Source organism: Phaseolus vulgaris, chromosome 11 (assembly GCF_051622355.1).
Source record: "Phaseolus vulgaris cultivar YP4 chromosome 11, ASM5162235v1, whole genome shotgun sequence".
NCBI classification, from domain to species: domain Eukaryota; kingdom Viridiplantae; phylum Streptophyta; class Magnoliopsida; order Fabales; family Fabaceae; genus Phaseolus; species Phaseolus vulgaris.
Genome location: NC_143508.1, coordinates 3,037,112 through 3,108,109, shown reverse-complemented (window position 1 = coordinate 3,108,109; position 70,998 = coordinate 3,037,112). Strand labels below are relative to the sequence as shown.

The 70,998-nt window shown below is 30.8% G+C and overlaps 8 protein-coding genes across 20 annotated transcripts in view; 4 read left to right on the top strand and 4 right to left on the bottom strand.

The window, feature by feature from the left end:
• LOC137818938 (glycine-rich protein) overlaps positions 1–1,338 on the bottom strand; it is a 2,342-nt gene extending 1,004 nt beyond the window's left edge. The window contains exon 1 of the mRNA XM_068622603.2: positions 128–1,338. Coding sequence (XP_068478704.1) covers positions 128–1,203 — 1,076 coding nt within the window. The 5' untranslated portion in view covers positions 1,204–1,338. The remainder of the gene's footprint in view (positions 1–127) is intronic.
• A 2,691-nt stretch (positions 1,339–4,029) lies between these two features.
• LOC137821515 (putative magnesium transporter NIPA6) lies at positions 4,030–7,646 on the bottom strand. Of its 2 annotated transcripts, none has more exons than XM_068626145.2 (9): positions 7,282–7,646; positions 7,051–7,107; positions 6,858–6,948; positions 6,609–6,769; positions 6,383–6,510; positions 6,149–6,286; positions 5,034–5,126; positions 4,814–4,931; positions 4,030–4,664 (listed from the first exon to the last, which is right to left on the bottom strand). In XM_068626145.2, exons 1-9 carry the CDS (start codon positions 7,412–7,414, stop codon positions 4,570–4,572), a joined length of 1,014 nt encoding a protein of 337 aa, XP_068482246.2. In that variant the 5' UTR covers positions 7,415–7,646; the 3' UTR covers positions 4,030–4,569. The 2 variants fall into 2 exon arrangements, with proteins under 2 accessions (XP_068482246.2, XP_090153412.1); XM_090297286.1 differs by having other exon boundaries at positions 6,863–6,948.
• A 6,105-nt stretch (positions 7,647–13,751) lies between these two features.
• On the top strand, positions 13,752–19,908 carry LOC137825186 (endo-1,4-beta-xylanase 5). The gene is made up of 7 exons (XM_068630862.2): positions 13,752–13,825; positions 15,520–15,566; positions 15,661–15,880; positions 15,962–16,125; positions 17,168–17,266; positions 17,806–18,594; positions 19,321–19,908. The coding sequence occupies exons 1-7, from the start codon at positions 13,786–13,788 to the stop codon at positions 19,678–19,680; spliced, it is 1,719 nt and encodes a 572-aa protein (XP_068486963.2). The 5' UTR covers positions 13,752–13,785; the 3' UTR covers positions 19,681–19,908.
• Positions 19,909–28,066: 8,158 nt separating this feature from the next.
• Positions 28,067–33,175, top strand: LOC137818497 (inactive leucine-rich repeat receptor-like serine/threonine-protein kinase At1g60630). 2 transcript variants are annotated; one of them, XM_068621960.2, is made up of 3 exons: positions 28,067–28,608; positions 28,765–30,728; positions 32,336–33,175. In XM_068621960.2, exons 2-3 carry the CDS (start codon positions 29,393–29,395, stop codon positions 32,992–32,994), a joined length of 1,995 nt encoding a protein of 664 aa, XP_068478061.2. In that variant the 5' UTR covers positions 28,067–28,608; positions 28,765–29,392; the 3' UTR covers positions 32,995–33,175. The 2 variants fall into 2 exon arrangements, with proteins under 2 accessions (XP_068478061.2, XP_068478069.2); XM_068621968.2 differs by having other exon boundaries at positions 28,188–28,608; positions 28,768–30,728.
• A 6,285-nt stretch (positions 33,176–39,460) lies between these two features.
• LOC137823206 (uncharacterized) lies at positions 39,461–47,956 on the top strand. 9 transcript variants are annotated; one of them, XR_016517775.1, is made up of 10 exons: positions 39,516–40,000; positions 40,183–40,852; positions 41,619–41,718; positions 42,429–42,485; positions 43,722–43,804; positions 43,914–43,954; positions 44,329–44,446; positions 45,312–45,394; positions 45,813–45,874; positions 45,983–46,501. XR_016517775.1 is itself a non-coding variant. In XM_068628497.2 (9 exons), exons 2-8 carry the CDS (start codon positions 40,524–40,526, stop codon positions 46,077–46,079), a joined length of 846 nt encoding a protein of 281 aa, XP_068484598.1. In that variant the 5' UTR covers positions 39,461–40,000; positions 40,183–40,523; the 3' UTR covers positions 47,771–47,956. The 9 variants fall into 9 exon arrangements, 5 of the variants coding, with proteins under 5 accessions (XP_068484598.1, XP_068484525.1, XP_068484487.1 ...); XR_016517776.1 differs by having other exon boundaries at positions 44,280–44,446; XM_068628497.2 differs by lacking the exons at positions 43,722–43,804; positions 43,914–43,954 and adding an exon at positions 47,771–47,956 and having other exon boundaries at positions 39,461–40,000; positions 45,983–46,079.
• Positions 47,957–51,811: 3,855 nt separating this feature from the next.
• On the top strand, positions 51,812–55,194 carry LOC137829186 (gibberellin 2-beta-dioxygenase 6). Its single transcript, XM_068635984.2, has 3 exons — positions 51,812–52,326; positions 53,677–54,001; positions 54,762–55,194. The coding sequence occupies exons 1-3, from the start codon at positions 51,869–51,871 to the stop codon at positions 54,990–54,992; spliced, it is 1,014 nt and encodes a 337-aa protein (XP_068492085.2). The 5' UTR covers positions 51,812–51,868; the 3' UTR covers positions 54,993–55,194.
• On the bottom strand, positions 54,759–57,786 carry LOC137829194 (uncharacterized). Its single transcript, XM_068635992.2, has 3 exons — positions 57,565–57,786; positions 56,891–57,303; positions 54,759–56,713 (listed from the first exon to the last, which is right to left on the bottom strand). Exons 2-3 carry the CDS (start codon positions 57,299–57,301, stop codon positions 56,285–56,287), a joined length of 840 nt encoding a protein of 279 aa, XP_068492093.2. The 5' UTR covers positions 57,302–57,303; positions 57,565–57,786; the 3' UTR covers positions 54,759–56,284.
• Positions 57,787–58,921: 1,135 nt separating this feature from the next.
• Positions 58,922–70,010, bottom strand: LOC137817577 (ADP-ribosylation factor GTPase-activating protein AGD4). 3 transcript variants are annotated; one of them, XM_068620923.2, is made up of 19 exons: positions 69,816–70,010; positions 69,082–69,158; positions 68,292–68,387; positions 67,741–67,811; positions 66,865–66,927; positions 66,721–66,765; positions 65,955–66,020; positions 64,713–64,760; positions 64,526–64,621; positions 64,396–64,437; positions 63,284–63,502; positions 63,014–63,145; positions 62,726–62,944; positions 62,356–62,442; positions 61,988–62,263; positions 61,277–61,398; positions 60,894–60,972; positions 59,714–60,135; positions 58,922–59,267 (listed from the first exon to the last, which is right to left on the bottom strand). In XM_068620923.2, the coding sequence occupies exons 2-19, from the start codon at positions 69,098–69,100 to the stop codon at positions 59,156–59,158; spliced, it is 2,214 nt and encodes a 737-aa protein (XP_068477024.2). In that variant the 5' UTR covers positions 69,101–69,158; positions 69,816–70,010; the 3' UTR covers positions 58,922–59,155. The 3 variants fall into 3 exon arrangements, with proteins under 3 accessions (XP_068477024.2, XP_068476984.2, XP_068477062.2); XM_068620883.2 differs by having other exon boundaries at positions 68,292–68,392; positions 69,816–70,005; XM_068620961.2 differs by lacking the exon at positions 59,714–60,135 and having other exon boundaries at positions 68,292–68,392; positions 69,816–70,005.
• Positions 70,011–70,998: the final 988 nt, after the last annotated feature.

Sequence of the window (70,998 nt, the reverse complement as noted above, 5' to 3'; positions counted from 1 at the left end):
ACATTGAATCAATCAGTAACCAAAGAAGCTAATACCAGCAAGAAACACCCCAATATGATAAAAGACACACAGCACAATCTCAAGCACAAAAAAAAGTAACTAAGAAGAAATAGTATCAATGACAAACCTTTTAGGACTTTCATCATCAGATTGAGGCTTCCTCCAACTCCTCTCAGTGCGACTTTCAGGCAAAGCAGGTCGTCCTCCTCCATTGGAAGACCCAAAACTCCTCTTCCCAAAGGAATCACCTCCAGCTGTCTCCTTAATCTTCATGCTATCAAGCTGTTCATCAATCTTTTTCCAATCTTGCCCTTTCTCCGCCAAAACCTGCTCCCTTGGCCTTGCTTCTCCGAACGGATTAACCCCTTTAGGCTTCCCCACATTCCCATCCGGGCCTTCATTGCTCACCGACAGAGACCGAGGTTGCAAAACAAGCCTAGGTCTCCCTCCACCAACACCCACACCAACACTCACAGTCTCAGTACCAACGTTGGACTCGCCCTTCTTCTTGTTCCAGTCCTCGGAATCAGCGCCGCCGCTGGAGCCAAACCCAACAACCCTCCTCTCTCTCTCAAACCCTCCACCGTTGGAGCCGAATCGCCGCTCCGACGGCCCAGATGACTTATTGGAAACCCAGCTCTCCGATTCGTCAGCGCGCGACTGCGAATCGAAGAACCCTCCTCTGTCCCTCTCCTTCCTCTCAAACCCTCCCGAAGGCTTCTTCGCCGCCGCCCAATTATCAGTCTCGTCAGCGCGAGAAGGGGCAAGCTCGCGATTCGAATCCCTAGCCCCAAATGAACCGTTCCGCCTCGGCTCGTCAGAAACCCTAGATGAACCCCAACGCGAATTCGACGAGTCGTCTCCCGAGGAATTCCTGTTGGGGCGGTCGCCGTAGGAGCGGAACCCGCCGCCTAGACGGGTGCGGTCGAGCTCCTCCGCCGTGCGCTGGCGCGGGCCGGTCGGGAGGACGACGGGATCTTGGTCGGCGAAGGAGGTGTCGGGCTTGGCAGTGAACTCAGCGAGGGAGATGGTCTGCGCCTTCTTCTTCTTGGGCTTGGTGGCGGCGGCGACGGCGAGGGAGGGAAAGTCGGCGAGAGGTTTGGTGTCGTGGATGGTACTCTGTTGAAGGAGTTCTGCCTCGTGCTCCTCTGAATCGATGGCCCACGCGCCGGGCTTTGACCACGCAGACACTGTAGCCGCCATTCTCTGATTCGCTTCACCACCGCAGTTTCTTTCCTTTCTTTTTTTCTCTCTCTTTTCTTTGTTCTCTCTGTGGCGACCTTGCGTTTTTCTTCAGCCAACCACTGTTACACGCTCAACACTTATATAGCCACCATCGTCTTTCGCCAAACGTTCCTCATTACCTTAATCTTTTCATAATTTCGTTATTATCTTTTAATCAAAACTAACTTTTTCAAATTAAATTCTAATATCTACCAATCAAATTTTTTTCTTTCTTCTAATTCTTCTCAATCTTTAGTTCCTACTATTTATTTCAAACCACTGTGAAGTGTTAAAATAAGAATAATTTTTACTTGTAGGTTTAAACGTAAATCAAAATTAAATTTGATGATAGAAAATAAATAAAAAATACATGTAAGAATAAAACAGGAATAAATTCTTAATTTAGTAGATACATTATTGACTCTCTAAATGATTAATAATTATTAAATTATTTGAATAAAGTTTTTTCTTCTGCAAAATAAGTTTGATGTGGCCAATTTTGTTTTAAACAAAGTAAAAATAATAATGTCTTATATTTTCTAGTTATTATGTTACATAATGATATTCTTTTTATCCTTAAACGTCAATTAGTTTTTTTAAAATCATTAAATTGTGATTAGTTTTCTTCAATTTGTATTTTTTAAAATACATACTTTTAAAATTTAAATATTTTGAAGAGATTTTTGATAAATTTAAAATATTACAAAATATACTATATCTTACTGAGATTATCTTTGACATAAATAGAAAATATTACATAACAATCTAAAAAATGTTATTGAAAACATTTTAAAAGTGTTGGTGAAATCTCAATCAATATACAAATAAGAATAATGATATATAATGTTAATCATAAATTAATTTAATAGATATATAAGATTAATACAAGATTAATATACGTATTAATTAAAACTTATCCGTGTTGAGGTCCAATACATACCTATAAATAGGTTTGCTTCATGTAAATATAATCTTACATTTTTAATAACATTTGTCACTTTCAACTAATCAAGGAGATTGACTTGAGTATCAGAACACCTCTTTTAGGTACACATCTTCACTCTACACAGAAGGAGATTATCAACATTATGAAGAGGACATCTTAAAAGAAAATACATACTACTAGGCAAGAGTGGAAACTTTTTCTGTTCACAGAGTAATAAAAAACAAGATAATAAACTTAAGAAAAGTTATCATTGAAATCTTGTCACTTACGGTGTTTTAGTGGGTTTCCATTATCCTTATCTTGACCTACAAGTTTGACATGTTCGAGATACTCTTTTTTCTATAAAATAATTGTACCTATTAGACGATAATAATTCATTTATGGTGTTCGAGATACTCTTTTTTCTATAAAATAATTGTACCTATTAGACGATAATAATTCATTTATGGTGTTGAATGGAATGATGGTGGTGTGGTGGAAGATCTATAAGACATTTTTTATTACCTAAATTTTTTTTATAAGTGTAAGAAATTGATTGAAAAGAAAGTTTTCCAATAAATTGTTGATGATGGTTCATATTTATCAAAAGGGAAAATGATTAAAAACTTCACTAAGTAATTTTAAGTTTTTTTTAGGTGGAAAAACGCAGTAGCCACTTTTGCTTATGGTAAATCTGTATCCGCAGCTGTCTCCCCGGATACTACTTATGGTGGGTTTCAATAGATCTATTTTCGCCTATCAAGGTGATTCAATACGAATAAGTCATAAACATTTTATATAAGAAAGTCAATATATCACTTCTAACCCAAAACCTTAAGATAATGATTTTTTTTTTTTTCTGAAATATTCGTTCTTACTCAATGTGAGAGAAACTCACGTGTTATTTATCAGTGTACTGGTTTGTTAGATTTTTTATATTAAAAAATGCTAAAATGATTTGACACCAATAAATCATGAATATTTTATATAAAAAAATCAAGACAACTTTCTTAAAAGAATGAGTATATGAGTTTTCTTTCTTTTACTTATCATACAAATTCCTTAGAAGTAATATGTTGAGAGATATTTGTAAAGAGTTGAGGTGTTAATAAGTACATGGGTATAATATGGGTTGTGTTTTATGGGAGTGAACAAAAATGCACTAGTAAAAATGAACTAAAGTTTTGCATCCAATGCAGTTGCAGTGTGTTATCTGTTAGGTGAAGTCCTGTTTTCAAACACAATTTTAATATATAAAAAATTATGCAATACTATTCTATTTTTCAACTAACAAAACGGTTGATTCTATCATGAGTTTTTTTTTTTAATTTTAAAAAATATTCCGACGAAATAATATTTTTTGACATTACTTTAGCTTTTGTTTAAAAGAATAAGTCGTGCTATAAAATATGACTTTTACTTATAAAAGTCATCCAGCTTGTCCATTTATTAAAACTCACCAGTTTTCTCCAATTCGTAAATTGGTCCACAAAATTGTACTTCATAAGAAAGCTTATTTTTCTACCTTATCCATTAATTTCATGTCCCACTTTTTTTCACCAAAATTTATTGAAAAGTGGAAATTCTAATTCCGGTCTAAAGAAACTGGAGAAAAGGTGCAAGTTGATCAACATTAAGATTGACACCAACCAAGTTCGCGTGGAATTGAAGCAACAATTTAATGAGTTATTTTATGTAATCCACAATAAGTGAGGAATGGGGATAGAACAAAGTTTTCCAAGATAGATGCAAAGCAAAAGCAGGTGCTTTGATACGAATAACTGTATTCAAATTCCTCTATATTTGATAGTGCCCTCAAGTCTTGAGAAAGAAAATCAGGATAAGAAAAAGGTAAAATAAAAATGAACAAAATAATCGACTTTTGCTGGTAAAATAAAAATGGTTCAATGAACTGCTGCAGAAGATCATAAGAATAAATATCTTCACCATCAACAAACCAATAGATCTGTCCTTTACCTAATTCAATAATTAAATGAGAAAATACAGACAGAACTATATGAACAATTACTCACTTCCTACAACATATCAATATGTGTGTGTGCGAAGAAAAATTACACTGGCTAAGACGCAGAGAGAACATGGCATATGATCTGGCTAAGACACAGAGAGAACATGGCATATGATCGCTCCAAAAATTTCGTTGTAATGAGACAGCAGCAATCCCATTTCAGTTTGGAAATGGTTTCAGCATTTGAATCACGATTATAGTATGTCGCAAGTTCTGAGATGGCTCTAGTCAACAGCATGCAAAGCAATGGTTAGAGAACTATAGCACCATTGATGCTTGAATCTATTAAACTCCAGGACAAGGTATCCACACTGCAGAAGCAACACATCATATGACCATGGGCAGCTCATGTCGTTGTATTGGCTCCATCAACCTAACCTCGTAGGAAAACTCAACGGTCAAGATAGTCTGACTCGTGTATAAGGATGAGGTGTTCATCCTCCACATCCTTCATCGAATCCTCACTAATTAACCATCTTGAGGGCTCTGCATCAGATAGAGAACATACCATCACTTACTTAAGTTTAATTGCAATAACGAAATCCCTACGAGTTGTAAAAGTCTATCAATGCATCCACAAACAAATGGAAACTGGCATGAATAAGACAGAAAGGAGTATGTTATTATGTATGTACTTTGCATATTAGATTCTTCCTGTTCTCTAGTCATGTGCAATATGATTGTTCCTGAAAGAACGGTGATGAATCCGCATATCTCAGAGGTTATGCTGCTAATATCCTGACCAGACCAATCCTGAAAGTAAATAATCAAGCCTATCACATCATATTGTTCAACAAAAAAGAAAAGTTGAGATATAACCAAAGGAATCAAAGAAAAATGAACCAATTATCATACCTTAAACATTATTGCACTGGCAATTATTGTAAGAGTTGTGAACATTACATAATATACAGGAGAAACAATTGTAGCATTGAATGTATCCAGAGCCTGAAATAGTTTAATAGTGAAATGAGGTCAGGATTTGATAAAAGCATTTGGGCTATACTTGTATAGATATATCATACATTGATGATAAGAAAAGTTTATATCAATGGGAACCTAAAGAACTGTATCAATTGAGAAAGGATTAGTGGAATTCTGTTGCAAGTCAGCATAAAAAAAATGTTCGGATCAGCATGTGGAAAGAAAACCTCCCGAGACTAAGTATAATTACTTATGTAGAGGATAAAATTGTTCACAACATAACACTTCTATGTATAAATTTCAGTGGGTCGTATTTCAAGATCTGTATGCAGTTCAAACTTCAATTTTTTTCCCAGTTCATACTTAAATATGAAATTTCAGAATGCGTGATTACCAACTAAATCAATTCTTTCCTGGACTCCTAACAATTAGAATGCATCAATTAGCAATATCAATTACTTCACATCACACTTAGCTGAAATGTATGAAAACATGAAGTAGGGGCTTGTCTTGCTATCTACATGACCAGCTGTTTGTAGTATGCATGAAGGAAGGGCATGTCACTTGCAAGCCATCGCCTTATAGACAGTATGAGTTATATATTGATTTTAATTTAGGATTGTTTTGATAAACTTCTCTAAAAGTACTTATGAAAATAGAAAATAAGAAAAGAAATTGATAAGTTCTTCCATGTACTAAAACTATTTTTTAGAAGTCCTTATCTGTTAGCCTCTTCAAACGAAGATTTTTAATTTGTACATAAACTAAGTTTAGCATGCAGAAAAACTTATTTCATTTTTTCTTCTAATTTTACTTTTTTTAGAAATGTTTATTGAGAAGTTAATCTAAATATACCTCTAATCTAATTCAAAAAGCTCTCAACTTTTACTCTAATTACCAAAACTAGAAGATCGGCCTTTTGATCTGTTTTCCTCTTCAAGTAAAAAACCATAATCATGCATCAAATGCAGGCCAAAGAAGCAAATTTCCCCTTCAATATATGTAAACAAGAGCCTATAGTCTCAGTCGTAAGTTGCATCACTCACCCTATTAAGGTAATTCAACTGTGTAATAACACAGATTGTTGCCACGCTAAGAAAAAACCAAGTCTGAGGATAAGCTATTTGACTTATTCCATCAAGTGTAAGCTTTATTGCAATTCCAATGGCTTTTATGCTCACAACCTGAAAAATGTAATAAAATTCACGTATAAAGTAGCACACAGTTAGCTAAGCATTGCAATATCGCTATGAAACTCCATCACATAGAGACTTAATTACCGTAAGTGAGCCAACTAATGAACAAATTCCTAAGTAAACCAGCATATTATTCTGTCCATAGCGAGGTTCAAAGTGTATGATCAAGACCAAAACCCCTGAAACTGTTGCTATCACGTAAATCAGAAATGCTGCAGGAAAGAAAGGGGGGAGAGAGAACATCGGTTAGATACCAGAATATAGTTATGCAATAAAGAGAAATTTAAAACGGGATAAAATAAAATCCAACCTGGTTGAGTGGCCAGATCCCATATTTCTTGGACAGAACTTGGAGTCTGCTCCAGTGGCGCATGGATGACAATAACAATTGAACCCACAATGCAGGATACACATCCCAACACCCCCATCTTAGGAAGCCGCTCCTTCAACAAGAAGTGGGACAAAACAGCGCTACCCACGGATACTTCATATGTTAGTTCCACCATACAAATACAAAATCCACCAAAACTATCAAAATTTTATTCAAAGCTAAGAGTACCTAACTATAATACTAAGTGCACCAAGGGGAGTAACCAGAACTGCCGGAGCATAGATATAGGCCACAAAATTTGCAATCTCCCCAATAATCACTGCAAGCACACAGTTCAAGATCCAATTAAGTTTAATTTCAAAACACAAGATAATCCGAGTACAAGAAAGAGTGAGAAAGGAAATAAAGTTGCCACTCTTACTCGTTACCATGCCAGCCCACCAAAGCGGCTCTAGCAGATAAGTATAACCGCCAACTCCTGAAATTTTCAAAAATCAAAACCTGGATCACAAGCTAACAAGTATACATAGGATCTGATCTAAAACACCATACACTATACAATCTGAAATGTTGATCACACACGGAAGAACATCGTAAAACGGTAATTTGGTAAACAGAGTTGAGTTATTGGCAATGAAGAAAGAGAATTGACCTGCACGAGTACCGCGTGCAGCAGCACGCTTAAGACCCTTCTTCTTCAAGATGAAGCTTGAACCGATGAATGCACTGGAACTCATCGCCAGTACTAACCCCTTGCAGTTATCCGAAACCCCCATCTCTGTCATTCCCTCAATTGCTGCAACGTAAAGATTCACCGTAGAAGAACAACAAACGCTTCGATTTCCCCGCCAAAGAAGAAGCGATGAAATTTGATCAAACGTTGTGTTTTGTGTTTTGTGTTGTGCTGCTTCTGTTTTCAGAGGAGTAAACTTGCTTAACGCGGTATTCCTGAAGACTAAAGATGCGAATGCGAATGCAATATCAAAATCGCGAGACCCTTTAATTTTAATTCATAATAATAAATAATAAATAATAATAATATTATTATTATTATAGTCCTTCACTTAGCAGAAGTTTCCGCGCGGAGTAATCCCGTGCTTCGTGAGAAACTAGCCCTTACATGCACCCGCTGCTGATGGGATATTTGTGTTGATCCGTGTTGCAACGTGTAAGATAGGTATTGGTTCTACTATTTTGCTTACATCAGTGATGATGACGTGGCTGATTCCTTCACACGCTACACGGATTCAGGAAGTGGGATATTTTCGCTCTTTCTCTTTCACTCTTCTGTCATTAGTTTTCGTTTTTTTTTTTTCTTTTTGGTTTTATCTGCGATTGGAATTGTGGTATTCTATTCTTGTCCTTTATCCGTTGAAGATATTGGATAATTATCTAATGAATGTAAAACAAATCCACTCACTCATACTACATATTCAAAAATATCTCTCATACCTAAATTAGGATATTATTTTGAAATTATTAATTTTCATTATTTTCAGTATTATTTCTTGTGTTCTTATGTTATGAATATTTTCCTTAAACAACGATGAACCAATAACTTTCTATGTGATCTCATTTTCTATGATATAAAATTGTATAAGTATGAATATGGTTGGTATTTTATTATGTTTTGGATTATATAATTTACGTGAATGAATAAGCATTGTTATAATATCATGAAAAGTAATAATGAATAAACTTAAAATTAATAATGACGATATAAAACTATTGAATGATTGGTGTGAAATAATTATTACCAAGATGCTGTTAGGATTAATAAATTATAGTATGATATATCATGATCAAGTGCTGTAATCATTAGTGAGTAATTAATATTAAAATGGTGGGTTAAAATTGATTCAGGAAACTGATTAAAGTTAAACAGTTATATTTTAGAAAAATTATAACAAAGTAAAATGCTTAGCATAGTGTAATAAGAAAGACGAAGATTTATAAAACTATAACTGTGAAGTAATTAAAATCGTATTTTTTATTATTATCAAAATATTGAGTACACATGTTCTAATATAGTTGAAGTAACATCGTGATTCAATTTTTACATCATTTGATTAAGATACAAACTGATACTGAGTAACCTGAAATTATAATCTAAAAGTAGATAGCACATGCATAAAATATTTTAACTATTTTTTATTTTTTTTATTGAATTTATATAAATAGTTATAAATTTAAAATATTATTATAGTTGAATGTTTATATCTGAGATAATACTCAATTTTTATTAATAGTGAACTTTGTCGACTTGCTGATTGTTATTTAAAATTAATCATGATATTAGAATCCTCCTCCAATATATAATTTGTTAAGTAAATTTTTATAAATTATTTTATAGGATAAATTTTGAAGGACTGAATTATGAGGCTCAGATATGTCTCTTAAATGGTATATCCGTGTCGAACATACATATCAGATACCGATATTTGTACGACACTCGTAAGACATATATCAATGAAATATTCAATTCAAAAAATATTTATTAGATTTCTGACAATTCTAATACGATTCTAATACAAAATTAAAACGAATAAGTACATTAATTTTCTAAAAACTCAAACTTATTGTATAATTTTTTATTATGATTATAAAAATAAGGAACAAATTCTTTTAAATCAACCATGAAAAAACATTTTTCTCCTTAAAAGAAAAAAAAACTAAAACATATTTATGCACGTAAATCTTTATTATCAATTTATATAATATTATAATTATATAATATATAAATTTGTGTCTCCGTGTCTTACATTTTTAAAATTAGAGATTATACGTATTTTTATGTGTAGACATAAGTATCAACGTTAGTGTTTACACTTACATATATAGTAGTACTTGAAAAAGAAGAAAATACTCAAGTATAGTTGGTGATACATAAATTAAATTTCTAATAATTAATTAATGTAATTTAACTTAACTTAAAACAGTGCTTTTGATGATAAGTAAACACTATTTTTTTAAACTTTCAGAGTACTAGAATTCCAATAAAAATATTAATTTAAAATATCTAATCAAAGTTTATAAACTTGTCGAATAATTTAGTGAACAAAATCTTATATTACATTACAGTTTTTGGTGTCAAAGGAAGTTTCCCTGAGTTTCTTTCTCGTACGTGGCATGCACGTTTAACATCGTGTACGCTTAAACAGAAATATTATTTACTTAATGATTTTTTTTTCTGTTCCATTTTATCAGGGCTGAAATAAAGCAGAAACAAAAGGCCTAAGGCCCAAGGCCCAACCTAGATTCAGCAATCTCCAATGGCCCACTATATAAAACCCTGACAACCTGGCTGAAAATAAAATTTAATTTAATTTTTAAATAACAATATTAAAATGGTTAATTAATCTTTATTTTATTCTTTAAAATAAATCTACCGTTTTATTACTTGGTAGACTATACTTCTTAATCTGTTTAAAATTTTTAATATGTTTTAATTTTAATTTTCAATAAATACATTTTTAACTAGGTGTAATCTTAAATCCTTTTTTTCTTTTAAAAGAAATCATAAAATGATTATGATTAGGAGTTTTCAGAACTAAATCCAAAAAAACTGAAAATTAATATAAAAATCGAAGCGTTTGTTTCATTTTGCCGTTTAATCCAAATTGAATCAAATCAAAATTAATTATTTAAATATCATATTACATATTACTTCACTTATATACGTATGCAGAGAATTTTTTTTTAATGTACCCAACTTAGTTGACACTTATAAAATTATTGTAAAAAAGTAATAAAATATAAAATATATTTCAAAATATGAATGAGGTGAAACAAAATTTATCTTGGTAGTTTGAATGTTTTATAATTAGTCTCGAAAGAGAAAAATATTAAAAAAAAATACTACCGGAAATAAATAATACATAACGATTGATTTTCATAATTATGTTTTAATTTCAAACAATATTATATTATATGGGCACGAGATTTTGTAAAATTTATGAGAAATAGATCTTGAGTGTTATTTAATATTTATATCACAGTATATATAGATATAATTTGTTTTTTTTTTTTGCTTGATTTGAATTGTTAACATGTGTAAGTAAATTGTTTAATATTATACAAAATATTTAAAAATAAAATATTTAATTATTATAAAATATACAAAATTATACATTAAAATCGCAAAATCCATCCAAACCAAATTGTAAAATTTTTGATTTTTTTATGTTCGGATGTATATGAAGTAAAAACCAAATCAAATCGCTTCACGAAAATCTTAATTGTAAACATAGGTTTCAAGGAGACACATATAATGCAATTTGCTATAAAAAAAAGTGGAAAGCAAGACAAACATTTAAAATTTACACATGTAGATTTTATTTTATAATTTATTTTAATATATTTCCTTATTTACTTATAATAAATAAGAAACAATTAATAATTTTTCCTTTAATGGTCATACTTGCAGTATTTTTTTACTAAATATTCAAATTTAAAATTTTATTGATTTTTCTTAATTTATACAGATAGATCTGTAAATGGCATGTATATATAATTTTGTAGAACAAATCATATTAGTCAAAAACCAACTGACATTATCTCTCACAGATTTTTATTTTTTTTATATTTCTTATATATTTTTCGTAATAGTGTATTTATTCTCTTTAAATATATCATATTTATGGTTTGTTTTCCATTTAAATGTATTTTTACTTCTAAACATGTTATTATTCTCATTAGTTCGGATAAATTTACCTTTTGTATTCCAAATTTAAAATATATCTTTTTTATTTTTAACATGCACTTAAAAATTACATTGCTAACACTAGTGCAAAATGTATAAACAAATGCAGTTTATTTAGTGCAAAAATGTATAAACAAATGCAGTTTATTTAGTGCAGTTTTGCGCTCAAACGCTTCCGTAAAAAACACGGTGACATTTTTGTAATTAAGTTCATTTACAAGGGCGACTATTTGTATAACCACCCTTTAAATCAAAACGTTTGATTTACGAGTGCGACTTTACAAATAACCGCCTTTTTACAACCTTTTTAACCTTAATTCAGAAACGCACCACTTACGATACTCTCATTTCTCTTGCGCTTCATTTCTCTTATGTGTTTCCTCCATTAATTGTGCTTCCTTCTTTCTTCCTCTCTTCTTTGCATTGTCTTTGTGCCATCAATAAGCATTGTCTTCCTCTTTTCTTCTTCACCATTGATTTTTGTATGTTTTGTGTTTCTCTTATGTTTTGTCTTATGCCATTGCTAAGGTCATGCTTGGGAAGATTCTTGTTTGCGCTTTTTTGTTGTGCCTTCCTTATCGTTGTTGCTACCTTCACTGGAGAAATTTTATTTGCGTTTTTTAGACTTCCATTGGATGAAATACGAAGATGTATAATATGGATGCACCAGAGATCAAAAGAAATGCTAAAATAATAACCATGTTCTTTCTGAAAAGATCAAAGTGAAATCCTAAACGTCTATCGTTAATGCGATTTATAAATGTGGCTATGTAAATAGTCGCATTTATAAATCGAATTTACGAATGCAGCTATATATAGTCGCCTTCTTATCTCTTCCATTTACTAATGCTCATCAAATGCGATTATATAGCCGCCCTTATAAATGTAAAATAGTTGCACTCGTTTTGCTTTTTTGCACAAGTGTAAACTGAACACTCGCCTAAACTGAACACTCGTGATAATTAGTAACATCAAAAAAATGTTACTAAATCAAAGAAAATGTTACTAATAGAAACATGAGATAGGTTGTGTATGAGTGATTGAGAGAAAAGCTTACTCTCTTTGAGAGAGAGAACGAGACACAATGAGAGTTATCAATCACGTAGAAATGAAAGAAGAAGATGAAGACGGATCACGAACAAGACGGAGACCGAGCATGGAGAATGAAACGAGATTCAGAGAGTGAGGAAGAGGAATGAAACTGAGATTGAGATTGAGAGAGTAAGAAGATTAAACGAAAGAAGAAGACTGAAACGAGAATGTGAGAGAGTTACAAGAACGAGATTGAGATTCAGGAAGAGGTTGTATTAGTTTTTTAAAAACTTTAAAAAACATTATATTTAGATTTAGGTGATATTTAAAAGATAGTTTAAATTTATTATTGCAAAAATTATTTATAAAAATATGTTACTGTGTTATTTTGTTTTTGATGACATTTATGTAAAAATTGTTACTATAATAATTAAAATTTATGTTTATTTTGTTTATAGTAACATTTATGAAAAAAAATGTTACTATAGTTATTAAAATTATTTTATTGTAACATTTTAAATAAATGTAACTATGAAAATGTTACTATAGATAATAAATGGTGTAGTATATATTTGTTTTTTTTTAAATATTTTTTACAATTTTAATATATTTGAGTGACACAAACTATATTTTGCCAATAAAAGTGATGGTTTTCTTCGTTTAATAAGTTTATAATATTCAAAAATGAATTTTATCTAATCAAATAAATTATAACTTAAATTAAGTTAATAGGTTAAATCTAATTATAGTAATTGTAACCTAAATTCAATTAGATGATTTTTTGTTTAATTTATTTAGTCTATAATCTAATTGAGATTCAATCACTAATAATTTTATTGAGTATATCTATTTTAAAAAATAAGAATCATCACTATCACAAATATATTAAGATAAATAAATGATTAACTTCAAATAAAAGTTATACAGAATATTAAGTATTACAATCCTTAATCATGATATGTATATTTTAACACTGACCCAACAGGAAAGGAAAATATCCATGAAGACTTTATAAATAGACAGAACAATCAAGACAGGGATCACCATTACAAGACCTTATAAATAGACCGAACAATCAAGACAAAGGTCACCATTACCAGAGTACGACTAAAGGGAAGAAAACAATTGTTCATCCGGTAAGAGTTCCTATCACACTCCCTTTAAAAAAAATTAAATTTATTTTAGTTTTTATCAGAATTTTTTTTCTAATTTTTTTTTTTACATCCTACCAATTACCAATCACATAGGATCATGATAATGCTGAATAAGAAAATATAACCTATTTAAAGTACAAGTTAAATCATACCAACATAAGTGGATCTTTTAAGCAAATGTTCTCATTTTGTCAGCTTTAAATAAGAGCAATCCTTAATGCATCAAATGAAACAGGTTTCAAGAATTTTGCAGGTTGGAACCAAAACTATGAGTCTCATTCTTCTGCTGTGTCTCATCCTTTTGAGAGGTTTATCTTCTTCTTCTTCTTCTCTATGCATTTCTATGCTCACACTTTTGCTATATACCAAAAATTTATGTAACCAGAAAGTAATTTCTCAATAGTATTTTAGCACCCTACAGTGATTTTGCCATGCAAGCAGGGCCAGAATTTTGGCCCTACCAAATTTGTTTTTGTAAAAAGTAGTTTGATACTAATTAAGCTATTCATTTTATTTGAAGGATTTGATTGTAGAAATAATATATTTGAGTGTTATTATCACTTTTTTTATTATATATTTTAATAGCATTATGTTCCCCACTTTAAGAAAAATAATATCATGCTTTTAATAAGAGTTATTGTGAAGAAAATAAAAAATAAGTCTTTGTTTTTTTAGATTTTTTTATACTGTATAAAATATTTGTATTTCTTGTTCTTGATTTGAACAAGAAAACTATCTTGCTTTGCTGAAAGACATAGTTATATATTTGATTTTAGTTGTTTGTGTATTTTAAATGTTACAAACCTATAAAAGTGTTCGTTGTTTTTGGATTTTTGATGGCATTAATTAAGACGATATTATATTTTTAAATTTGTACTTTATATGCTATTTAATAATTCTGATTTTATTGATACATATTGCATCACAATTCTAGAATCTTGAAATGCCAATCTGATATTTAGAATATTGATATTTTTTATAATCTAATATCTTTTTTATTGTATAGGTTAATTGCATTTGTAACCACGATAATTTATGGACATTTTTTATACTAATTTAATTATAATTAATTTGAGAATCACGGATTTTTTTTATGATTAATCTTTATCAATCGGTGATTCATAAATGTTTTTCTATCAGTATTTCAGTTTATATTTAATTTGTTTGGTTTTTCTTGTTTTTGTTGGTACACCTTTCTCGAAATAACCTGGTAACTAAAGTTATTCATTTTCATTTAACAAATTTTTATATTATAATTATGAGGCGTAATATTTGGCCACTAAAAGTCACAATGTATTTAATTGTAATAAATATAGTTGTTCAAAGATTTATTTGCAATTATGAAATTAAGTCACTTCTCTTACTATATAAATTGAAAAGTTTGTTTTCTAGTAGTTAATAGGTGTGGTTATGATGTACATGTGTATCAATTTTTAACAATACTCACCCTCATGAAATGATTAGGATGATATTTAATAAAGACTATGGATAGGAACAAGTTTATATTTTTATAATAAGAGTATATTTAAAGTGTTGAATTAAGATCTTTTTCTATTATATTTGATTTGTATGAGAATAATTTATTGATATATTTTTTTTAGGTATTTATTTTTTAAGTGATATTTTTGTCTGGTTAGGAATGTTTCTATTTATAGGTGTCTGGTGGAATGCTTTTTTGGTAGAAGAAACTTAAAGATTATTATTTTGTATATGAGTTGAATCAGTAGTTCATATTTATTCATTTTTTATTATTTACAGAATTTTTTTTTCAATTTATAATTTTTAATAGAATTAAATTAAATGTATTTATAAAATAATAAATTATATTTTTTTTAAATTTGATTTTTTTTTCAAGATTCTAATTAGATTTAAAGTTCATTTTTCACTTGAATCATGCCTGATAAAATATAGAACTAATATATGTTTCATTTGTTAGTATCATAAATTTTAAAATTTGTCTGATAAGATATTGAACTTATAAGTCTCACTTGTTTGTACACAGGTTTTGGAGTTGATGCATTAGAATATGATTATTCTGCAAGTATTGAGGTAAATATTTATATTTTCAAATGTGTTTGTTATTACATGTATTAATATATATCTTTTAATTCCAATAATGAGTTAGATATGATTTGAATCTCAGTGTCTTACACATCCATTAAAGCCTCAATATAAAGGAGGAATCATTAAAAACCCAGAACTAAATAATGGAGTTGAAGGATGGACTTCATTTGGGGATGCAAAAATAGAACATAGAGAATCATCAGGCAACAAATATGTGGTGGCACATAGCAGAAAAAAAGCTTATGATAGTGTCTCTCAAAAGATTCAAATAGAAAAGGACAAACATTATACTTTATCTGGTAAAATTTGTACTCAAAGTTTATAAATTATTCATTGTTTTTGTCATTTTTAAGGTTTTGATACATGAAAGATTTATACAGCTTGGATACAAGTGAGTAAGGGGAATGTCCTTGTAACTGCATTTGTGAAAACAAGAACAGGATCAAAATTTGGTGGTGCCATTTTTGCTGAGACTAATTGCTGGTCTATGCTCAAGGGTGGTTTCACAGCTGAAGAATCAGGACCAGCAGAGCTCTATTTTGAGGTACACTTTTTTTCATCAAATTTTATAACAATTTACTTAGAATTTGACTTTAAGAAGTTAACATAGATTTTTCAATAGACTCGTATTAAGATTTTCACTACAAGAAAATCATCAAATAGTTACACTATAAGAAAAATATGAAATAGAAACCAATTTTAGAGATAAAAAATAATTAGTTGTTATAATAACTAAATTAAAGATCATTTTAGAAACTTAAAAAAAAATTGGTTTCTAAATTAGTTTCTATTATTGTTAAATGATTTCTAAATTGGTATCTAATTAACAACTAAGGTTTTAACTACCAATTATTTAGTTTCTAAATTTGGTGGCAAAAACCTTGGTTGCAATTAGATACCAATTTAGAAACCATTTAAAAATAATATAAACTAATTTAGAAACCAAAAAATTTGTAGTCTCTAAAATGGTTTCTAATTTAGTCACTATAACCACTAGTTATTTTTTGTCACTAAAAATTAGTTTCTATTTCATTATTTTCTTGTAGTGTTATTAAATTTAGAGACAAAAAATAATTAATCACTATATTAGCTAAATTATATACTAATTTAGGGACTAAAAATTATTAATATATAATATGATTTCTATTATTAATAAAATATAATAAAAGAATTTATAAATTTGTATATAAATTTGCCACCAAAATTTTAACTACCAAAATTTTAGATTTAGAGTCTAATTTAAAACACAAGTAGTTAGTAGCTAAAACCTTGGTAGCTACTAGTTAAATACCAATTTAGAAACTACTTTAAATTTTTTTATTAATAATAAAACTATTTTAAATACGAATAATTTTTGTGTTTACAAAATGATTTCTAATTTAATCGATATAATGACTAATTATTATAGTGTCTAAAATTAGTTTTTATTTAATGATTTTTTTAATGTATTTATTATTAATCAAATGGAACGCAGGGAATATATATATATATATATATATATATATATATATATATATATATTTATGAAACTAACTTGTTTGTAATTTATACAATTTTTGTACTCATCAATATCATGAACTATGTAGGGAAACGATACTTCCGTCGATATATGGATAGACAGCGTTTCCTTACAACCATTTACAGAGAAAGAATGGAGTTCTCATCAAGATCAAAGCATTGAGAAGGTAAACATTAATTATTAATAAAAACATCAATATTTTAATTAAAAAGAAAATAGACTTTTCTAATATTTTCTATATTAACTATAAGTAAAATAGTTATTCATGGATGAAAATGTTGCATGTCTATATTTTCTATATTAACTATATGAGACTCAGACACTTTTCTTAAATGACGTATCTGTGTCGGACACACGTATCGATACTCGTATGACACATATCGGTATCCTACATTTTAGAGATTATATGTATCTCCATATCCATGTCGTGTCAGTGTCCATATTCATATCTGTGCTACATATCTTACTATTATCTCATATCACAATGGGTGTCTTTAACATTCAAACACTATGATTTGGATTATGAATAGCAAATAAAATTCAATAACACACTTCTTTATATGGGAGTTTGTTAACTGAGATATGCTTTATTTTTATGATTTGTACAAGGGTTGGGTCTTTCCTGAAGTGATTCTATCTATCCGTTTTTCCTTGTTGATATTAGAAAAAACATGAACATGCTTATATGTGATTTGGATTTGGCAGATTCGCAAGAGGAAGGTATTGATCCAAGCACTGAATGAAGAAGGAAAACCTTTAGCAAATGCAAATGTATCTTTTGCATTGAAGAAGTTAGGTTTTCCTTTTGGGAGTTCCATGAACAAATACATCCTAAACAACAAATTATACCAAAATTGGTTCACCTCTAGATTCACAGTGACCACGTTTGAAAATGAAATGAAGTGGTACAGCACTGAAGCTGTGAAAGGTAAGGTAGACTACACAACTGCAGATGCTATGTTGCAGTTTGCTAAGCAACACAACATAGAAGTTCGAGGCCATAACGTGTTTTGGGATGATCCTCATTACCAACCTAGTTGGGTTCCTTCACTATCCCCAACCCAACTTTCCTCTGCAGTGGAAGAAAGGGTCAAATCTGTTGTGTCAAAATACAAGGGCAAGCTTATTTCATGGGATGTTGTCAATGAGAATATGCACTTTTCATTCTACGAAAGCAAACTTGGAAAAACCTTTTCAGGCAAAATCTTCAATGAGGTTCACAAAATTGATGGACAAACCACTTTGTTCCTAAATGACTATAACACCATTGAGGAAATTAGTGATGGTGAATCAAGCCCAGCAAGGTACTTGCAGAAGATTAAACAAATTCAGAGTTATGCTGGGAATAGAGGAATCCCAATGGGAATTGGGCTTGAGTCCCACTTTTCTCATGCTATTAATTTTCCCTACATGAGATCATCTTTGGATTATCTTGGTGCCACTCGTTTGCCCATTTGGATTACAGAATTAGATGTTGCAAGTCAACCTAGGCAGGTAAAGTTCAACTCTACCAACTTGGTACTTTATTTCAATGGAATTCTTATTTTCATGCTGCAAATTGGTGTTGTTAGCATAATAGGATTTGGTTTCCAAGAAATTATTAGATGGTCTTTAATCGTCACACACATGTATATAATCTCAATTAATTTTCTAAGTAATCAATGTGCATAAAAGAATTAGTAAAACTCGTTTATAACATGCGGAAATCAATTGACGTTGGAGATCGCACATCGACAACATCGGTTAGGTTTATTGTATATAAAGACATTTTATAGTATATAAGTAAATGCAAACCTGATATTAGGAGTCAGTTTTATAAGGTTGAGTTAGACTTATTCACTTCTTAGTATAGTATCAAAGTCATTTAGAGTTTATTTTAGCGAAAGTTTGTTGTAACAATCAGACCACCCATTGTATAGTTCTACGAGTTGATAGCCTTGACAAGAGGGATGTGTTAGACATCTCACATCTACTAGAGATAAAAGACATTTCGTATGATATTTCATAAGATATTTTATAAGATATATAAGTGAGTACAAATTTTTCCTTACGAAATGTTTTTGTAATGTTGAGTTAGACCTAAAATTCACATTGAAATTATAATAATTTGTTTCTTTTGTCTTACATCCATGATTATGAATATTATTTTTTTTTGTCTCCTTTATCCATTTACTTGCATAATAAATACTTATTAGAGTTTTTGACTTATGATTTGTGTAGTTACAATACTTTGAACTTGCTCTTAAAGAGGCACACAGTCACCCTATGGTGAGAGGCATTGTGATGTGGACAGCATGGTCACCACAGGGTTGCTACAAGCTTTGCTTAGTAGATAACAATTTCAAGAACTTGCCTGCAGGGAACGTTGTGGACAAATTCATTTCTCAGTGGAAATCAAACAAATTATCAGGAGTTACAGATAAAAATGGATTCCTTGAGATCACTCTTTTTCATGGTGATTATGAAATGGAGATTCTTCATCCTAATCAAAAGAACAACACTTTTACACAGATCTTAAAAGTAACTCCCTCAGATAAATCCAATCAAACACAACCACTTGTAAAACTTCATATAAAGTAACTACTCTTACATATTAAATTTCTACTTTAGATAATAAAATGTATAATCAAAACGTGAAAAGTTCTCTTGTTAGTTATCTAACAAATCAAAATCGTAATAACATAACATTACCATCAAGAAATAAATAAAAAATAGTATTTTAAAAATCTCTAAGATTTCATAACTTATAACACATATTTTGTTTTATTTTCTTAGTTTCAACTATTTTTCTTATAAAATTATCTTTAAGAAAACCCTTTTTTATTGTGTATTCTGAATACTAGTTTCTTTATGATGTGTATTATAGATTTACATTCCCTTGAGTTAATTCGAAATGCAAGTTATACTTTTTAAAATATGATATAATGATTTTTTAATTAAAATTAAATCAATTACGATAGAAATGATATTTTTAATTGCCCAAGGCCCACTTCTAGATTGATTAGTCCGAAGTGCAGAAAACAAAAAGCCCAAGGCCCACTTAAAGATTCAGCAATCAGAAATGGCCCACTACATGAAGCCTTGACAACCTGGCACGCTCAGGATCACACACAACATGACAAATTTCAATATAATTTTTTAAAGCAAACTCATAAAGTGATTGGGTAATACTGTAATAATTAATGTTATAATTAAATATAACTTAAGTGACTATTCAAATCTTAATTATTAATTAGAAATTTTATTTCATTATTCAAACAAAACCATTGTTTATCACTTATTGAAATATACTTCTTAATTTCTATAGCAGTTATTTAATGTATTCACTACTCCCTTGCTACTTTTTATTTTGTTTGGTGACATGGTGTCAATAGTTATAGCGTTTTTTTTTATACAATTTGTGCGATTTTTACCCAATTTTTTTTTTAAATTATATAATTGAATAAGTCTTACTTGTAAAGACTTAAAATAAAGAAGTCAAGCAACTTATATACTCCTCACGTCGAGAGTGACAGCTCGCTATACCATATTACGAAGTGGACTTTAAGTTTAAGTCAATCCCATAAAACCGACTCATAAGGTTGATGTTTGCACCTACTTATATACAATGAAAGACTTTAATCTCTAGTCGATGTGATCTCCAACAATAATTTTTCTTTTGTCTCATTTGAAAGTCGTGAAAAAAACATATTTTATGGTTTTTTTTTAAAGTCCACCTACCAATTTGCTTTTCAATTTTTTTTTTAATTATGCATGCTTCATATTTTTTATTTTTTTTAAATCATGCTAGCATGTTTTATGATTTTAAAAATTGTGCTAGTATGTTTTTTTTTTAAAAAAATGTTCGTTAACTCGTGTTTTTTATGATGTTTTTGTGTTTGTTTTTATTATGTAGTGTTTTCGTTTGTTTTTATTTTGTAGTGTTTTTTTTTCAAAAACTAAATGAGTGAATATGTGATTACGAGAAATTTCAAGTTTTATCATTGTGATTTGTTCCATTTATCACTTTCAACTAATGGTATATGTTAACAGAGATTTATTGTTTATACAATATTTACCATGTTTATAAATCTCAATTGCATTTAATTTAAAAATGAAAATTATTGTTCAATATATACGGTTCAAACTTCATCTATAACTCTCACATGTACCACAATAAAAAAGACAAAATACATAATAAAATAAATCAACTAAATCAAATAATAAAAAAATGTAAACAAAATTGGACAGATAATGTCTTAAATATTTACTTCTCCTAAAATGTTAACATATATTTTAGTGATATTGTTCTAAATTTTTTTAAATTAGTAATTAGCATAAGTAATCTCATTAAATAAACTAAATATTTAATTATTTTTTTAAAATATTTTAATATATTTGATTACATTATTGTTTTAAATTATCTAAAATACAATTAATTAACATATAAATAAATAATTAAGTATACTATCTAAATTTATAAAAATTTAAAACACAAAAAAACCTACTTCTAAAAGAAAAACCAATTATGAAATAAATAAAAAAACAAAAAAAATCACAACGTACCAAGAAAACACAACTTAAAAAAAAACTAAAGAAAAAAAAAGTGCTACGTTTTCAAAAAAAAAAAAGATAATCATAAAACATACCAAGGTAGACAACTTCCACAAAAACCAAAAACATCTGAAGAAGCATGATTTCAAAATAAATAAAAAAAAGTGATTGATAGCACGACTTTACAAAAAAATATAAAAAATTTACAAAACATATTTCTTTGCATACTTGTCCAATTGCATAATTTTTTTGAAAATTATGTAACTTTAAGAAGAAATTGCACTAGTCATGTAAAAGAACCTAGTTAATGCAGTGATAGAAAAACTGTTTTTTATTATAATGTAAGTGACTTTGATGGTAATAATAATAATAATAATATTGGAAAAAATGTTTTTATTTTCACTTTTAGAGGTAAGAAATTTTTATCCTCACTTTTTAATAATCTGGCCTTCCTTAACATATTATTTGATTTTCAGAATTTTATTTCATTCTCTGCAATTAATTGTAGAAAACTTCTATTTTCATGTATATTGCATCAAATGTGACCATAAGGTCCTTCAAAATTAAATGCTCTTAACTCATAAGTCATGGTTTTGTCTACTAACATATTAAATCAAAGCTTTATTTCAGTTACCATTTCCAAAAAAATAAAAAATAAAAAATAAAAAATGCAAATAATAATCAAGCTTTAACAACTAAAAGTATTTTTTAATTCATATCATTTTGAAAAATAAAATTATGTAATCATTTTATCCCAAATACCATTAAAGATGTTGAAAAAATGAAATATGAATCTCATATTTTTGGTTGTGCCTTCCTTTTCGCAGGTTTGTTCAACACTGATGTTAATTACAACCAATAATCTCATAATATGTATAATAACATTTTAATCAGTAATTATATTTTCACAATCCTTATTTTATAGACAACTTCAAATTTATTATAATATTATAATATAAATGTTTAAATTAAAATAATAATGTTAAAATCTTATATTAATACACTATTATAATAAATTTGTGAACTAGTTATTTATAAAATAAGGTAATTGAAATATCATTACTCAAAAAATAATATTCGTTCCTTTCTTATAACAGTTTTGTGAAAACTTTCATTTAGGGATTTTTTAAAAATATTATACATTTTAAAACGAAATATTTGAGTATTATATTTTTCCCATTTCAAAAAATGGATCAGTCAATTCAATTATAAAGTCAGTAAACTAATAATGTATTCGATTACTTGTAGTTAAAATGGGAGTGAATAAAGATAATCAGATCATAACATATCAATCAATTTTTACAAAATATTATTTATAAAAAAAGTTATGGTTGGATTATGGGCTTGGCCGATTGGCCGATTCTTAGTTATTTTGGTTATTAAGAAAGGACATTGATCTAAATATTGTGGATGTAGCTCAACCTGATAATCGAGTATAACTTTAAGCGAGCAGTAGTCTTATTTGCTTGCACATAAGGTTGGGGGGCATGTTGAGTTATGGGTTTGGGGTCGATCCTGGATCATTTAGGTAGGAGACTGATGTAAATGTATAATGTAAAGGAAATAGGATAAGACGGGGATTCAGATTAATTAGCATTACCTAGGCAGTAAAGAGGGAATCATAAAGACAAACACAAAGTTAAGACTGACTCCTATATACTAGATAAAACCTCATACACTAGGTTAAAAAAACATTTGTTATTGACTATATTTGATGTTCTGGATTTAGATCGTCTATTTGTCTGTTGATAACAATGATTATGTTTTTAAGTTTTATGATATATTGATCCATGATTAATCTTTACAATATTGAAACTTAAAAAACATTATTTTTTTTTAGCCTAAAATCTCTCACTATATATATTACACATTAGGATCATCTTCAATAACACATAATTATTAATATATAATACTCTCAAGTAAAAAAAAAAAAAGTTTTTTAAGATTCATAGAATCAAATTTAATTTTTATTATCAATCTCTCCTATAATTTAGGATTAACTTAGTGTCTGCATGAAGAAAAAAAAGATACAGGGACACCACCATTTAAAAAAAAAAGTATTTTATTTTTAATTTATGAAGTTTAATTGGAGGACACAATGTAGTTAGCACGTTGTTAAGGTGACATTTAAGGGAAGTAGTATAATTAAATAAGTCGTGGTCGAAAGATTAATTTGCAATTTTCATACAGAAAAGTATATGTCTAATTTATTGTAATTTTATTCTAATATTTAAAATCTCATTATTGTTAATGTGGTGAAGGAACAAAAGAAATAGAATTAAATTAACAGGTTTTTTAAAGTTGACTCATTATCATATGATTAGAGTGAGTTGTGTGTCACTTTCATATGTTTCAAAGGTGATTGTAACATATATTTTGATTATGTTCATGAGTGCTACGTGTTCTCAATTTTAGTGTGAAGCACCCAAAAAAGCCTCAGCATAACCCTGAATTGAACAATGGACTTTCATTTGAGATGCAAAAATAGAACATAGAGAATCATTAAACAACAAATACGTGGCAAATCATAGCTGTCTCATAAGGTTTATCAGGCAAATCATAGCTGTCTCACAAGGTTTATCTATAAACATTCTTATACTTTATCTCGTATACTTTATGGTGATATATTTTATTTTTAATATAATTAAAAAGTTACAATTTTAATATAAAAACTTTAATTTCATTAACACTCGTTAATAATTGAAGTAATTGAATACAAATATGGCTTTTAGTAATTTTCTACTACAAAGAGAAAATAAAAGTTAATATGTTTCTTCTGGCTGTTTTTTTGCTTTGTAAATTTAAAAGTATTAGCAATTATTTCAAGATTAATTATATATTTTATTATTTTTAATAAATATATTATTGGATATCTCACATTAACTATAAATTATAATATTTAATAATATATAAATTGATATAAATTTAATTTTATTATGTTTAGTTAGATTTAAAGTTAGTTTTTTTAATATGATATTAGAGTTATTTACTGATTTTATTAGACCACCCATAAATATATTAGAGTTAGTTTGCATCCACTTATATACAATAAATTGTTTTCATCCCTCTCCAACAAACACACAAATTAACAATTTCAAGATATTGAAAATGATGTCATAAATCACCTAATAAAAATTTTAAACTTTTATAAATATATAATTTTAATTCACAATATTAAAAAATATTAAGAATATGCCTAACTAGAATTTCAAACTGTTATTAAATTAAAATAATATTTTATTTTTATTTTCATATATGAGTTAAACCATTTTTTCTAGTAGTTAGAAATCCTTCTAAAGCATTTTTAAAAACTCCCCAATCAACCAAAATTCCTCATAAATGTCAGGGGTCATATGCTTATATGCTTGAAAGGACAAACTGCGACAAACACTGGTAAAATAAACACAAAAAAGGACCTTTCTCTTTAATAATTCTTAACCAGAATAATACTAAAAATAAAATATACAAATATTTATTATATTGAATCCATTATTTACCCTATTATAAATTATGCATATTTTTTTTTTCTAATGTGTAGCTTCAATATTATTTTATCATATTTTTAAATTAAAAGTGGTCAGCCTACAACCATTATTCTTGACTTGTTATTGTGGGTTGAAATTATGGAGCTTGGGGACAAGTGAGTGAGGGAAATGTTCATGCAATAACAGTTGTCGAAACAAATACAACATTAAAATTTCGTGGTGTCAAGTTCTCTTCAATAAAAAAAATATTTCATGATTATAATATCTTATCTCACGCAGAGTCGTTACTCTCACCAGCATGATGAGTGTGTTGAAATCTCACATCGACTAGAAATGAAAACAATTTGTGGATGCAAATCCCATCTCATGAACCGATTTTATGGGGTTTAGTTAGATTTAAAGTTCTCTTTATAATATCTACATTCATGGAATGGAAAGTGAAGAATAATTTTTATTTTGAAAAAAAAAATATGTTTGTAGTTTTTAATTTTTTTCTCAACTCTCTAAAATCCTGAATGTTGTAGGGCAATAATTATTTTGTCTAAATTTAGATTGAGTGTTTCCTTGCAACCATTCACAAAGAAGGAATGGAAGTCACATCAAGATCAAAACATTGAAAAGGTACTTAATAGTCATTGAATAAATGGAAGAAAAATATCATCAAGAAATTCTATTTTTTTTTTATACACTACATCCTAATAGCTGGAATTCATGTGAATCTTATAAGAAAATTAAGAAAAAAAATCAATTTTAGACGTCTCTTGTAAAGTAAATCAGTAGTAACTTATTAAAATCATTAAGTGATGTTGATTCGTGTACTTACTTTAATTTTCAATCATTAAGTAAAAATTAACAAGACTCGTCAACTATATATAATATAATTGTTTGTAGAGCATAATAATTTTACACCGTCACTTAACATAGCATACTAAAAGATATACAATGTGTTTGGTTAGAAAAAAATTCATACTTTTAAAAAATATCCTAGCCTTTTAAAAATATTTATTAAATTAAAATAATAGTTAAAGAAGCTTTATTTTTTTTTACATTTGTATACAAAAATAAAATAAAAAATCAATGTACTAATAGATATAAAAATATTTTATAATATATAAATAGACATACATTTGTCTTTATAAATAGATTTTATAAAATTGAATTATACTTTATTAAAAAATATATTTCTTACAACAAATTGTCTCTCAATTATAAGAAACTTTGAAAACATTTTCTCTGACAATAAATAAACAATTTCTCTTTTATATCTTTCATACTTAAAATGGAAATAAAAGATTTATGAAATTTTTAGTTTCTTACAAATTTGATATTCTTAACGATACGATTTTGGAGGAAGTGAAGAATCAATGCAAAATTTTATTCTTAAATTATTCTAAAGTGATGTGTTTTTATATTTTATTTTCTTTAATCCATTTTTTTTTTCATTTTTGTTTTATATTAAACGTGACCGAAAGCTTTACGGCATGTTTTGTATGATCTATTAGTTTTAAATTTTTCATTGGATTCATCCTTCCAAATTCAAGGAGAATCAATTATGTTGCGTGTTGTTCTTCCTATTGTTCCTTCTTTATTGTCTCACTCTCTATGTTTTAACTTCACGTGCGAGAGTTATTGTCTCCGCTTTGATTATACACTATTATTATTAACAATTAACAATCACAAATAAAAAAAATTGATAATTTAGAATGAAGTTTTTCCAAGATTGAATACTACAAATTTGTATTGAGTCGATCAGCACTCATTCCATGTCGCCATCCAAGTAATAAAGAGACGCCGCGTCACATGCAAGGTCGATTAATCCATAACGTTCAAGTCAAAGGTTAACCAGATTAGTAAAGCTAATCCATGGTCAATGGTGGCTTAACACAACCATAAACGTAAACCAACTCCATTAACTTGGTCCAACAGTGGAGGCTCATTAAGGTAATATAAATAACATGCATTTCAAGGACAAAAGATATGTCATTATCTACAGTACTCTAATAACCGAGTGTCGATACCCTATTGACTTGAGCGTTGAAGTGCCTTCTGCAGGTACCATCTCTACCTGAGAAGCAAGACAACTGAGAGGAAAGAAGCACAACAAAGATTGCAAACGCATTAAGGAGTATCAAGAGTGTTAGACCGACCAGACACAAAAGTAGGAGTAATCGTTATTTAGATTCCAAACCCATTCGAGAACCAGATCTAAATAAGAAAAAATCTAAATAAACACAAACAGATTTTTTTCCCCCTCCCTCAAGTCTTACGTGTCAAATAATTAAAACCCATAGGGATGAGCAAGTTAGGTCCCACATCGTAATTGAAGATTTTGCATAATCTTATAACATGCACTTGATTAAGGATAATCTTATTTTATCTTCATACTTTCAACTTTCTTTTCTTGTAAAAATGTCAGAGAAAACAAGTTTCTCACTGTGTATTCCTATATCAATGTGCAGTTATTTGGTAATACAAGTTATATTTTTCAAAAGTCAAAATTTAATACTAATTAGATTAATTGTGATGTAAATTGTTATTTTAAAATCAAAATGAAATGAAATTAAACAAATTTTTTATTGAGTACTTGTTATGGATGTTCTAACAAAGATGTGAAAATGAGTCCCATTTTGTTATGGTTAACTATGACCACACATAAATGGTTCCCAACCCATGGATTTTGTTACCATGATTTACGATGACCACTCATAATCAAAGAACCACCGTCTCTTAATAGGACCTAACGCAGCCACAAGATCATGGCCTAATATTTTCCATTCTCTCCATTTTTCTACCAATTTCTTAATTTTGAGACCAAACATATTAAAATGTATGTTACATGAAATGATGGAGCAGAAGAAAGGATAAGAGATTCACAACATGACAGCTGGTAAGAGTCAATGATCAGTAATACACGAGCTCAACTATGTACCAGTCTACTTTTTTGCTTTGACTCTTCCAGTGCCCATTTAATTGCAACACGTGGCAGGTGTTGGATTTTTTAATAATTTTCTGATCTGTGTTTTTTTTGTGAAATTTCATTTATTGTTCTTCTCTTTCAGCCTTCAATTCCTTCACCAATTTCCTGAGAGGAAAGAGGGGCCTTTGCCTTTGGGAGAGGAAGAAAGGGGCATGTTCTTTTCTGTCATCTCTTTCTCTCTCTGTTCAGACAGACACAGACAATCTCTCTCTCTCTCTCTCTCGAATTATTGCTCCAAACCCATTCAGAGTACAGATGGATCTTCGATCATAGCGGTTTTAGCAGCTGGAATCTGCAGTTGCACCATGTGTGTTTCTACTGCCACCACTGTTGTAAATATACTATTATTTTCCACATAAACATTCAATTCCTCTGAAGCAAAGAAAAAAATGGAGAAAGTCTTGAAACTTTCTCAGCCACCATCATTCCATTCAAATGGGTTGATTCTAAAGAGAAGAGTGTTGGATCCCACCTTTTAAAAGTGCCAAATTCCAGTATCAGCAACCCAAGAAAGTAAGTATAAAATTACATGCATGGTTGGTTTTGTTTATGCCACACCGGATCAAATAAAAATATAATACCTTAACATTACAGAGATGATAATAAAAAAAACAGTACTTGTTTTTGTTTGCTTGCAAAGTTGTTCACTTTTGTTTAATAATGTTGCAGCAGTGTAGGAATATATAAATCATAGAGAGAAGAAAAGAATGGTTATTTGTGGTCTGCGGGTACTGGGATGATTTCACGTGAGAGTTCTGGCACTGTGTCCGTGAGTGTTGCGAGTGCGGAGGAGTTTCGAGACAGCAAAGGCAACCACTTTAACCACGGTAAGTGTCTCCATTTTGATGGATCCCTTGAGCTTCCAAACAGAGCTCTCTCTTCCATTATTGTTTCCACTCCCATGGTTACTGCTTCATTCTTCAAACTTGAACCCCATTTCTTCAAGTTTTTGGGTTAGATGAGTGGTTGAGGACTCTACTCTATTCTACTCTACTCTACTGAGTCTACCACAAGAATGTCATGACACACGAGTGGAAGATAGAGAGGGTTTTGTTTTGTGGGTGTGAAAGTGAATGGTAGATCTCAAGACTTAAAAGTGAGTGAGTGAAACAGCTAAGAAAACCAAAGATCTGTCTCAACTCAACCGTTTTTCAGCTATAATTTAAGTACGTCAGTTAACTGTTAACCCTCATATGCATTAAAGTGTTCAATGGCTCTCATAATGGGAAACCAAAACAGTTGAAATTGGAAGTCCTTGCTTCGAACTTCAACTGTGGTTGGTTGGTTGGTTCCTAACATGGAGAGATCCTATGTTTTTGTTTTTCTCTGTGTCTCCGTGCTTTGTCTCTTCCTGTCCCAACCCGCCAGATCAGAAGACGATTCCCAACCTCTTCTGGCTCTCAAATCCTCCATTGACGTTCTCCACAAGCTCCCATGGCGACAAGGAACCGACGTCTGCACCTGGGCAGGGGTCAGAGACTGCTTCAACGGAAGAGTCAGAAAGCTCGTCCTGGAACACTCCAACCTAACCGGTTCTCTCGATTCCAAGATCTTGAACCGTTTGAACCAGCTAAGAGTCCTCAGCTTCAAAGGAAACTCACTCTCCGGCCAAGTCCCTGACCTTTCCGCCCTGATCAACCTCAAATCGATTTTCCTCAGCAGCAACAACTTCTCCGGCGAGTTCCCCTCCTCGCTCGCGCTACTCCACCGCGTCAAGGTCATTGTCCTGTCGCAGAACCACATCTCCGGCGACATTCCAGCGTCGCTGCTGAATCTCCGGCGGCTCTACATCCTCTACCTGGAAGACAACGCGTTCACGGGAAGCATCCCGCGTTTCAATCAAACCAGCCTCAGGTATTTAAATGTCTCCAACAACCGGCTCTCCGGCGAGATTCCGGTGACCGCCGCCCTGATCCGGTTCAATGCGTCGTCGTTTTCAGGCAACGCGGGGCTCTGCGGGGAGAGCATCCACCAACCGTGCAAAAACGGCAGCGTTTCGTTGGCGCCGTCGATAAGCCCCAGCCATCCGCTGGTCCCGGGAGGCACCGCGCCGGCATCGAACCGCGCGAAGCTGGTAAAGATAATTGGAGGGTGCGTTGGTGGCGTTGTTTTTATTGTGGTGTGCATGGTTGTGGTGTGGGCGATTTGCAGGAAGCGGAAGACGAGGGTGGGTTCCGGAACGAGGAGCAAGGGCGGTGCTGAGGTGGGGGAGGGGGAGGGTGGTGCGGCGGGGAGTGGTGGAGGTGGCGGCGGCGACGGCGGGGATAGTAATAAAGAAGGGGGTTTTGCGTGGGAAGGTGAGGGTCTGGGGAAGCTGGTGTTCTGCGGCGGAGGTGATCGCGAGATGAGTTATAGTTTGGAGGATTTGCTGAAGGCTTCGGCGGAGACTCTGGGGAGGGGTATTATTGGAAGTACTTATAAGGCAGTTATGGAATCTGGGTTCATCGTCACTGTTAAGAGGTTGAAGGATGCTAGGTACCCTGGTTTGGAAGAGTTCAGAGCTCACATTCATGTTCTTGGGAGGCTCACCCACCCCAACTTGGTCCCACTCAGAGCTTATTTTCAGGCCAAGGAAGAACGTCTTCTGGTCTATGATTACTTTCCCAATGGCAGCCTCTTCTCCCTTATTCACGGTATCTCCCACCACCACTTTACTTCCATTACACTCATTCCTCAATAACTTGTTCATACTCTTTTTCTTACTCTTTCACTTTAATCTGTGAAGGGGTGATTTCTGTGATAAAACTATTGTTGTAAGAATGCAGTTTGGTCCTGAAAAGGGGCGCTGAGAGTGACCTAAAAGATGATTATCTTTTAATAATGGGGCCTCCAATTATGTCTATGCACTAAACCTTTCCCTCTCCCTCAGATTTAGTTAAATAAGGACAAATGTTGCTGCTTTCCCTGTCAAAACTGTTTGATGTAATTTCAACTTTATAAATATGTGTGTGCTCTTAAATTGACAACTCATTTATAGCGTGACCCCCATGATGGTGTTGTCGCACTCCACCATGGAAACATTACAATGACTGGAATTAGTGTTTTAGTGTACTGCCATGTACTTCTACAGTCATCTCATCTCATCTTTAATCCATCTCAATTATTTTTTTATAGGAATTAGTCGCTGTTAAGTTAAGTCATATGCATGTTTTAAATCTCATAATTCCAGAGTCTATCATCAGTTCAACACTTTCTGCTTCCACCTAGCTATGGGATTCATAGATGGTAGAAAGTGGTTGGAAAGTTCCCCTCTGTTTATTCTTTTTAAAATAAAACAACACAATTGAATTTTTTTCATCATGGTACCTGAAATATGTATTTCAACAGTACAGATTTCGGTTACCCTGTCGATCTTGAGACTGGAAAATTCGATATTTTTTTGGTTTTGGAATTGGCCCTTGAAGAATTTAGTAGCCAGCATTAAGCCCCTTTCTAGAATCCAGCATTAAGCCCCTTTTTGGTGGGAATTCTTTTCAAATATGCAGGAAGATGCTGGATAAACAACAGTGTTCCTCTGCAACTGTTTAAACTGTAAAAGTGGTTACATTATTCTGTGGATATCTGAAGAAAAGTGTTATATGTAAAAAGTTGAGTGTTTGTGAGAAAAGTTTAAGCATTATTATTCCTAGGGAACAGCCCCAACTTCAATTCTATTAGAATAAGATAATATGCTTTCTTGCAGAGCATTTAACAAATAAAGAAGTCAACCTTTCTTTATTGTGGAATCATAGTATCCAAGGATAGAAAGTAGTCAATCATTCCAATTGTCATTTTTCCTGGATCCTCACGCGTAGTTCAGCTGGCTTGAAACTATTGTTTTTCTCCTCACATGCACAGTGCTGCTTACAATGTTCTATCACTGACTTGTATCTTGATAATACAACATATGTACGGTGATAATACTAACATGAATGTAAAGGGTACAAATGTAGAATCCAAGTGATAATACCAAAAAAGTGAGTTTATCTTTGAGCTAGCCTCTAGTAATTGATGCATATACTTTGCATTTTAGCTATACTTTATCATCATCATTTTGTGTAAGTAATCTTTCCTAGACGTGATTGAAGCTGTTTGTATTTGTTAATTGAGCCTTTTGGAAACTGTAAGAAAACCAAGAGCATTCTAAAGGCATCACATGTCACTCACTGTGCATGGAACTAATAACTGAAAATTTCTGCATCTTAACATTGCTCTCAAACTAATAATTGACAGAAGAGCTGTTGCAATGACAATTATGCAGGATCAAAAACATCTGGCGGGGGAAAGCCTCTTCACTGGACATCCTGCCTTAAGATTGCGGAAGATCTAGCAACAGGCCTGCTCTATATCCACCAGAACCCCGGCATGACACATGGAAACCTTAAATCTTCTAATGTGTTGCTTGGTTCTGATTTTGAGTCATGTCTTACTGATTATGGTCTCAGTGCGTTCCTAAATCCTGAATCAATGGATGAGCCTAGTGCCACTTCTTTGTTCTATAGAGCACCTGAATGCCGCAACTTTCAAAGGTCACTAACTCAACCAGCTGATGTATACAGCTTTGGGGTCCTTGTTCTAGAGCTTCTAACTGGCAAAACACCCTTCCAAGACCTTGTTCAGACGTATGGGTCAGACATACCTAGGTGGGTCAGGTCAGTGCGTGAAGAAGAGACAGAGTCAGGGGACGATCCTGCCTCAGGCAATGAAGCATCAGAAGAGAAGCTTCAGGCTCTTTTGAACATTGCCATGGCATGTGTTTCACTGGTGCCAGAGAACAGGCCTACAATGAGAGAGGTTTTAAAGATGATAAAAGATGCAAGAGGGGAGGCACATGTCTCATCTAACAGTAGTGATCACTCCCCTGGTAGATGGTCAGATACTGTTCAAAGCTTTCCAAGGGAAGAACACCAGAGCATATGATTGGTAACTTTTGATAGCTTCATAGTTGAAACTATGCATTCTGATTTTTCCTGAATTGGTTATTGATTCCATGCATAAACTAGGCGATACGAAAATCATGTGGTAAAGACCTGCATTTTAATCTCTTGCTTTGTCAGTAAATGCATTTTAAAGCTAATCAATGGATTCATTTGTAGAGTCACCAAAGATTCACCTTGTCTAAAATTTTCAGGACAATTCTTTTTTAGTTTAGACCAGTTCTTGCTTAAAAGTTAGTCTTGTAGAACAAACTTTCCAATAAAAACATGGGGTTCAGATAAGTTATTCAACAATTTAAAATAAATCATTTCAAAATGAATTCTGTTAACTTTTTATCTAGAGGAACATTGATGCTATGATGTAACTTTGCCTTTTTGGTGCAAGCATAAATGTGTCAGTCACGAATTGATGGTTGTGACTTGTGAGGTTGTCAATAAACGTTTATAATTATATGCATCACACAACAAATGAAAATATTTTTTTTTTTCAAATTGAGTAATTTTGAAATTCTATTGATGAATTTTAAATTGGTTCATTTTAATTTATAGGTGTTAAAGGAACATTTTTCTTGTATAAGACTAGTAGTCATTGAAACTTATATAAACTAATAGCACGTAATTAAAACCTTTCTCTTTTACAATACATTTTATTTTTCCTCTTCCGGTTACAAGAAAACATATAATGGTATGAGCCTCTTTATTGAACAAAATTAAAATAAAACATAATTAGTAATACTTTTATACTTTGCTCTCCGAATATTTTATATTTCTTTATAAAGATTTTTTTTTTGTTATTATTTGGGCAATTATACTCTTCAGACTCCTCAATTTATATGTCTAACAATTTTCGACTATGGCCTTTCTACTTGAACTATCTTTATAATAAAGATCTTCCCGACGTTTAAATTAGTATTCAATATTTGATGATCGAACAAATATTAAATATGTACCTTAATTTGATGTTAGTAGATATATTTATAGAGATATATTATTCTGACGTTTAAATTAGTATTCAATATTTGATGATCAAAAAATATTAAATATGTACCTTAATTTGATGTTAGTAGATCTATTTATAGAGATATATTAGATCATCGTGTTAATGAAACTAAATTAGCACGAATATCAATGTTAATTTTTCCATTAATTTTACATTGTATAGATTCTCTGTAAAATTTATATTTAAAGAAACATTTGCTTTTGGTTACCGATATACTCAGTCCTTGATAGTTGAAAGACTATTACTAAACATATATATATATATATATATATATATATAAATTATGTATTCTATAAAATTACGTTTTATAAAAGTGAATTTTTAAATTTTCACAACGTTGTAATTTAAAATAGTTTTTATATGATTTAGCACAACGCGTGTGATGATTTTTTATACCAAGCCAAAAGAAAAAGCCAGAAAAAAGCAGTGATGAGTTTGATGTGACCAGAGAAAAAAAAGTGATTTAGTACGTGCGTTTAGATGATTTATGGTTTATGGCTTTGGATGAATGGAGGACATGTGTTTGAAGTGGGTCACCAATCACTAACCTCCACAATTAATCTAATCACAACTTCCTCATAATCTATTCATCACTTTATATTCTTCATGCTTCATTACTCTGAATCCAGTAATCTCATTCTAACTATTTTTATTATTATTTCTTCATTCTCCTACTATACAAACTCTCATGGGACACAATTAACAATCATCAAGGTTAATTAAATAATTAACACTTTTTTAAATCGAATTAGACTTTATTTTAAATAAATTTGTCATACCTATCAAAGATTCCCAATGACTTTAGCTTAATATGATGATACCTGGTAAAAGCTTTCGTTTAAGATTTAGTTATGTCTATTTTAAAATTTCACTTTAATTGGGACACGTCACTCATTTAATTACAAATTATCATTTTTTTTAACAATTATAACTTATTAGGTAATTAAGAATGATTTAAATCCAGTATTAATAGATATAGTCTATCTATATATCGTTTTTGTTAACATATGAGTTTTGGTCTAGTATTTCCATATTTTTGTATTTTTTTTAATAATACTAGATGATTATTGTTACTTGAAGTGTCAGTCTAACTGAGATGTCAAGTAGTTTAATGATGTCTAATATAAAAAAATATTTGAATTTTTTTAATCCAACTAAATATGGTAAGTTCTATAAGTATATTTGTTAATTTTCAATTCTCATATATATATAAATTAATATTCTTATTGTTTATAACATAATCTTAAAGTCAAGTAGCTGACTTAAAGCATGTGATTCCTGTTCCAAAGACAAAGAACTTATTGGAGTAAGAATATTAAACTTTGAAGTTTAAATAGAACCTCATACCACTAATGCTAGAAAAAAATAAAAATAAAGCGAAATAATAGAAAAAAGAGAAATAGTAAAAAAATCTTTTTTTTTTATTGGAAATAAATAAGTAGAAAGAAGATTATTTAATTAGTAAGAAAGCAATAGAAAAAAATTATTTTATTTATTAACATAATTTTATTTGTTGTCATAATAAAAAAAGGAAAAAGTATATTATATCATAATTGATTATATTTATTAAAAAATAATAATTTAATTTTAACAACATCTAAAACCACCATCATTTATCTTAATTTGCATCTTCAGGTGCTTTGAATAGAAAGGAAGCAAAAACAAAGCATTGCTACAAAGTAGCCTTCTAGAACCATCTTCATGCCATCAACTTTTGCTCTTACCTAAATCAATTATTTTGTCAGCCTTGCGTTTTGCATACGAAATTTATTATTTATTTATATATTTATCGCATGGATTAGATTCACTCACACCAAGTTTTTATTTTTTTAAAATAAAATTTTAAATTACTGATAAAATCATAATCAATATTAAAATTACTTGAATGATAAATAATAATGAAGGAACACATATTAACACATACAAATAATTTATCTTTTTTTAAAAATAATCCTCGATGCTGCCAACCTTAGAACACGTCTCTTAAATCATATGTTCGTGTCGGACACATATATCGAATACCGACACTCGTAAGATATGTATCGGTGAAGTTTTCAATTCAAAAAAATATTTGTTGGATTTCTAATAATTCTATCATGATTCCAATACAATTTTAAGACGAAAAAATATATTAATTTTTTAAAACTTCAAACTTGTTGTATATTGTATAAATTTGTATTATGATTACTAAAATAAGAAATAAATCATTTTGAAAAATCATAAAAAACATTTTTTTCTGAAAAAGATTTAAACATACTTGTGCACATAAATCTTTATTGTTAATTTATATAATTTATAATTATATAATATATAAATTTGTGTTCCGTGTCATATATTTTAAAGATTATATGTATTTTTGTGTGAATATTTGTACTATATATCTGCCAACTCATGATTTAATCAATAAATTTTTTACTATGATACATTTTTGATACTATATTAAAAATTTATAAGATAAAACTTGCATTAAATTATATATTTAAATGATTTTCTACCAACGAATTGAATGAACATGTGGGCACATGAAAAAACTCATTGTTTTCGAATGACGAAATCCTCCATTAATTTTGTACAATAAAGCAAAACCAATTTCATGACAACGAGTTAAGCAAAAGAGTAAAAAACAAAGTTGTATGAATGATGAATAAAAACAGCGACAAGCAGAAGGCTCTCTCTTCCTCTCCGCGCAGCAACGTGGTTCCAAAACGAAGTTGTCGTGAATGTGAACTGTGAAGGAAGATGGTTTTTAGGTTGGTGTGTGTGCACAGAGCAGACGATGGTGTCACGTTGCCATAAAGAAGTTCCCAGATGTTAGGGACCCACTGTCTTTCAGAATTGAGGTAATGATATATTGACAATTCATATTTTTTATATAATTATATCACAATTTCAAATATTATTATTTAATTATAAATTAATCTTTTATTATATTATTTATATCTAAATCCATCATATCAAGAATTGTACACTTATGAAGTTCGGACACTCCTCTTAAATGGCGTGTTGATGTCCAATATCGGATACCAACACTCGTATAACACCTGTAAGATACGTATCCGTGAAGTGTCTAATTCAAAAAGTATTTATTAGATTTCGGACAATTTTAATACGGTTCTAACACAATTTTAAAAATTAAAAATACATTAATTTTTTAAAAATCAAACTTTATTGTATAAATTATTATTATGATTATAAAAATAAGAAACAAATTATTGTGAACCAGTCATGAAAAACATTTTTGTTCCAAAAAATAATCTAAAACATACTTGTGCACATAAATCTTTATTGTCAATTTATATATTTCATAATTATATAATATATAGATCCGTATCCCCATATCCTATATTTTAAAGATTTTACGTATCTCTGTGTCCGTGTTCATGTGGTATAAGTGTCTGTGTGCTATGTAGTTGTACACAACTTTCATGATTTTTCATGATTGTGAAAGTATTATTTCTAATCGATGAACACTTACCCAATCAACCCTCGCCTGTTCTATTACAACAACCTCACAACCCAAAACAAACCTATGTTTTCCCACATTTCTTTGTTTCAATTCAAATCTTAGTATCATGTTAGTGTGTTTCATTACATTTAAGAACTCCCAATATCAGTGTCTTGTCATAATCTTTCAGACCCCGACACAAATCTCATTTTAATTTTTCAATCTCATAACGTCTTGTGAAATACTGTTTAGAGACGTACGTAATCCCCACAAAACAACCAGTTTCTGAAGCAGACAACTTAAACGTGATAGTTTTAATAATGTTTTGTGCATTAATTCCCAAAGAGTTTAGTACAAACACTGTTTATAAGTAACTTTTTAACCAGTTAAGAAGATCTTTTTATACGTAGCTACCAAATAGTTTTACTCTTCATATGATTTTGCTTTGGCATAACGCGAGAATTGGGTTTTGAAGTTATCGAAGAAGGCTCGTAAAACTGGCAATGATAAAGTTTTTTGGGAAGCAATTAAAGTTGCTGACGTATTGGTTAAGCATGGGCTTCCTCTCCAAATTCGTACACTATTCTTAACGCCTTAAGTATGGACACACGGTTTGTATTCATTTTGTAACTCTTTATTTTGGATAAACAAGTTAGATATCATGTTTAATTTTCAGATATTCTTGCAACATGTTTATGGAAACAAATGAAAATTCAACAAATAATAAAAAGATAAGTTTTTTTTTTAAATAGATCGATTTGTTATTTTTTTTATTGAAATGAAGTTGTGTAAAGAAGTGGTGTAAATATGAAATAACTTTATTTCGAAGATGAAATCGTATAACATTTATAATATAAATATAAAAAAGTTGTGAAAACATGAAATGATTTTATTTTGGACACTAAAAAAATCATGAAATAAAAACAAAATTTTAAAGACCAAAATAACTAGTTACAATAATAACTAAATTAGAGTTTATTTTAGAAACTAACAAAATTTTTTATTTCTAAATTAGTTTTTATTATTGTTAATTAGTTTCTAATTAGTAATCAAGATTTTAACTACCAATTATTTAGTTTCTAAAGTTGGTAGTAAAAACCTTGGTTGTTAATTAGATACCAATTCAGAAACTATTTAATAATAATATAAACTAATTTATAAACCATTTTTTTAGTTTCTAAAATGGTCTCTAGTTTAATTACTATTGCAACTAATTATTTTGATATCTAAAAATTAATTTCTATTTCATGATTTTCTCGTAATGGGAGATGAAGTCATATCAAAGTGATACAATTTTAGTTTAAATTAGTTACACTAAAATTGTGTCATTTTTACATAAATTTAAGTTTTTTTCACAATAAATCGTGTCACCTTCGTATAACTTTCTCATATCAATAATTTTTAAAAAACATTCCATTTACGTAAAAAAGAGCAAACATTGAATCTCTTTGGTAAAAATTCCAAAAAGCCAATGTAAAACAATGAGAAGTTGCTCTCAAACCTAATGCAGGGTATGTTGTGAAATTTCCAAATCAAGTGAGGTTGCTAATCACTACAGAGAATATATGATGGAGGCTTCAAAATGTGTACATTTTTTTTTCTGTTTTGTTTGAAATAATTAAACTGAGTTTCTCTTGAATAAAGTATTGGTTCCTTTTGTTATGAAATTCCTTGGTAGAATTTTCAAAGTATTGGTAGATGAAAGTGCACATGTGTCTAGCCCAACATGGGAAGTGGGAGGACCTCATACTGATAACGATGATTAGTGCTTTGACAATTCTCAACACAGGGATCATAGAACTTGTAGTTTGGGTAGGATATTAATATGTTTTTTCTGTACTCATATTTTAAAAAATACATTTATCAGGTATGTGTGAGTAATACAGAAAATACTAAGATTAATTATGAAAAATGATTAGTATTGTCTTGGCATAAATACCCCAGTTGTTGTGCTTAATTTGATTAAGCATGTAATATTAAAATTGAATGGGAATGTGACTGGATGTTGTCTTGGCATAGGATGAATGTACTTAATGGCTGTGCTTTTGTATAAAATAACATTCATACTTTGCATAAGAAAACAAATGATAAAAGATAAATTAGCAGAAAAATTAAGCAGAAAGGAGAGGTGGAGTCCACAATGATCAGCATCAAATGCTTATTGGGATTCGCACTGTTGCTGAATTCCAAGATCCACAACCATCCGTTATTATCTTTTTTTTTATAATTTGTGTATAGAAAAAGGGAAATAATTTGAAAATAAAACTAGATTTTGCTTTTTTCCCTTTCTCTGCTTCCCTGTTGGAGGAGCTCTAAGCCATCTCTTGTCTCTCTCGAGAGGGGAAAGAGAGAGAGTGTGTGTGTGTCACAACGCAAAGCAGCGTACCCCGCAACCCAGAAAGAAAGTAGCAAATGCCAAATGGTAGTGCAGTGATAGCATTGTAGCGTAGTGTTAGTGTGTGTGAGAGAGAGAGAGAGAAAAAAAAAAGGCACTACCGTCACCACAACCAACTAGGCTTCGGTCGGAAAGTTGCTACAAAAAAGGTAACTCTCTCTCTCTCTCTCTATCCACTCCCTGTTGTTCTGTTACGACACGTCTGATTTGCTGTTATTAGGGCTTTTATCGTTTTCCTTTGCTTTGTAGCTCTATAATTGACTCTCTTCAAGATGAGTCTTTTTTCTTTTTTCTAAAGACTGACTTGGGTTTGTCTGGGATTTAACTTCAGGTTTTGTCTTCTGGGTCAATCTCTGCTTTTCTGGGATCTCCATTTCTGAGCTGAAGTTTGAATCTTTGGGCGATTTTTGATCATGGGATTTTTCTGGGGTTGTAACCAAGTCGCCTTAATCAGCTAAATATTGAACTTTTTTCTCTGGGTATCTCGCCTTTGATTCCTGTTGGGTATTTCCTTTTTTGCTTTTTGATATGTGTGGAATCTGAATGATTTTGATCTTGGAGGGTACTCTGAATCGGTGAATTGGTGATGTTGTTTTGGCTTGAAGATGGTTGTTGGTACTAGTTGTGGCTTGAGGTGATTCTGGGGAAGTTGTTTGGTAAGAAGGGATAAGGATGGCAGCAGAGTCAAACGCTGGGTTTCACTGTGAAGATATAGATTCTGTTTTGAACAGGCGTGCCATATCATTTCAGCCTGGAGGTGCTATTAACCGCCTGTCAGAGATGGTTCCAATGGGTAATTATTTTGGGCTAAGTAGTTCATCTGGGATGATATATTCTGGGAATTCAACCATCATTAACAGTAATCCTGTCATGAGTCAAGCGGGTAACCCATCAAGTTCTTCGCTTCTTCTCGATTCGGTTCCAGGACTGAAGCATGACACAGGGTTGGCTGTTGAGTGGTCTGTTGATGAACAGTACAGATTGGAGGAGGGCCTTGCCAGGTAAGTTGTTTGTTTTGACTGGGTTAGGTCTTTTCAGCTTTTCCTTTAACCCTTTATTATGGTTCCTATGTGTTGCATTGGTCCATGGTAGCTCATTTTCACTTTACTTTCTCATGATGATAATAATTTCGGATCTTAGATGCCCATGGTTTTTATTTTTTTTTGTCAGATGAAGCAATTGCAGTTGGCCCCCCCTTTTTATTATCAGTGAACTAATCATGCTGTCTTTCTTTCTATCTGTGAATTAAATGCTAAGTTTCTCTTATAATGATATTTTCAATTTTCAATTTTCAATTTCCAAATTTTGTTTTTATTTCGTTTCACACTTTGATTCCTAGTTAAAATGATGCTATCTATTATATTCTTTGCTAATTGCTTACATTGGCTGGATGAAAGTAGAAATGAAGGGGAAATAAGGGCCCCCGTATTCTTCCTCTCCACTGGTTCGGGATTTAGAAGTTTGTGATTTGTGTTGTTGACTAACTTATTCCAAATTTGACTACTCGAGCTTAATGGTTTTATTTGTTCATTGAAAGGGTATAATAGTAATTTCATCCACCTACCCTTCTGTCAAATCCTATCCCCTTCACCATTGAACCAATACACCATTTATGATTTTCTCTTTTTTCTAGAATTGCATGGTTGTGGTGGCTATGCTAAATTTGTTGTTGTGCCATATCTTTTATGTTAAAGAGCTGGTATTCTCATTATTATATCGTTTATTTTTCATGAATTGTTTGTGGTTCTTATTCCGTTTTGTGACTAGATATGCTGAAGAACCAAGTATCATGAGGTATATCAAAATTGCTGCCCTGTTGCCTGATAAAACTGTTCGAGATGTTGCTTTGAGGTGTAGATGGTTGACAGTAAGCACTTTTTCTTTCAACAGTTTCCTCCTATCTCCATTTTTTGTTGCTGCCAATTATGATACTTATTTATGCCAAACTATAGAAGAAATTTTTTTAATTTGAAATCACTTGAATATGTTGTGATTAATAATTGAAAGTTGACATGCACAGTGGAACTTCCTTTTCCCGATGCATTAAAAATTTAGTAATTTACTTGTCTCCTCGGTTCCTCCTACACCTTAGTTTTTGGCATTGTTATAATGGCTCAAGTTTTCACATGGCTGTGTAGCTAAAGTGTTGTATAGCGACAATGATATCAGTGGTTTAAAAGGCAGGGTTTTAGATTTTGGGTGTTGTCATGGTAGCAGTTCAAGCAATTGCAGAAAAATGCAGGAAAATAAAGCTGATGGAACTTTCAATTGGGCCAAAATATGGTTGTTGTGGCTGCAATGGCCACTGCTGGTCACAATTTAGAACCCTATTTAAAGGTTATGTTTCATCTCATGATCAAATGGACTTTTAATAAAATAAACCAAGTTAACTTTCATTGCCCTTTACCTTTCATGTAGAAGTTGAAAAAATATTAGGGTTCTGTATTAAATTTTATACAGAAAATAGAAAGTTGTGCACTTTATGACCCTAGTGTTAAGATTGGACTTGTGTACTTATGTAGCTTGCTCCTTTACACCTGTTATGGAAGCTTAAAGTATTGTTAAAATATTTTGCAGAGAAAGCGAAGGAAATCAGAAGAACACAATCTGGGAAAGAAGGTCCATAACAGAAAGGTACATGAGATCTGGAAGCTTGTCTATACATGCCATGTTTCTTGTAATTTAGTGTGTTGAAGCGGTCTGAAATTAATCATAAGTAATTTTCCCTGATTCTGTACTTGATATTTTATGTATTATGAAAATCTTGAATTCCCAGTCTATTTTTTGTTAGAAAAAATTCAAAACATATTTGACCTCTAAATTTGAAGATGTATGAAAATTCATTTTAAACTCAACATTGAAAAATGAAATTTCTATTAAATTGTTAATTGAAATAATTGTCTGGTGTATTTGAAGTCCCTGTCTAAATAATGATCAGTAATATCATTTTAAACACCATCTGAGATTTTCTACAAGTCTATTATGAATCCTCTCATTTCTCCCTTACCTTTGCATCATCCCTGGTTTTATCTATGCATAAGATCCCCAATACCAAATCCTCATTTTACGTGCAATTTGTTAATTAAAATTCACAAACACTTCCCCTTAAATATGTCGAGATTAGCCAGAAATAGTAGCTACTGTGGAGGTTAGATTAGCTGTTTTTTTAATTTCTTATGCGCCTTATCTGATTTGGTTGGACTAGTAAACTTGTTTTTAGTTATCTCAACTCAACTCAGAATTTCAAGGATTTTGTTGTACACATATGTATCCTTATATTAAGTTAGAAGGTGAGTGAGACTCTCTATTAGTTATGCCTAAGAATATCTATTCATATATTGTAAACTTGTATTATGAGTACACAACTTTGAAGGTGAGAATCTCAATCTGTTTAGATATTTTTGAATATTCTCTCCTTTATGCACATGCATTTCACATACTACCACTGCCCTATAGCAAAAAAGTTATCTCATCTATCTCAAACTGTCCTCTTATCTTTGTTTGTATATTTGATTTCCTCAACTCTCACTCAGTCCTTTTCAATTTAGCCCATGTTATTTCTATCTCTACATTGAATCACAATAGTTTTTTAGGATTTGTCGTAAACAACCTTATATTACCATTTAAATTATCTATTGTAAATCTAAAATAAAAATTATATATGCAAAGATATTTCTAGTATATGAGTAAAAATACTTACATAAATTTTAATTATTTAAAAATAAACATTTATCATGGGCATTGCATACGCCAAAACACTAATTTCTACTATAGAATCAAAAGCTGGCAGTCGATCTCTCTAGATATAATAATTCCATCATATCATATTCAGTTCTCAAGTAACTTTTGGCATTCTCTTGGGTGGTGTAGTAGTATGTGGACTAGCTTGTTTGATTAATCCATTGCCCTGATCCAGTCAAGGGCAAGTATTGGGACATGGGGATATTTTCAAGGTAAACTGTTTTGGATTCTTGGTTAGGATTAGCCCATGTTTGTCCATCCTAAATTATTCCCTTGGTATTAAATATTTGTATTTTTTTCCACCTTTCATATGCAATCAAGGTCATGCTATCCACTACTGAAGAAGCATTTAATAACCTGCAGTAAGTAATCCTAACCTAAGCACTTAAAGAATAAAATTGTTAAATATTTTTGGATACCCAACATATTACACATCTGACCATTTAATTTATTATTTTCTATTTTCTATTACCAATGCACTCGGGGTAATCATTGGCAAATTCCTTGTTAATGTTGTTTTTGACCAAACAGATACTGCAGTGTAAAATCAGTTGCCTTGAGTTCTCTCAACCTGCTTAACTATCTTGTCAAGGATGTTTATAACTCCGAATAATAACTAAATATGATTACGTTGCGTCCCATAAATGGGATTCCAGTTTTGATATATTGAATCAATAATGTCTTTAGGATCTAATGTTGATTGAAGAACCAGTATTCTAAAGTCCTGCTTCTTCAGGATAAGCCTGTGGAGTTAGCATCAAAGACAAATTTACATTCGGCTCTGCCCCCGAGCATGGCTACGTATTCTCTCATGTCACACCATATGGACCAAAGTCAACGGATACAATATGATGGTTAGTATATAATTTTTTATATGAAGTATCAATTAGCATTTAAGTTGTTATCATTTTCTATTTCTTGTGTGCAACCATATTATTCATTGTTTCTAAACCTTTTTGTCAGCTAAAACCAAAATTTAACTCTTGACTGTCAGCCTAAGTATCTATGTATGTAAACACATTTCCTCCCTGAGAGAAAAATATATTAACTGTTTTTAATATTTTTAGAGTGAAATTGATATTTTTAAAGGATTTTATTGTTTTGTAATCATTGAAAAAAAGTTTTTGAAAACAGTTCAAATACTGTCTTAAACTCTAATATCTCACATTGTTATCCTAAATTCCTAATAACTAATCATGAATCCAGAAATTTTGATCACTAATACAGATGCATCAATATCAAATACAATAATTGTAGAGTGTGAAGTGATCCACATGGTCTTAAGTTGTCCCACAAATTGTGGTGACACCAGTTCAATTCCCAAATCCAATTTCTGTCCCCATCATCTCTGTTGGCAAGCCAGCTTGAGACTATCTATGCTAATCTAAAGAAGAAAAAAGTTGTACATATTACTCTTTCTTTATCGGTGGCATATCTTTTTGGTATGCTACTGTGTAACTCTGTTCAGTAAATGTTCTGTTATATTTAGATGAAGTTGTGGTAGGTTTTAGTTATGTCATTATGTAAGGTAAATGGAATCAAAAGATTTTTGTTTATCACTGTTCATATTTTAATATTTATGTACAAAACCCCATTGATTTATATTGTCAGCATGAAATAGACTAGTTCCCCATTGCCAGCTTTTATGGTATCTCTTTTTTTGTCACTAGAATCAGTGCCCTTATTTTTATCAAATATTTTTTCCTTATGTGCAATCAGGTATTTGTAGTCCTTTGAAGCAACTCATGCAGCAGAATGCTCAAGCTTTTAATCAAATCAGTGCTAATTTGTCTACTTACAAGGTAAAATAGCTCAATGGTCACATCACATGTTTTAGTTTCTTTATAAATACAATTGCAGCTGGTGATTTTATACATTCCACTAGTAAAGAAAATCTTCCCGTTTTTAACAAATAGTAGGCCTGAAATATTAACTCTGGCATTTCACCAGCCTCAGTTTTATAATGGATGGATAATTTATTAGGAATTGCAGAAAAATATCACATTCACATGGGCATTGAAAAGTCATCAATCATGTTACTGGAGTCTAGTTTGATACTCCATATAAGATGGCCATAGAATTGTTCTTGTCTGTCTCATTACTTTAATGCATAACATTCATTGATAATTTTATGGCTTGATTCTCACATTGTCATCATACTTATTCATTTACATATAATTACATTAACATGTGATAATGATAGTTTTCTTTGTGAAACAGTTGCAGGATAACATCGACCTCTTTTGCCACACTAGGCATAATATTAATACCATTCTTAACGAGTATGTGAAGATTTTGAATTAAGCTTGCTCACCTTGCTGTTAATGTTATGTAAATTAATTTGGTTTTGACATCTAAAAACATTATGAAGTTGACTTAATTTTGTGCAGTATGAGAGGGATGCCTGGGATTATGAGCCAAATGCCACCACTGCCTGTGGCCATTAATGAGGATCTTGCTAGTAGTATTTTGCCTAATAGAACATAGGTGAGTCCACCAACATTTCCCACAGAAATGAAATGAAAGTGTTTTGGTGGTGCATGGCATTGAGGATCTCTAGGGATATCTACACAATCTCAGGACTTTCCTCACTTTCTAATCCATCATTCATCTTATTGCTCCCTCCTTTATTCATTTCTTTTGAAGGAAACCTTGCAACTCCTGTTGTACAAACAAAACATTTTCCTTGCAAAGAAAAAGGAGAGAAAATAGGAAAGCAATTAATATAACAATGGTTTGAGGTAAATGCACCGTTATTGATTCCAGAGTGCAGGTGTTTTTCTCATGCCATACCAACTATTTGTAGATCTATATTCTAGTTTGCCATCGACTTCAAATTTAAGTAATTATCACATTCAACGCTTGATACCTCTTCTGTAATGTGTGAAACTAAATCATTATTTACATCATTTGAATCTTGTATCTCTCTCTACTCATTCTCCTATTCTCATCATATCATTCATTCACATAACATTCTTACTCAGTATGTGAACTAAGTTTCTTCACCTTGCTGTTAATATTATGCAAATCAACTTTCTTTTACATTTGGTTCTGATATCCGAAATCATTATGATGTTGGCTTAGTTCAGTTTTCTACTGCAATCATTCATTGATTGATATATAGCTAGGACTTTTTACTCTCTTACACTTTGTATGAAGTAGATAAGGGCTATATGATTGTTTTCGATGGAATTTGAAATAAGATTAATAAATAAATAAAAAGTTATGATTTTATTTATTTAAATTTGCCATAGAAAATATTTTAACTTGAATGACCTAAAGATTATATGATTTTTTTTGTTAAACTTATAAAAGCAAAAATATATCAACAAAGTAATTAGATTTCGATGAATATATTTGTATACATGCTTTTATAGAAGATGTATGAAAGTTAAAACTGAAAACCAATTTGAGTAAAGATCAGATTTAAAGATAAGACCTGAATGCAGTGAAGAACACTATCTCAAAATAAGAAATTGGTAGATAAAATGAGTTGTCATTTTCATTTTTCGACTTTTACTGTGTATGTTTCTCTAAAAATTGCATCCAATGCGTATCTTAATTATTTTCATTTTGTTAGTTCTTATCCTGTTAAACAACTGGTCTTATCCCATTAGCTGATGTTGGCTATATGAATCACATCAATTTATTCAATTCTATTAAAAATCAAAGTTTTAGAATTGTCCCAAGAGGTGTCAGCTTCCTTGTTGAGACATCACTTTTCATAAAAAAATTTATAAAAAAAAGTTTTAGAATTATTCCTCGTCATAATGATTTCCTCTAAAGTTTTTTTTTCCTCCTCTCTTCCTTTTTACAAGACTACAAATTATACAATCTACTTCCTAATCAGTTTAACTTGTTTTTTCATTTTTTCTTCAATCAGTACTATACCAGTATTTTCACATATATGACCATTTTGTAATTTGTGTGTGATCACACACCCATCTTAGCATTTTTTTCAGTTTTTCTACTCACTTTCTCATGTTGTCTCTATAAAGTTCAACATTCAGTACTATATATGAATAGCCAAATGTGCAGCAGTACTATAAAATTGTCTAAGTTTGATAAGTACTTTGCACTCATTCATAAATAACTCCCTTCTGTGTTCCTTCTTTTTAATCATATTACTTTTCTTGTCTCCTTCTAAAATTGTAAGTTATTTTTTAGTGTTATTATAGGTACCTTTACCAAAACCAAGGATCAAATATTGAAGACCAAAGATAAAGATCAAGAATCAAGACAATAGAGAACATATAGGAATATAACAGTTGTATGTGTTTATCCGGTTCTGTAAGAACACTTTAGATTGTTTTACAACAATAATTACCTTTGTTGGAAAAGAAAGAGATGCCAAGTTAAACTAACGGGTGAATTGATTTTGAAACGTTTTACAAAAATTAACCCTTTCTTAAACTTTTTCAAAGAAATTTTTTTATTAGATGACTGAATGCAATGCAATTGAGTGTGGAATCAAACTGATAAAGATTAGCAATAATAAGATAAAAGAGATAGAGAAAGAGATATATTATACAAGAAATTATAGTGGTTCAGATAATAACATATCCTAATCTCCCTCATTCAATCTTAGAATAATTATAATCCATTGTTTTCATATATTTAATATAAACACTTTAACACATGTAAAATATGTACAAAATAGAAAATAACATAAGATTAACTCCTAAATACAATTAAGGTCTTAGATATTCAACCTAATATTTTAATATAAGCACTCAACACATGCAAAATATATGTAAAACAGAAATCAACAAAAGATCAATTCATTAATACAATAAATAAATATGTTTAACCATTGGATCACACTAAAAGAAAATCAATCAATTCAACTTCTGAATGTTAAGAGTAAATAAATGGGAATCAATTTAGCAATATAAAGAAAAGATGTTATCAAAAAAATAAAAGAAGCATACACAAAATAGCACCACACTTGATTCTTAAAGAGGGATTCACATGCAAGATTGAGCACCAATTAGATATAAGTCAAATCTACTTAAGAGATTAATATCACTTCTAACCTAAAATCTTAAAGCAATGTATTTATGATTTTTTTTTCTTATATGCTACTCAACTTTCTTTTATCTAGTCAATGTGAGATTCAAACTCATAGATTACTAACAACAACTTCAATGGTTCTCTTTTTCACAACAAAGATGTAGTTGAAAGAATATGAAGTTCATACATTTCTCTTAAATGATGTGTCGGTGTCGGATACTCATATCGGACACCGACACTCATATGACACTTATAGGAAACATATCTATGAAGTGTCTAATTCAAAAAATATTTGTTAAATTTCTAACAATTTTAGTACGGTTCTAACACAATTTTAAAAAGGAAAATACATTAATTTTCTAAAAACTCAAACTTATTGTATAATTTTTATTATGATTATAAAAATAAAAAACAAATCCTTTTGAACCAGTCATCAAAAATATTTTTCTGTTCCAAAAAATAATCTGGAAGATAACATAAATCTTTATTGTAAATTTATATAATTCATAATTATATAATATATAGATCTGTGTCCTACATTTTAGATATTATACGTATTTTCGTGTCCGTGTCAGTTTCTGTGCTACATAGGAAATAATGTTTGACAAATCTTGTTAGCACATTTGAAATAGTTCAGAAAGATCTGAATGTTGTAATATCATTTTTGAAAGTATTATATATAAAAGAGTGAATCAAAAGTTTAATTTATAGAATTTTGAAATGCTTATTAAAAATTATTTTATAAGTTGATAATCAATTATTCTCAATAAAAGTTAAAAATAAGTTATAATAAATGTGTTTTGTTTTAATAATTTTTGTTGTGTTAATTGATTTTTCTATGAGATTAGTTTAGAACACATTATTCTGCTATTTATTTTAATTGATTAACAAAATAAATAACTGATTATCATGTTATCAAACATATCAAGAATAATTTAATCCATATATAAAATCTTAATCGATCAAAACAAACTTAAAACATTTTTTCTTATGTTTTAATTTTTCAAAAACAACTTCTACGAATGACTTTTCTTATAAATCTTATTAACTTAAAATCGAATGAATTTTTTGCAATCATTGTTTCTTCATTTAATCTATTCTCAATTTCTTCTCATTTGATATTTATTTTACATCTCAAAATCTCATTGAAAAACTGAATGAGTAAAATAAAACCTTTCTCTTTTACCTTTCTAAACTTTAAATATTATATCAACCAAAAAATTTATCCTTTTCCATCCTCTTAAAGACATTTTATTTAACCTCTCTAATCCAAGTTATATGGTTATAAACTAAATGTCATTCTTGTCCTTCCATTTTAATATTCAATCCTTGACCTTCATTAAAAAAAAACTAAAAATAATTCTCTATCTTTCTTCTAATCATTCTTATAATATTTTAGGTTAGTGTAAATGATGTATGCTTACGTATAAGTCATTAATATATTTACATATTTACATTTGTCACACTGTGTCATTATAATGTTAGTTGATTATTTTTATCTTTTGCCTCGTATAAACTTTATCATTTTATTTATTTTATTTCTTAGTCATCTTTTGTAAGTCAAAATATTAAAATTTTCAAATATATTATTTAAAAAATATTAATTATATTATTAGCTATAATAATTATAATAAAAAGTAATATTAAAAATACTATTCTTATAAAAATAAAATTAGTATTAATGATAGTTTTATATTTTTTATAATAATAATAGTCATTGTAACTAATTATAATTGTATAATAATATATTATTATGACTATTATATTTATTGTAGAAAATGTATTTTTATAATAATATATTAATTATAATGAATTACAATAATACTTATAATTTTAATTTTATTATTATAAGTATTGTGATTAATATTTTATTATAGTAATTTTGAAATTTTTTTTATAAAAATTATTAAAGATATATTTCCTTATACAATTTCATTTTTATTATAATAATATTATTTAAAATTAATAAATATTTTTAATACAAAATATTTTTTAATTATAAGAATTATAATATTATTAATATTAATTTTTTATTCTAATACTATTTTTTAAATAATATATTGAATTTTTTTAAAATTTTGACTTGTGCAGAAAACTAAGAAATTAATAAATGAAATAATGAGAAGGTAAAAATAAGAGGAGGGAGAAATTGTTTTCCAACAATTATCTATATAACTCTTTAAGCCAAATGTCAACATATTAATATATTGATAGCTTCTGTACATAGGTAGAAGAGACAAAAGATAAGAAGAGAAGAAAAAAAATTGAACAAATATGATAACAAGTTAGTATGTTAAATGTAAGTATATTGATGGTTTCTATTTCAATGTTATTCACAGTGACTGATAAAGGGATGATATGTTGATAATCATGTAATATACGATGATGATATGTTGACAAACCATACACATATTAGAACTTGAGAGAAAATAATCTTTTGTTAGAAATAGAAAACTTTGACTCTGTAGGCATCAAAAGTACTATTTTCCTATTTCTATTCATTCACAGTATTCATGCAAGAGTTACCCTCACTTGTAATAGGTGTAGATGTTATGTTTCAAAACTTGGACTAATATGAGAAAATTGGAAAAAAATGAATGTAATAATGTATAATATTATAACAGCTAATGAAGATTATTTAGCAGCAGAAGGCCGGGGAGCAAGTAACCAAAATACTGTGATGTTATCAGCCATTACAGCAGATGTCAATAGATTTCACAGAACATTGAAGAGTTTATGAATTGTAAGACTCTTAACAACTAAAGGGCATTGACAGTTTTATATTTATGCAATTTTGTTGGAACATCTTGTTTGGCATTCTTGTTCTCTGTGGATACTCCTTCACAATGGTCAAAAGTATGCATAAACTGCTGAGTTTTTGTGTGTATATCATCGTCCTTCATTCTAAGTTGTGGCTAATGCTGACTAGAACCATTTATTTTGTGTGATGAACAAAGTCAAAAGGTGAAGTTAGGTTTGAACCCTTTTTCGTTGTTATATGGCAACTTCCTTGCCATGGCCTTTTCACAATATTTTAGAGTATCGGTTCAAGCCATGGCCTGTGAGAGAGAGTTCCAAATGGCTGTCCTTCTGACATTTGTCATGATCTGGACACCCATGTTTGTCCTCAGTGATTGTCCATATCAGGACTTTCTAGACCACTCTCTCTCCACTCTCCAATTCAACCATATAAATGCAACTACAATCTCAATCTCCACTTCACCTCCTTCACCACCCTCTCTCACACACAACTTGCTTCAACAATGATACATTCAAACCCACCACTCATGCACCATTATGGGGCACTTGTGAGAAACTCAGGGGAAACCAAACAGGCTAAAAGTTTTAATGACCAAAACTATCCTGCAGTGGATGCATGTGACCTACCTCTGATAGACCTAGGTGGTCTTAAAAGTTGTAATGAACGAGAGAGGAAGGCTTGCACTGCAGCAATATGCAAGGCTGCATCAGAATGGGGATTTTTCCAAGTGGTAAATCATGGGATAAGCCATGACTTGCTAAGAAAAATGAGGGATGAACAAGTGAAGTTGTTTGAAGTACCCTTTGAGAAGAAGATCACTTGCGGCCTTCTGAATAACCCTTATAGGTGGGGGACACCAACAGCTACTCGTTCAAATCACTTCTCTTGGTCTGAAGCTTTCCACATTCCTCTCACAATGATCTCAGAAGCTGCTTCCTGGGGTGAATTCAGTTCTTTGAGGTATCCTGGTCTTATAATATTCCAGTTTTGAAATTTTTTACTTAGTTGGAATCTTTCTTTTTCTATGATCACTGCACCCTTGATAACAATCCTACAATATTACAATATTACAGAACAATGACAAAAGACTAATGAATGCAGAACAAAGACAAAAGTTTGTCTGTTTTAGGTTGCTGACAAAGAGACTCAGCATCACACCACCCTCTTTCGAAGTGTTATTTTCACTGTTTAAAATGCATATTTATTACGTTTACTTGGTCCCCTTCCTTGGATTACTTGCTCTTGCGGTTATTAATAATGACTTTAACGATAAAACCAAGTGATTAATTTCTTTCCTTTTTCTTTTTCCTTAAAAAAAAATCACACTTGGCGGCTTTCCTCAGACTTTTCTAATACAGATGACACTCTATTCCTGTATGTCATTGAAATCTCAGCTGCACACATGCTCTGCTACTCTTGTTTCATATAACTAAACATTTGAGGATGGGTACACTCGTGTAGATTCTTAAACTATGTAAATGCTACTAAGTTCTTTTTACCAGTTAATAACATTTACTGCTACAATAACATTTTTTTAACTAATATGTTTAAGATACTCATCTTTGAAACCCTTCAAATTATAAGATATGTTATTATCTGCATTATAAACTTGTGATGATATGAAAAAGAAATGTGGATAATTAACTCTTTAATGCATTTTTCAACTCTTCTAGTTATTAATCAGCTGAAATTGATCAAAACTTCAATTATGTACGAGTCTGTTAAATAGAGTGGGACTCATTATTTTGTGAGTAATAATAAATTTCAACTAATAATGAGTTTGACAGTATATTATTAAGTAAGGAGTAAAAAATATAATTTTTTATGTAAAGAAGCATAAATTTTAATAATATTTAATACATAAAGAGTAAATTAGATTCAAACTCAATTTTTTGTACTATGGTATTAACTAAATAATGAATCCCTTAAAGAAGTATATCAGTCCAATTTATTTCAAAGCAGTAAAACTGTTGCAGGGGAAAGAAAGGGGAATAAGAGATGCTGGTATAAGATTAAGTACTGTAATATTTAATTTCTCAATTCTTAAAAGCTACATTTTAAAAATCCTAGGAGAATAATACTAATAAGCAATAGCCAATAAAAGTAGTAGTAGTTATTTAAAGGGAAAAAACCTTGTCGGGTTATTCCATATCTTGACAGGTTGGCTTGTAAAATGTATGCTGAGACAAGCACTGATCGTTCTGAGCAACATTTGTCTGGAATGAACCTTCTGGCATGCATGATTTCACATTTTTCATCCCCCACAAACACTGCACGTTAATTTGTTTCTTACTCTGGCTGTGGCTGCAGAGAAGCAATAAATGAGTTTGCACCAGCGATGCTAGAAGTGTCTAGGTTGTTGGCCAGCATTCTAGCACAAAACTTGGGCTACCCAAAGGATGCAGTTGAAAAACTGTGTGATGCAGGCACATGCTTTCTGCGATTAAATCACTATCCATGCTGCCCAAAATCTAAAGAAGAAATTTTTGGATTAGTGCCTCATACTGATAGTGATTTCCTCACAATTCTTTATCAAGATGAGGTCGGTGGACTCCAACTCATGAAAGATTCCAAATGGGTTGCTGTAAAACCAAACCCAGATGCTCTAATTGTTAACATTGGAGACCTTTTTCAGGTAAAAACTTCACAAATATCATACAGATACAACAGTTTGTACATAGTTATTATTTTTATATGTTCATCTCTCTTTTTCATTATGGTAAGGTGCATGAAAAAATAAATACAAAAATATTAGTGTAGCATTATTTCTGAAAAGGTATTCGTTGGGAATGTAACTTAAAGAAATTAGGTATTACATACAATGAAACAAGTTAATTATTAGGTGTCATTTGACTATGAATATGTATAATTTCTAAAGTCTAGACGACAGCCATAGTGCAGAAAATTAGTTGTAGTGCCAAAAAGGAATTTCCAAATACAAGGGTTCTTTTTTAAACTAATGACCATATGATGGAGCATGGTATGCCAACCATTTTTTCAAAGGAATATATTGTATTATAAGCAAATGAGTCAACGATGCAAGATTCCATATAGAAGAGAATAAAAAGGCTATTTGTATCATTCTTGAACTAAACTGTGGCTCTTTCGAAAGCAACAAATGACAATTGAAAGAAAACTACACAAAACAGCTCCCTTGTTTCCTCTTAAGTCTTAAACCAAGTCTCAGTGACTACTATAATAGAATCATTAGCAGAATGACGGCCAGAATGGCCATTGCAGCATCCATTATTGACACAACCAAAGATGCATGCATGAATCACAACGATTATCTACTAAAAAACCTTTGATGGCATGAAGAATTATTAAATAGTCGGTTACATGTCAATGGCTTATCCACTAACAATAGGTTTTTCTTTTGGAAAACTCAAATACAGGCTTGGAGTAATGATGAGTACAAAAGTGTGGAGCACAAGGTTGTGGCCAATGACAAAACGGGAAGATACTCTGTAGCATACTTCCTATGCCCTTCTTACAATACTGTCATAAACAGCAGCAAAGGACCTTCTGTATATAGAAAGTTCACCTTTGGAGAATACAGACACCAAATTCAAGAAGATGTCAAGAAAATAGGGCATAAAATTGGACTATCTAGATTTCAAATTTAAGATACCTACGTACTGAACTGGCACTAATACTATTTTGCATATGTAGTAGTAGAAAAAAGAGGCAGTTTCTAATATTCTTTTTTTACCTAAATAAAGTTTCTGTTCCGATGCAATATGTAAGAATAAATAGAAAACGAGATATTCCCAAAAAAAAAGGTGGTTAGAACTTGGAAGCACCAGAATAAAAAAGGGGTTTTTTGCCTTTCCTTTTTTATATCATAAACTCTTGAACAATGACACACTTTCTACCAGTTAGATGTGATCGCATAGTTGTCGACACAATAATGTTATCTAACAAGTGAACATCTTCATAAGATTCCTCAAAACACAGCTTATCCAAAATGGTGAAGCTAATTGAAAACCTAAAGATATAGAAGTAGGTCGCTAAAAATGAAGGTTAATGTACTATTCATTGTGCTGCTTAAGGATGAGGTGATCAAATATTAAGAGAATGTTCCTGACAAGAAGAAAAAGGAGAACATTGATATTCTCCTTTTACAAAGCTAGGCAGAACATGCTTAAACTTAAAATCCAACAAATGCATCAAAACAAAAGGGCTAGCTAATCAGTCCCTCTCCACGCAAGTTAATGGAATCTCTGCATAAATACAAAATACCGTAACCAGTAACCACGTATAAAGACAATTAAATCAGTCCAGTCCAAAAGCAAGTATATGTACAAAGATTTTCCATGGAAGACCAAGCATTTTTCTGCAACCAAAAGGCACAAAAGAACAATCTAGACAACAACTACCATTACACATCGCCCTCATTCATTTCTCTGACCAAGCTCCGAAATTTAAAAGGGCAACCATTAGGCCTACTTGAAAAACAACAAAGCCTACATATTCTCTAATTATTTCAATTATAATAAATTATTATTATAAGCATCCTTCCTTCATTCATCAATCAATATTAAAAATAAAGTCTTTTAAGCTTCATGGGAGAGTACAAGAACTAAGACATTTTGCTTATTTGCTCCTCTTCTACATATGATATGATCATAATTTGCTCTGCTATATACAATAGTAGCCACTGATAACCCCTTTTTCTTCTTGTTATGTCAATGTAACAACCCAAACCACAGTGTCAAAACGAGTTTTTAAATCCCCCCCGGCATTGTGATTAGATTTATAAAGAACTATATACAATAACATCATTACAGAGGACTTTGCCCAACTAGGATAAGACCACAATTATCAAATGATTCACAGGTGTGAAACTACTGTTATAGGTCATGCAAGAACGGTAACTCTTTGCTTTGCTATGACATGCATGCTTGGTTTGATGAATCTACAAATCTTGATCAAGAAACGTTGACACCTTATCTTTCAAGGTGCTTCTTTTCTTCATTAAGGGGACTCTTTCTTCTCCACCAAATTCATCTTGACTTTGCCTAGTGAACTCATGGGTAAACTTCGCACTATCTACGATATATTTGCTCTTCTCCTTCTCAAGAGTTTTACTTAGCAAGGGACCCAAGAACAGGTTCAGCATGTCTTGAGCAGGATCACCTGTTCGAGATGTGCTTGTAGCAATTCCTTCACCGGTTTTTGAAGTAGAATTAGATAAATCTTCCTTCCCAGAGTCTAATGAATTTTTTATCTCACACGGGGAATCAAGAGTTGTTCCTGCTTCATTTGTAACTTGAAATTCCCATTTTGATTCACTCCGTCCACTTGATATTTTTTTTCGATCCTTGTTCTCATATTCCTTGACATACTGAATGCACAAGACAAAGGTTCAAATTCAAGCAGAGTCAGGATAAATGTTAAATGCCCCCCACCATCAACTTTCGTCTTGGGAGGTCATATACCATACTCACTGAATTATATGAAAATATATTGATAGCAAAAAATCAAAAGTCATTCCTGTCTTCAAGTCAAATCAGAAAATTACCTGTTCTGCTATGGCCAACAAATCTTCAACCGTCAGGTCCAGGGCATCATCACTAGATGCTTGAACTTGATAAACATCATAACAACCACTGCTAGGATCCTCTAATTTTTTTCTTTTCTTTGTAGAACATCTCTGATCTCTATCAATAGACTTCTCACTTTTTTTCTTCTTCTGAGCAACCTTACTGCCGCTTCCATCGTCACAGTTGGCTCTTACATTTGACTTCCTCCTTGAAGGTCTGCTCTTGTGATCTTTCTTGGTTGCATTATCTGTGATGTTGTCCACTTTTTTCACAGAGCAATTAGCTTGATCAGCATTGTCAGAGTCACTCACATGGATGGCAGTGGCAGCAACCTTCGGCATCATCCATGGTGGTAACTGACGTTTACTTCCCTCAACACAAGTATGCATTCCTGTAAAAAATATGTGAACTATTCATTTACAATGAAAGCAAAAAAAAAAGCATTTAAAAGCCTATGCCGTTTAACAATTGGGATAAAAAGGGCAAACAAATTCTGTCAAAGAGTCTGTACACAATAGTATATAGAACAAGTTCAACTGGGGTAAAATTAGGGTTTCACGAAATGCATGGTTGTTTGCTAAATTTCGAAAGAGAAATATCTGTTGAAAATGCAATTAGGATAAAAAGAAAATGAAGAACCTTGGCTTCATACCTAGAATTGTCAGGGTTCCAATCCAACACCAAATTCAGCGTTGAATGAAAGGGATTTTCGAAACCCAAGAGAAGAGATGCAGAGCTAGAAGGTGGAGATCATAAACTCTTTTTTTCTTTCATTGTAAAGAATTATTTGTTTTAAACTGTAATTCGCATATACTAACAATTATTTGTTCCACATAAGATATAGAGAATTTTAAGTTGAATGAAAATGAATAATGTGTTTACATTGTTTGTGTGTTTTTATTATTTGTCTATCATCTATACCACTAATTAAGGAATTATTTCTTTTAATTATTCTTTTTATACAAATTCCTATCAATATACTTTTTAGATAACTATTTTTTTTTTAAAAAATATCTATAATAAAAATTATTTATAAAATAAAAAATATTAATAACAATAAAATTATAAAAAGTATTTTTTATAATTTAATAATATTGTTTTACTCTTCTAATTATCATAATAATAAATTTTTTATTTTGTATTATCACAGTAAAAAAATAACACTTTCTTCTAATGATATTTGAGTATTATTAATTTAACAAAGTATCGAATACATTAATATTTCTAATTGATTGTGAAGTTGTTGGAAGATGAAAAAAATTATATGAAATAGATTTTTGAACTTAAATTAGATTTAAAATTTACTTTCTAAAATAGTATTCTCCATCTTAATATTATCATTCATGTTTGTAGTTTTGCAGTTACTGTGGAAAAAGAGATATCAGAAAGTTATATATATTTCAAGTGTGCTTTAGCAAAAGTTACTCCTCACATGCACTTTCAAATTCCACAACAATTTTTATTTTCAAATTGTGAAAGGTAAATCTTTGAAAGATGTCTTGCAAGTTCACAAGTAGACTATTTTTTTATACATTATTGAGAAATGAAAGTATGCAACTTTCAAGTTTTTCTGAGTGATCTGTTGAAGGAACCTCCCAGGCTTCTTATACAGTGAATGAAATATGGCTCTGCTACTTTGAGACTACAGTTCACCATATATGATTTACCTAGCCAATTCTTGAAAATATTATATCAACTAAAGAATTACACAATATAAGTAAAACCAAATCTTATCTTCCAAAATTTAAACTCACTTCCTAATATAATATTAAAATTTATTTTATTTTAATAAGATTTCTTCACTCTATGTACTACTTAGTATTCACTATCTTGATCATCTCCAAATTTATAGTTTCACATGTTCATTCGACGGATGTGGAAGAAGAGAATGACACTTTATTATATAACCATGTATCATTAGTTAATATTGTGTGACTGAAAAATACAATCAAAATTAGTCTAAATAGAAAGTGAGACGAACAAATAATGAAATTGCACAAATGAGATTGTTTTGTGGAAGTATCTTAATGAATATATATTCTTTTAAAATTTCATTAGAGATACAGGTTAAAGTGTTTTCTACCATATAACAGCAACAAATATGGATCCAGATAAATTATAAAAAAAATATGAAATTCCTTTCAATGAATTTGGCATTCTAGAATATGTAATCAAACTTTCTTTACTTAATGAACAACAGCATATCTTCAACACTCATAATATATATTCCAGATCCATCTTCTCTAGCATTCAGCAAGCATGATAAATAGCTCTTCGTCAGTTATTGCTCCCATCTCCATTGCTCTTTCAAGTATACTGAGCCCTCCGGCATCTTTAACTGACGGCCTTGCACCCCTGGGAAAATGATATGTTAGTTTATGCTTTCATTGGAAGTTTGTGTTAGAAATGCATGTGTACAAGCTTCATACAAATGTCTATCTTTCACACACACATATAACATGTAAATGATGCCAAATAGAACACAAAAGCTTGGCAGATGAAAAATCTTAGCTGTTTTGTGCAGTGATGAGAAGTTGTCTAAAACATCTCGTGACACACACAAAATAGGGAACTGAGGAACAATCCAAGTAGTAAGGCTTCATAGAAGACAACGGAACGTATTTGTTGGGATAATTATGAATTACGAGATTTGAAGAAACATATATTCCCACTTCCTTCTTAATTCTTTCCAACACAACTCGTACAAGAATAAAAATCCAGGGAGACCGAGAGGAAGACTGTATGATTGTTAACTAGTTACTAATACCCAAAGACAAATTGGCTTCAGGTAAACGTATTACCTTCTTAATAGAAACTTTGCCAATTTATTTTTCCCACTTGTAATGCAATGGTGCAAGGGAGTTCTTCCATGATAGTCGCACATGTTTACATCAGCACCAAATTGGAGCAACAACTCAACCATCAGTACACTGTCAGTGAGACATGCCAAATGTAATAATGACCATCCACGGAAACACCTCTCAGTCTCAATAGTCTCTTCAACCTTCAGACAGGCTTCGGGATCATGCTGCTGCCCTTCAGCATCAGCAGCATGGTGAACCTCATCACCATATTTTGTGTTTATCAAATTTGATGTTGATGTAACAACGAGGCGATACACTTCTCGTACATTTGCAGCCTGAACTGCTTGCCAAATTTTTATGGAAACTGAAGGATTCTCAGGTATATCCTCTTCTCGGATTATTAGTGATTTCTCTACGTACTGGTTAAGAAAAACAAGAATGACAACAATATTTAGGTCACAGTAAAAGCTGTGAAGAAAGCAGAGGCTTCCTAAAAGATAATGTCATAATACAGCAATACATAATATTAAATGTCAAAAATGTAAAACTGACATGCAAAATGCAAAACTGACACAGGAACAGCAGAAACAAAATGTGTATATATAGAAAGAGAGAATAAAAAAATAAGAGAATCCCAAGATTGAAATCCGATAATAAAAGATTACCATTTAATTTATTCATTAAAGTGCAGTGATCTGGGTACACGATCTCTCCATAGAAGCAAACATCAACTATGGTATTTCAAATTCTATTAGCAATGAAAGCAAGTAATTCTTATCCAACAGAAAGGTGAAGTCAATTCCACAAAACTTTCTTCAATTCCAAAGTCGTAAGGATTATTCAGGTTTTAGTTATGAACTAACAATTTAAAAAATTATGTAGTTTGGCCTTCAATTGGAATTGAAGAATGTTTTGTGAATTTATAATTAAATGACACAATAATTTATAATTAAAGAATATGAACAAATACCTCAATGAACTCATAAATAACAGAATTCTTTTAAAAAATCTGAAGTGGATAGAATATGATTCTTTAACAGAAATAAATTTAAAATGAAAGAGTTACGTAAACTGTCTCTTGGAAAGAAATTGTCACATGTCTAAAATGTCAAGCTTCCTTTATAGCAGTAAACCATGAAACTTCCATTAAAAGTGAAATTCAACCAAAACTGCTTACCTTTGCTTGGATGTATTTCTCTTTGATTTGGAAGGCATCTGTTGAGCAAGGTTTAACAGGCACATGTAATTCACCTACCCTGCACAAAATTGTTCCCAAAAAGAAAGGATTACAAGTATAACTACTCGTGCTTTTAACAAACTTTTAAAAGAGAAAAATAAGAAAAAATGAAATGAGTTTCTCCATAAGTTAAAATTAGTTGTGCAGAAGTTAGAAAAAAAAAATATAAAGAAGTTATATAAGAGAACTTCTACAAATTATTTATGCATAAGCTAATTTTAACTTATGAAGAAACTTGTTTCATTTTTTTTTATATTTTGTTCTCCTAAATTTTTTGTCCACACAGGCTCAATATGCATTGCTAAAGGAAATCCATAATTTACCTTTCATGATCAAGCAGAAGCAAGCCCTCCCATATAGAATTACAATAAGCATTACCTAAGTTATCAAATAACTCCAAAATGGTATTTTCCCACACCCTAACATCTAATGTTATAGATCTCACCTGCATTTCACATATAAAATATACCTTAAGAAAATGGTAATGAATTTGTAATACCAAATCAGAAATCACATAATTTAAGAAAATTGATTAAGTTCTATTATAAACACACACAAAAAATGTCAAAACTAATGAGTTCTTAAAATGAATGTCCTTGGCAATAAAGAAAGAGTTGCAAAAAAATTGCAAGCACTTTACAGGGGAAGATTTGGATAAAAATACAACATAATATGTTAAAGAAAATTCAGTAAATGGGAATGCTTTCTTATTCACTAGAATGTAAAGATAGTTTATGCAAGGAATCTGTATATATAGGCTCTTAATAGACTTAGTGGAGATTATTTCCTAAGCTAATATTAACTATGTACAACTTTCTAGATTACATACATTCTGAATTGTCAGTAATTCTGTTAAAGAATCCTATATATAGTTGTAGTTGTAACAAGTAGACAAGTAGTTGTAACAGACTAATAATGTCAGTTATATTATAACTCACATGATAGAACAGCAATTGATACAACAGCAAAGAGAAATATCTCTAACAGCCATAGACACAAATAATTGGTTAGCATTTATATCCGAAAGAATGCACCTTTGAGATATGAACACCAAGATTTCGATGCACTCCAGAGCATTCAATACATAGCAATATGCCAAGGTTTAGAGATGCCCATTCTGGTTCAGAAGCACTGCACTCAGCACATTTATCATTCCCTGGAATTCCCCTTAAAATCTTAGAGACACTACCCCCTTCCTTGAAATATAAGTCATCTCTCAATGATTTCTGACCATCCTCCGATTGACTTGACAAAGAAGCACCAATTGGTGGTAAGTTTTTTTTCTGTGAATTCTCTCTACCATATTGAGGCTGCAGAATTTATAAATGAAACAGTGTTGATATAACATCTTATATGAACATTTTGGCATGATGGTATACTTCAAAATGTTTGAATAGATAACCTGTTGAAGAAACTGTGAATTAAAAAGTGATGTGATAGCTCCAGTAATTTTGTTAACCCAGTCCATCCTAGCAGCTTCATTTTCAGCCTGATGAAAACGATTTAGAAAATCAGCAAACTAAAAACCAATCCAGAACTAAACGAAGCATGCACACTAAATTTGATACAAGATAAAACAAAGAGGCTCAATCTAAAAGATACAAAACTACAACTTCAACCAACAAAATGTCTATTTTCTCCTGAAATAGAAAAATTGCCTCACAGATGAGGGTCCGTACAAAATAATAAATGTTTGGTTATCACCAAGTTAACACAATGCGGCCTCTTGTTTTATTAATCATTAAAATATATGGAATAAGTCAATCAGACACCTGAAGTGTGAATGTTTTTGAGGGAGAAATTATTCGGAAGCAAAGTCGTAGATCTGTATCCTCTGCATCCATCTTTATAGTTGATGTGCATAAATCAATAGTATAACAACCTAAAATATCATCATTCAGTGATGCAGCCCTGTTGTGTTTTGAACGGAATCTACCAAACATTCCACTATTTTGTTCATAAGAACGACCATAATTATATGCCTGAGAGCCCTGGGGATGGAAGTAAACATTAGGAGATAGCTTGATAAGTCAAAACAAAAATAAGACAAAAATAATTACCGTGGGTTTGGCACCCTTCACTCTGTAATAATATAAATTCCCTTGGTTCTCAAGTACAAAGAACCTCCGTTTCCAATCTCCACGCGAGCCTGATGACCGTTTTAACAGATAACCTTGTTTAACTGTTTGAAGCTGTAAGAAAGGGTAAAATTAAAAGTAGAAGACATCAAAATAAAGAAAAAGGAAAAAAAATAAAAGCCTATTTATTTAACATAAAGTTTTAAACTGAAGAACTTTCATCAATTAACCAGTAAAAGGCCAATTACTTGCCTCCCCTTTGGGTGCAGACAGCATCCCTGAATCTAAACTTCTGTACGAGTTCAAACCTACAACATGGGTGCCTTCAGAACCTGGAATGGTTTCAGTAAAATTGCTAGAAACTTGTATATTCTCCAGCTCTGCCTGTGTTCTGTATTCCTGAATCCGTTTTGCAAGCTTATCTTGCTCAATATTAGCAAGTTCTTTAGATTGTTGTGCATATGTCAGCACCTAATTTCACGAAAGTACCAAAAAATACAATCAAGTCAGAATTTTCATGCAGCAATCTAGGTTTGAGCCATTGAAAGTCAATATTATCAAATATTAAATAGATTACTTCAAAGTTGATGATTAAAAAATAAAAGTGTCAAAGATAAAATCTTGAGGTGTCACGATGTATAATATTAACTACTCTTAGAAAATTCTTTTGTTTGGATGTGGAATATGATCATTCCTAGTCTTGAGTAGACAATTTATGAAAAGAAGTTGATAATAGAAGTGGTATTGCAATTAAGAGCTGAAGGCTCTTAATGCCATACTTGTAGAAGCAGCACTTAGGCATTGATCACGAATAGGAGCCTCGTAATAAAGGCACGAAGTATCATATTAGATTATTTAACGCTGACTAATCATCAGAATATTAACACACTACATTCACCAAACGATATTGAAGAATGCATCAACAAACAATGTGTTCACTAAAGAGATACATGAAAAGAATCAGAAGATAGAAAGGTTAAGCACATTTTGACATTAAATGCCCTCTTACAAGGTAGTTCCCCTTTCTCAAGCACATAGATTGAGCAACATTTTAAAGAGAGTACGGATGCGTTCATAACACCCATTGTTCTTATTTACATGGGCAACACAATTGCAAATAAGAAGACCGAACTATACTATGAAATTTATTGTTGACACTCGAAAGAGGAAGAAGAGTGTAATTGATATTAATGTTCCAGAAACTTATAAAGGGCAATTCATCTAGTCCTTTCAAACCTGTCGTTTAAAATTAGTAAATAAAATGCTCTAGCTTCAACTCAATAAAGTCAGTTTGCCTACTAAAACAGACCAAAGCATGTCAATTGTCATACTTGTAAGAAACAAAAGGAAACTACACATTATACCTGGTGAATATAGGGCTCCATTTGGCTTAGTAAGTCATAACCCTAAAGCAAAAAGATAACTTGTTAGGTACAAAGTAATAATTAAAAATATAAAACACAAATTATGCAGAATTTGCACCAATTTACAGACCAGCTTAAAATATCTCAAATGAGCATCCATTATTGCACTAATGGACTCCAAGAACTCATACTTCTTTTTCGCTTCAATATTCATGAGTGAGTTTACCTGCACTCCTTAAAACCCAATGGCTAGGTTCGTAATAAAAAAACACTGTGGAGATGTCAGAAAAAAAGATTCACAATTGTAGAAGACATACTAGATTGAAGCGGCTTTTTTCAAATGTTGATTTTGAATTTTGTAGATCCTGCCATGGATCAGAGTATGAGATTATTAATCAGATATTGACTCACAGCTAGTCATAAAAAATGACAAAAATTAAGCAACAAAAGACTTAACAATGTTTCTGTAAAATATGACTAAAATGATTTTAGTCCTCCAAAAAAAGTATTTAGTCCTGATAAAGATATTGTTATTTTAAAATTAAACTTTGTTGGTGTCAGGCATGGTCATGACATGTGATGTAACATTAACATTCTATCCATCTTATTTGTTCAAGTCAGATATGTAGTGTCATCCATGAATCAAATTAAAATAAAATCAAATGTCGTGAATGTGTAAGGACTTTAAATAGGTATCTGAACAATCTGAACAACAAGGTGCACATATTGGCCTCACTAAATTGTCTCTTAAATCTATATTTTTCAGTTTTGATACTATAGACTGCATACTATCCCTTCCAAATCAGGCTGCCATAATATCATACTCAGAATCAATGGAGATATTAGAATGCAAAGTGCTAATATATGCACTATCCACTCTAAAACTAAAAATAGATTGATAGGTGCCATAATTATAACAGCAATGCTGAATGCTCAAATGTGATACAGGACCTGATCATATGATAACTAGTGGGAAAGAGAATACAAAGAAAAGGAAAAGGTTCAAGGAACTTAGATTGCCTAGTCTCTCCCAAAGTCCCAACTAATTCAAGCCTACCCTCTCAATTCTCACTCCCTAGCCTTATACCACCTTGCCATCTAAGCAATTAGTTACGTGGAAAAATCCTTCTCATTCTCTTTCATAATTTTTTTTAATTCCCTACAATGCCACTCTTTTTCTTTCTTAACATAAACCTAAGTTATTTTGGGTTTGGGCCTAACTAGTTCAGGGTATCTATCAGACTTTTGGAGTTGCTTTCAAATTCAGAAAGAATGTTAATTTCAGGGTGTGGTGGTATTAGCACAACAGCCTTTAAAGTCCATGAGTTATGAAATTCCTGTGTAAGACTGGGCATTACCCAAGACAAGTTGGCTATTGCAAGTTTCACATGATATTATATTAGTAATATTATCCTTTTAAATTTGCATCTTCCGAAGTCACGATATAAGTCTTTTATCATAATCTGAAATCACGACACAGAACAAGAAAGTTAAGAAACCTCAGATTCTACAAGAACTTTTGAGAAGCTACTAATCATATACAAATTGATATGACGAACCTCTTCTAATTCAGCTACAACGTCTTCTGGTGTATTCTTCTTCAGAGAGACAAACTTCTCTCGTGACTGAATTAAAAAGATAACAAATATGTTAGAACATAATTAACATTTGTGTATTTTGGTTTAAATATAACCCAGATATGCATAAAACATAAGATAAATGAAAAACTATGATACTGAAAACAATGGTGTAAGCAAATTGCCGCTTTGAAAAAGAGGCACACATACAAAATGAGAATGTCTTTACAAGCCAGACTTTAAATTAGCAGTGAAACCAATGTCAAATTAAGCAAACCTTACTTAAATGCTTATGTGAGCACTTAGATTGTAAAAATAGCAGTCTGAATTAACTAGGGCTCTCATCCAAGTACAATTTACCATAAACAACTGTTCAGACAATAGACAAATTAAACAAAGAGCTTAGGAAATAATAAGTCCACATAAATCATGGTCAATTACCATAAAAGCAAGAAATTCTAATGAATCAATACACAAGCTTAACAATCAAAGGACTAAAATCATCTGAACAACTCTCCTATGAGGAATCCTAAAAGTTGATAAATAACTAAACGACTTAAACAACAGCAACAAGGAGCATTATATAGGATGAATACCCAAAGCAGACACCACTAAGAAGATATTCAGGCATCACAAAAGGAAAAGAATTATCATTTAGACACCATTCGACAAAAGCATTGAACAGTAATAAGAATTTCTGAACATCACAAGGAAGGCATAGCTGATCATAAGATTGTTAAAATAATACCTGATCATAAGAATGCACAGCTTTGTCAAAACGACGACGAGAATCCTGATACAAACAGGCATGAAGTAAATCTGTAAATGTAATGCTTGTGTGTGTAAAACAGAAATTTTACAAAAGAAACACTAGCCCTAGAAAAATAAATACCTTCGTATCTTGCAAATCAATGCTCATAAACTCCGCCAGCCGGTCAATCAATACATGCTCTACCTATACAAGAAATCCATCACGTAATTACTCAAATAAAAAAATCTATGCCAGAACATTAAGTTAGATGGCCTTGGAGATTGCCCACCATAAGTACACAACTGTTGAACTTTAATTTTTGTTTCTCTTTATTCATTTACTATGCAACCTAGCAGCTATGATGAAACCAGCAAACATTCATGAAAAGAAAACCTAAAAAGGAAATAATTTTCAACTAAAGTTTGATTTTTATTACAGACAAAGGTAAAACCTTCAAACTATTCTTCATTGGGCAAAAAGAATAACTGCGTACTTTCATAGGTTTAGTCATCATTTACAAACTGCTTCAGTTTTTCAAAATATGGAAACTGTTCTTGATGTTCCATTTGACTTTTCTAGAGTTCTAGAGAAATGGACTTCTTAATTTCTTATCCTTTTTCTTTCTTCAATTAGCCCTGTTTTTAACATGACACAATTCACAGACAAAACAATGTAAAAGGAGAAACAGAGAAAAAGTCACATAATTGTCATTTTACTACTGTATACATGATAAATGTATGATTTATACAATCATTAATAGATCTTTGAACAACGTCAGCAAATGGGCACTCAATACACTAAACAAGCTTATATCCTGTCAATTTTATTATGATTCAGTTTAAATTGAGATAAAATAAAAGAGATATCTTTTTAATGTTTATTTAGCAAAAATTGATGAGGATAAGCAGAACAAAAAACCATTGTCTTCGAGATAAAACACCTAAAGTAACAAGTAGCTTCATCACTTAACACTTTGAGAAAAATAGTGTGGTGCAGCATTCTGGTTAAAGGACACACCTGTGAACGAAGAAGCTCTTTAAAAGAAGCTAGCTCGCGCAATGTGGTAATAAACTTAGTTATGACGGGCCCTACAAAAAAATCAATTGGAAATCCCACTTATTATATTATCATCAGGCTCCAAACCAGAATATATGGAGCTCAAGCACATGTCCAACATTCCTCAATAAGTGTCTCCTTAAAAAATCATTTTTTATTAATTCCAACACTTGAGCTAACACTTGCACCTCCATAAAGATGGACACTTCAAGGACACTAGTTTTTTTTACAACATTCAGAAAAAATGGCTTTTGATGCAACATAAAATATTAAAAAAATAAAGTCATGTTGAGGCTTATTATGATAAAAAGATGAATATACAAAGATTACAAATCTTGATCATCATTTTAATTTTTTGTTTATGAGGTTTATATTTAATTTTATTTGACATAGACATACAGTGTTGTTTTCCCGGTGCCCATGTCAAAGTTCGTGCTTCAGAAGCACAGTTTGGGTTCGCTTATTAGAATAAAGCTAAAATAAAACAATAAATGAAAATAAATTTCAACAACCTCCAATTGATACACTAACAGGGTCATCTTGGCCACCACCAAATACTTCTAATGAATCAGCAAAGGATATTTCTCCATTATATGCTTCCCCCATAGCTGTCCTGAGGAATTACAGAATAAAGAATTAATAATGTACAGATGTGGTTCCAACATATGGTTTTTTGGGCAAAATTGATTGGTGAAATTTTCTATTAAAAAGTGGTTATATGTTTAAAGACACATCTTTTAGCCACCACACTGCAATCATTAATCAACAACCATCCAGTTACAATTAGATGAAAACCATTATTTCAAAAGAACTGACTCTTCCCATTTAATTAAACTTGATGAACATTTATAGTTAGATATTCAGCATATACCAGTTGATGGCCAAGTTCGGTAGTATTAATTAACATCAATTTTGGGTTCAAACACATTTGCATTAAATTAATAGACCAACTTAAAAGTGTCAAAAAAACATATTGAAAAAGTAAGGAATAATACTATTAAAAACAAACTGGAGAAAGTACAACTAGGATTGGGATGAGAAATTCTCCCAAAAGAATAATTAAAACATAATGGGTGAGCCAACACAGATCACAGATGCAACAGAGCTACTTAATTTCTTAGCATATGTGATCAGCAATAGCAATCCCTAAGGAATAATCATGACAAGAGGAGAAAAAACATCTCTATACTTCTTTCAGCTGTCTTTAAGAAAAACATTCACAAATAAAAAACGTAGAATTCACTTGGCAAATAAAAAATAGATCCAACACTGCTCTACATAGGAATGCCCGGGAGCACTTACATAAACTTCTTACACCCATTATATAGTTTCTGGCACCGATCCTTTAACTCATCAGTTGTTTCTTCAAGAGAAAATAACTGTCCCATGGAAGATTAATAAATAAATTACAGCAAGAAATGATATTGACAAAAATGGTAAAGAACTAGGAATTTTCCAAAAGAGTTACTAATCCAAGAATCTTGATCAATATAAATAAATGGAAATGCATACTATACACTTACTTTGAGGATAAACTGAACAAGTTACATGAATTGAAGAGAGTAAAGGAGTACAAAAGTAAACAATAAGAAATCTACCCTACAAAAGTGTCAATGGAAGATATCTACCTTTCACAAAAACCTCGTATAAATTCCTATTTCCTTGCTCGAATCCAAATCAACAAAACAAAAATTCCAAAGCAGTCCTAAACTAAAGCCTCACTCCACGACTTCCAATCAAATCCCTAAAGTAACTAACCATACATAGCATAGATCATTGCGGCTCTCTCGCTACGAAACAGTATTTCAAAAAGGCAAATATAAACTCTGAATCCAAGCTTATCTTAGCAGCAATCTTGAAGGTTAACGAAAGAAAGGAAAGGGAAAACAAAGCATGATGAGAAACTACGAGCAGAGCATAATGTTGCAGACGAGAGATTGTTGTGAGTAAAGCAAATCTGAAGCGAAGGTAAAATTGAAGGAAAATGGATAGCGAAAAGTGTGATTGAGATTGGGAAATGATGAGAAGGAGAAAACCTGTTTTTGGAACATAGGAGAATCATCGAGCTTGACGAAGGCCGATGCCATTGTTGCGTTGGTCGGTGTGGCGAAGGTGGCTCAAGCTCTGTTTCTGTTACAGTTGAGATCGCCTGTCAATGTTGTGTTATGTTATGCACACACTTCTTCACACGGAGACGGAGATGCAGCTATTCACGTGACTATTTTGTCCCCGCCGTTAACCCACCCTGTTCTACAATATTTTACTATTTGCAAATTATTTAAATTAATTATTTATTTACTTATTAAATCATAATTTATTATCTATATATATATATATATATGTTAAATTTAATGTCTTTTATGACAATTTTTTTAAAAGAATATAATAATTATTACTTTAGGATTCATGTCTTAGTATTTTGGTAGATAATTCGGTTTCTCAAATATATTAATTGTAAAATTTACTTTAATAATATTTATATTAGGTTATGTCTCGTCTCGTTATATAATACGAGAATGTTTTTTTTTTCTTGTTTTAAACTTTAAACTATGTAGGTATTTATATATAGTATGAAAATAATTTAATAAAATGAATATTAGTTTCTCTAAAAAAATTATTAGTTTTTTTTTAAAAAAAATATTATTATTTTAATTGCAGACTATAAATAAATACTAATAAATTGATGAAATAAAACTTTAAATGAATTTCACATAATAATATATTCGGATCAATTAATTTCGTGTTATAAAACCCTAACCCTACTTATATTTTAAGATATCTATATCCCTTTTAATTTTTACATAGATATACCTATGTTTTAAATGAATGATATTCATATCTCATAAAGTCACACTCATTTTTCTTAATTTGTTTAAAACTACTGACTAAAATTAAAATTAAAAGGATAAAAAGTATAAAAAATTAAATAATTTCTATAATTCTTTTTAAAAAGTTGATAATTAGCGTTGTAATTCATTTGCAATTTATAATACTAATAGATGTACTGCCAAACTTTTTTTCTCACTCTAATTTCTCTAGGCACCAACCAACGAATCAAAATTAAAAAAGAATATAATAAACTAAATATATATTAAGATTCAAAACTTTAAAACTTAAGATCCAATGTGAACAATTTTAGTTATTAAAAGTTTAATTAAATTAAATCCGTAAATCCAATTCAGTATAATTTGTTGCGTTTGGTAGTTGGTCAAGTTATTT

Coding starts and splice junctions, on each gene's coding strand:
- LOC137821515 (XM_068626145.2), bottom strand. CDS start 7,414: ATGACAGAGATGGGGGTTTCGGATAACTGCAAGGGGTTAGTACTGGCG. Junction 6,949..7,050: donor GTGGGCTGGCATGGTAACGA/GTAAGAGTGGCA, acceptor GTGTGCTTGCAG/TGATTATTGGGGAGATTGCA. Junction 6,770..6,857: donor GCACTTAGTATTATAGTTAG/GTACTCTTAGCT, acceptor ATCCGTGGGTAG/CGCTGTTTTGTCCCACTTCT.
- LOC137825186 (XM_068630862.2), top strand. CDS start 13,786: ATGAGTCTCATTCTTCTGCTGTGTCTCATCCTTTTGAGAG. Junction 13,826..15,519: donor GTGTCTCATCCTTTTGAGAG/GTTTATCTTCTT, acceptor GTTTGTACACAG/GTTTTGGAGTTGATGCATTA. Junction 16,126..17,167: donor CAGCAGAGCTCTATTTTGAG/GTACACTTTTTT, acceptor TGAACTATGTAG/GGAAACGATACTTCCGTCGA.
- LOC137818497 (XM_068621960.2), top strand. CDS start 29,393: ATGGAGAGATCCTATGTTTTTGTTTTTCTCTGTGTCTCCGTGCTTTGT. Junction 30,729..32,335: donor CCTCTTCTCCCTTATTCACG/GTATCTCCCACC, acceptor ACAATTATGCAG/GATCAAAAACATCTGGCGGG.
- LOC137823206 (XM_068628497.2), top strand. CDS start 40,524: ATGGCAGCAGAGTCAAACGCTGGGTTTCACTGTGAAGATATAGATTCT. Junction 45,395..45,812: donor CTAATTTGTCTACTTACAAG/GTAAAATAGCTC, acceptor TTTGTGAAACAG/TTGCAGGATAACATCGACCT. Junction 45,875..45,982: donor ATTAATACCATTCTTAACGA/GTATGTGAAGAT, acceptor AATTTTGTGCAG/TATGAGAGGGATGCCTGGGA.
- LOC137829186 (XM_068635984.2), top strand. CDS start 51,869: ATGATACATTCAAACCCACCACTCATGCACCATTATGGGGCACTTGTG. Junction 52,327..53,676: donor GGTGAATTCAGTTCTTTGAG/GTATCCTGGTCT, acceptor CTGTGGCTGCAG/AGAAGCAATAAATGAGTTTG. Junction 54,002..54,761: donor ACATTGGAGACCTTTTTCAG/GTAAAAACTTCA, acceptor ACTCAAATACAG/GCTTGGAGTAATGATGAGTA.
- LOC137829194 (XM_068635992.2), bottom strand. CDS start 57,301: ATGCATACTTGTGTTGAGGGAAGTAAACGTCAGTTACCACCATGGATG. Junction 56,714..56,890: donor TGTTGGCCATAGCAGAACAG/GTAATTTTCTGA, acceptor TTGTGCATTCAG/TATGTCAAGGAATATGAGAA.
- LOC137817577 (XM_068620883.2), bottom strand. CDS start 69,866: ATGGCATCGGCCTTCGTCAAGCTCGATGATTCTCCTATGTTCCAAAAA. Junction 66,021..66,720: donor CTGTGCATTCTTATGATCAG/GTATTATTTTAA, acceptor TTTTTAATTCAG/TCACGAGAGAAGTTTGTCTC. Junction 62,443..62,725: donor CAAAAACATTCACACTTCAG/GTGTCTGATTGA, acceptor CGTTTTCATCAG/GCTGAAAATGAAGCTGCTAG.